Source organism: Phoenix dactylifera, chromosome 16 (assembly GCF_051530095.1).
Source record: "Phoenix dactylifera cultivar Ajwa chromosome 16, Ajwa_hap1_PhDact_Kaust_v1.1, whole genome shotgun sequence".
NCBI lineage: Eukaryota > Viridiplantae > Streptophyta > Magnoliopsida > Arecales > Arecaceae > Phoenix > Phoenix dactylifera.
The window spans coordinates 16982596-17035420 of record NC_143205.1 but is presented as its reverse complement, the minus strand read 5'-3'; the positions used below and the strand labels follow the sequence as shown (position 1 = coordinate 17035420).

General features: G+C 37.0%; 5 protein-coding genes across 5 annotated transcripts in view; 3 read left to right on the top strand and 2 right to left on the bottom strand.

The window, feature by feature from the left end:
* The window catches only part of LOC120105295 (bZIP transcription factor 27-like), a 7187-nt gene extending 7138 nt beyond the window's left edge, over positions 1-49 (top strand). The window contains exon 4 of the mRNA XM_089927683.1: positions 1-49. This exon is cut by the window's left edge and continues 23 nt beyond it. Within this exon, the coding sequence (XP_089783809.1) occupies positions 1-49 (49 nt within the window).
* Positions 50-7934: 7885 nt separating this feature from the next.
* On the bottom strand, positions 7935-25252 carry LOC103718895 (uncharacterized). Its single transcript, XM_039117640.3, has 13 exons — positions 24683-25252; positions 23681-23818; positions 22117-22198; positions 20442-20518; positions 20091-20197; positions 15074-15203; positions 14824-14940; positions 14658-14743; positions 12694-12760; positions 9693-9771; positions 9503-9594; positions 8418-8561; positions 7935-8170 (listed from the first exon to the last, which is right to left on the bottom strand). Exons 1-13 carry the CDS (start codon positions 24806-24808, stop codon positions 8135-8137), a joined length of 1281 nt encoding a protein of 426 aa, XP_038973568.3. The 5' UTR covers positions 24809-25252; the 3' UTR covers positions 7935-8134.
* Positions 25253-25991: 739 nt separating this feature from the next.
* Positions 25992-35690, bottom strand: LOC103719231 (histone-binding protein MSI1-like). The gene is made up of 5 exons (XM_008808371.6): positions 34921-35690; positions 33834-33986; positions 29806-29930; positions 27331-27426; positions 25992-26449 (listed from the first exon to the last, which is right to left on the bottom strand). The coding sequence occupies exons 1-5, from the start codon at positions 35584-35586 to the stop codon at positions 26221-26223; spliced, it is 1269 nt and encodes a 422-aa protein (XP_008806593.3). The 5' UTR covers positions 35587-35690; the 3' UTR covers positions 25992-26220.
* A 5835-nt stretch (positions 35691-41525) lies between these two features.
* On the top strand, positions 41526-42400 carry LOC149751142 (putative BOI-related E3 ubiquitin-protein ligase 2). The gene is made up of 2 exons (XM_089927682.1): positions 41526-41726; positions 41879-42400. Exons 1-2 carry the CDS (start codon positions 41526-41528, stop codon positions 42398-42400), a joined length of 723 nt encoding a protein of 240 aa, XP_089783808.1.
* A 1971-nt stretch (positions 42401-44371) lies between these two features.
* Positions 44372-52825, top strand: part of LOC103719232 (protein FREE1) — a 15179-nt gene continuing 6725 nt past the window's right edge. Inside the window, exons 1-3 of the mRNA XM_008808373.6 lie at positions 44372-45746; positions 52295-52381; positions 52492-52623. Of these exons, the coding sequence (XP_008806595.4) occupies positions 44769-45746; positions 52295-52381; positions 52492-52623 (1197 nt within the window). The 5' untranslated portion in view covers positions 44372-44768. The remainder of the gene's footprint in view (positions 45747-52294; positions 52382-52491; positions 52624-52825) is intronic.

Here is a 52825-nt window from a genome sequence, read left to right as displayed (position 1 = left end):
GCCCCCTACCAAGCGCACGCTACAGCGGACCTCAACAGCTCCATTTTGAGGAGGAAAAAAGAGTGCAGTAGCATGGAGACTTTCTTTTATACCATCCCACCTTTTGCTTCTCTCTCGCTGTGTGTGTGTGTGTGTGTCTGTGTGTTCTGTGCAAAGTAATTCTGTTTCTGGTGTGTGCTTGTGCAAGTATGGAAATCCCCCTCAAAAAAGGACTTCTGGATTATCTACAGCTCTCCCCCATCCCATGTACATATATATTATTGCTCTTATGAACTGTAGTTCCTTCCATATGGGCTGTTTCCATTTATTTTTTGCTCTTATGAACTACAGCTAGCGGCTGCTGCAGCCGTAGAGACTACGTCTCATTTCGTGCAGTTTAATTCAGTATCCCAGGTCTTCTCAGGAAGGCCATTTTCTTTTTCTAGTATCAAGAACATTTTAAGATGAAATTTTTAGTTGGACTGGACCCACCACTCACGCACAAATATATATCTTTATTGCTCTCTTTTCCTTCTATTTTTTTTTTTTTGTCCTTATAATTTATACGTGTAGGTTTGTGGTTTGATCCATTTTAAGACTGTGCAGCATCCAAGGTCAATTAATGAACACTATTTATCTCTTTGATTTGAGAAATTAACACCTTGCCGGATTTTTTTTGGTAAAAAAAATTTATTATACTAATCTATTGTAAATATATATGCAGAAATTAAAAAAATAAAATAATTAAGAAATCAGAAGAAATATACGGCAAGCGGTTCATAAGATATTCCAGCATGATTAGCTACCATGTACGATATTATTTAATCTTAGTTTCCATGTAGATCTACGGTACTATTAGTTTTTCTATAGATATGAATCGACGCCAAGCTAGACAAAGCCCCACTTTGACACCGGCACTATATATGGTCGTCGGTAGCTGCAATCTAGCAACATAATTATTTGAATGGAGCCTTAAAGAAGACTAATTCTTTCGAAGATTCATCATAGCGGGAAGTTAGAACATGATGAGAGGTGGGTAAGTTGGAGATCGATAAGGAATTCGAGGCATAAAGGCTAGAGCATGAAGACGGTAGATAACGGGCGCGGATAATGACATTAGGGGTTTGAAAAAGATGGAAACGTCTGAAGCAAAAAAACGGTGAGCATGGGAGAGGTGGCCGGTGAACCAATGGACGTAACTGTTTTGAAAGGAGCAGACGTACGTTAATGGGTTAATCTAATGGATCAATTATGAAAAGGGAGCTGGAGGTAATTAAGGAGGATAACACAATTTATATAGTGAGGCTTTGGTACCCTACATAGGAACAGGTAGGAGTAGACACTCGAGATAATATATTATATTAGCTAATGATAAACCTAGAAGTATAGGTTTTCTTGACACAAATTTTTGTTAGTTATATAAGTAACAACTTAGCTAGTAGAAAGAAATGAATAATCATAGTTCCAACTAACTTTTCCTAAGAGTTGCTATTTTGAAACATCGATGCATGAGTCATGTCACTCTACCGTGAGTTTCCTCCCTCTTCGAATAATGCAGTATTGCAAAGTATCGTGCAGTTCTTGATGGCGGCCATCAAGAGATCATGGAGGGTCATCAAACAACATATAGCCATCAAAAGATGGAGAGCCATCAAACAACATATGTTATGATGGATGTCCATCTCTTGATGGCGGCCATTGAAGGCTGCACACCAGAACAGCCAGTGCACCGTAGAGTATATGTCATCCTCTTTACCTCTCTCTATATCTATCTATCTATCTACAAACGTACCATCTTTCCCTATCTTTTTATATATACACACAGCAGTCAATCCATCCAACAAACTGTGCATGCACACACTTTTCGTGGAGGCAGACTGGGCGTCACCAACTGTGAGGTCATTTTCATGCCAAATTAACTGGATTAATTTCCATAATAAAAAACAAAGACAAATCGACACTGTCACAACCCTTCCTTCTGGAAATTAAGAAAGTTCAAGAGAGTTCTGGATTCAAACTTTTTCAGGAAGCTAACTTCCAAATGTTCTAACTAAAAGTCTATCTTAGGAGATAAGATCCTGATAAAAATATCCACAAATCGCTGCAGAATCAGCGCATTACTCCTCCGAGTTGGACATCGGTGAATATACCCCTTTCTCTTTAGCAGTAGATACAGTGGGCTCTGCAGTTCAGCCATCGAGCAATTAATCCACACGCAGCATACACTAATGCTGCTATTATTTTATATCCCAATCCTCCTGGTCTTTATGCAGAGATCGTCTGGTATTAATTAGTTCGGAGGATACTATCCCAGACCACAAAAAAATTAAAATATTTATAGAAGAAGAAAAAAATAAGAGAAAAAAAGAGAAAGAATCGTATTCGATACATCTCAAGAATTATATATATTCAGTTACAACCTCCATACAACAAAAATAATATAGCCTAATATAAGACCATACTAATAATGAAAAATATTACTGATTGATACAAGTTGTTATGTGATTCCAAAATTACTCTACTAAAATTATGCTAATAAAAAATAATATAAATTGATAAAATATCATGCTAATAAAAAAAAAATATTTTGGATCCCAATTCTTGAGATCTTTATACAGAGATTGTCACGGCATTAGATCGGAGGATACCATCCCCTGCAAGGCGATAGGCTTGGCCAATGTTCCTCCGTCCTTTGGTTGTGCGAGTAGAATGTGGAGTTCATGCTCACCCTTAAAAAAAGGCTTTATGTAGACAGATTCTAGCTAGACATCGATTTAAGCATCAGATCATGTTATAACAAAGCTGTACTGGGATTGTGACCCCTTCCATGTATAGCAGCAAATAGGTAGGTGGAATGATGGAATCGAATCCCTTTCAGGACACGGCCTGCCTCGATTTCGTGGCGAGTCTTCGGTCCGGCTACCGTAGGGGTCCGACGAGCAGAAGAGGAGAGATGGTAGGTTGTGCTCGAGAATTAAATGCCCATTATGCTCCAAGATCACACTCATCGCATGGGTAAGATCTGGATCGTTGGTTTGGTGGGATTGGGAACACTGCTGTGCATGAGGTTGCTCGTAGTTTGTCGGCAGGAGCATGACATCACTGGGAGCTCGGTCACCATTTATGTTCTCCTTTTTGACCCTATTAATCAGAATCTCTGAATGGGCAAGCATTGAAACTCAGAATTCCACTGAGACCTGTCACACTGCATCGCATGGTTACCAGCTTAATTCACTAATGCTATTTTGAAGTGTAAAATGGCTGCAGCTCGCTACATTGATAAACCTCCTGATTGTATAAAATGCATCTTCTTATATCCTGATCCTAAGCGTAAGCTTATCAAATCTTTTCATGTATTTGGACGCCGCTGAGGTTTGCCTATGGTCCAGAAGTTGATCGAACAATTGATTCTTGTAGTAGGAAAATAAATATTTATTTATTAATTTCTGGCTCATGAATACTCATTACATGATAAGCAAGCGGTTCATCTGGATGCTGGAAGGATTGCTGGATGCTCTACCAATGTTTCTAAATAGTTCCTACCAGCTTCATCTGAAACCCTTTGCAGATTCAAATCTAAACCTGCTCGAGCAAAGTACCATGTCATCTTTACAGCCACATCATCAGAAACACACCACATTGGCGACTAAGTTAGCTACGTCACGTCGCCTATCAACTTCAACCGCCACATCTGTGCCATGTTTGCATTGTTTGCCACATTGGCACCAACAATCTATCTCCAACTAATGTTTGCCACTTGCTGATTCCATTCTTAGCATCTACTTTTGCAAATTCTGCCTTCATGACAAGGTTTTTTTTTATCACTAGAAGATGAAATAGTGGTTTAACATAAGATCTTTATCTTTAGAAGTATGGGATGGATCTTCTTTCCTTTTCATTAATAAAAAAAAGTATTATAATCGCGTGAATTATATTCTGGTTGCAATGGTACTAATATTATAGATTGTAATTTAAAAGGACGAATCCAAGTAGAAGTTTTGTGGGTATGATTATATAGTTTACAAATAGCAGCAGACATGGCTGATGTCTTCTCAAGACGGATTGGCCGTTGAAGAACAATTATAGCACCGACATATGACTTTGGTGAAATGGTCGCAATACATGTACCAACTGTTAGCCTTTATAGGGCAACACCTAAAACCTGTCACCAACAGCAGTTAAGACATCTTTTCAAAGTGAAGTACCGTAATAAAAAAAGTAAATGTGTCTATAGATTCATATGAATCAAAAAAAACAAGAAAACTTTACCGTACTTATATAATTTTTGCGCAAAGTACCGCAATGCAGTGATTGATGAGCGGCTATGTAGAGCGCATCTGTTAACCCACGAGACCCATGTACGGCATCAAGCTCTAATGACGGTGGTCCACCTTTGAAGCCGCGAGGAAGACGACCAGACACGTGTCTTCAAACATGTGGAAGAATAATAGATTTAAATGCTGTGCAAAAATAAGTGGAGGTTTAATTAGTTTATAAAAATCTAGTATTGGAATTAATTATAACTAATTGGACTAAGTGCAGTTTAACTTATGTAATACATAGTTTTGAGTAATATATTATAAAAACAAGGGTTTTTTTTTTTGTATGTATATATCTTTCTGTGTTTTGTTGCTGTAATATTAACCATACGTTTTGCACGTTACTACAATATGATCCACACTCCATCCAATTCTAATTACGGATTGCCGAAGATGCCTACGTATCATTTGCATAGAGGTAGTTGTCTGATGTAGCTTTTTTCTTGAGAAAGAGGGAATTTGCATGGACTTAATTAAGTGTGGGTATCAAAATACCCACCAGGATTGGTGAGTGAATAGAGTTGAGGAGCATCTCCTTCAACGTGCTATTTCCATCTCCGGCGGTTGCCTTTGGTGAAACCCTAGCAAAGAGATCTCATGATTCTTATTTGTGGAGAAAGGGGATCAAGATAAGGACTCCTCTCCTCCTCCATGCATAGCAAAGCCACGAGGAATCATATGCAAACTTGGATGCAATAATTGAAGAGAAGCTCGTTGGGAGCAACTCTAGGGTGTTAGCCATGGATCGGATTGTACCAGCAAAATGGAGGGTGTGGAGGAGGCGAAGGACAGCGATGTAAAGGTCTAAGGGGCAGCTGTGACAATCGCCAACGAGGGAGATCGGGGAGCTGCCATTGGTTGAAGAGCAAGGTAGCAAAGAAACAGAAGTGGTGAAGAGTGGTGGAGAGAAAGGAGAGAGACTGGATGAAGTCGTGGTTGTTGAGCTGGAGGCAGAAGAGGATGTCAGAAATGGTGGGGTTGTTAAAGCTACTTGGGATGGGGGTGGGGTAGATGAGGGGCAACATCGGGGAGGGAGAGCACTCTTCTATTAGGGTTCCATTGGGGGAAGAGAGACAATTGCTGCTCCCACACACTGTCATTTGCTCAAAGACTTAAAAATGGGATGGAAGCAAGGTAAAGGAGGGCAGCAATGGATAGAAGAAGGGCTCTTCTATTAGGGGAGCCATGCAAAATTCCATTTGTCCGAAAAAAAGAAAAAAGAAAAAAGAGTTCACAGCAGACAACTTCTCCACGTCAACTGATAAGTAGGCACTTTCAATGCGCCATGATTTCAATTGGAAAGAGGGTGGACTATATTGCCGCAATGTGCAGAATGCGTGGTTGATATTGCAACAATTTAAAATGTAAAAGGGTATTTGTAATTCCATACAAATGGAGGGACAATTAGAAAAAAGTACTATTTACTGACAATTAGGAGCAACAATGATAGCAGCTTCATGTACTTCATTTAGTCCAAAGCATTATCATGGATAGTGATCGATAGTGGTGGCATTTGCATCCGCCCAACTGCATTATCCTGACAGTACGAGCCATATGTACAATAGCCCGGGCAGGGTTATGCTTTCTCTAGGCATCTCCTAGTCATAGCAGTGCAAAGCTACCTGCCGGTACAAGCCATATTATAATGTAAGTATGCAATAACCAAAATCAAACATCCTTGACGAAACGTAGAACTGAAATCACAGGCTCCTCGTACGTCCAGGAAGACAAACATACGGCTTGTTTCAAACTCAAAAAACAAGAAGGCATATTTAAATGTAAGCCAATCACAGCGCTGCATCGTAATCATGTTCAATCTGAAGCTGGGGCTTCGGATGATCGGATCCTCACAAATGACACAGGCTGATACATGGCAATACGTGCTAACCTAGATGTGCAACACGTTTCGTTGCATCACACCCATAACCAACCACCTTGATGTGCATGCATAACATATAATCCTTGGGTAAAACCACAACTTCTACAAAGACGGAATAACCAAGTCAATCAACAGTTAACAACACTACATCATCCAAGATACTGGAGAGGATGACAGGAATAATCTATTCAAACCACAGAAACTAATGTGAACCATGTTCATGCCTCTCGTGCAATGTTGTCCGGCTGGGAATAGCTTAATCCAGAATGATTTCACAGCATTTCTAGGGACTTACCATCCCATGACAAAACAATGAAGTTCCCACTGACCTATATTCATCTCCGCTCTTTTAACTTTGTCCGTCCAAGATATAATCATATCAAGGAGGGATAGGGGGAAATATTCTTCAACCCACCCACCATACTCAAACCAATTAGTGATCAACTTAATTAAGAATTTAGATTGCAAGCATGTTAATCATCTGCTTTCCTTTCTTCTCACATATTACAGAAGGTTGCTTTAAATTTTCAAAACCTCAATGTCTAGGTAAATATCCATCTTTTCAAAATTCAAAATCAGTCCTAATAAAGAGGTCCACCTATAAGAACCTAAAAGACATCTAATTCTAATTTAAAAATTTTCACTCTTTGACATGTTTATTTAACTACGTGACAAACCAAGTTTAATTGCTGATGTCCTCGTTTTGATAACAATTTAGAAGCCCTTAAAAGTTTGCAAACGCGAGCATAGGTGCCTGTTTTCACCACCACAAATCGTCCTTACACGGTCATGGATGCGCTCCCCATAACTATTTGAAAATGCATGCACCTACCGCTAATCTTTGTGCAAGACACGCATGACATCTTTCCCCGCTAACTGTGTCGCTACCATTCTCGATGCGTTGGCACCATTATTTTAGGATGAGAAATGATGGTCGTCGCGCCTGTGGGCACTAGCTTGGCTAGTGGAGAGGGTGGTACTGTAGGCTGATGGGCACAAATTTGGAGCCTCATACATAGCGGATCACTTGGAAAAACTTTGTAGATGAAAAAAAAAAAAAGAAGCCTACAGCACTCCATGATATATTGTTTTTTTTATTTTTTTAATGTATCCATGCTTTATACTAGAAATATATGAGCCATCTACTGTAGCTAAAAAAAAACCGAGATGATGGTAATGTTGCAACGGGGATAGCATCCGAGATGCTGCAGCTATGTAGTTAGGTGTTTGTGAAAAGGTGTGCATGATGGTGAAGATGGATCATAGGATATCAAAGAGGGATGGCATGCTAACTATTTCTCTGGAAAGTTGATACAGATTAGGATTGGTTGGGGTCCTGCTATGAACCATCATAGATTCTTGTGAAAAAAACTGATTGAGATGATGTGAGCATGTGCAACAGAGATTTGAGGCAACTTTAGGAATGTGAAGGGCCTTGGATACGTGATTAGACTCAGCAATAAGTGTCTTATGATGAGCCAAAAGGTCGGTATGATTTCATGAAGCGGATTTGCGAAGCCAAACAGTTGAAAGCGTAATCATTATGTTTTTTTAATACATAAATGCAGTGGAACCGAATCCCTATTCTCGTCCTCTGCAGGTCTATGATACATGAGACATGAGCTGAAGCTACAAAACACCACTAGCCCATCTCCTGGCCCCACAACACTAAAAGGGAAGATGGTGATTTTGCTTTAGCGAGCCTAACTTGTTGGTAATAAACACAAAAGAATGCACTTATGGTGCTGCCGAAAATATAATGGTGTTAATAGACTGCTATTGAACACTAAAGTATTCAGAGTTACAACAGTTGGCATTTGTTACTAGATATTGCGAAAAGACAAGTCTCAAAACAATATACAAGTACCAAGAAATTCCATAGCTCTGAAAAAAGACATGACCTGGTAGAGCGACACATTAACATTTCACCAAAAGAAAAAAGGACCTTCCATGCAATTTATTTGCGTATAACGAGGGATACAACCAAATGGACCTGAAATAAAATAGAATACCAATCAAAGACTGAATATGTTATGTTGTGCAACTCTAACCATCTCTACTCCACAGACAAATGCATACAATCATATGTTTGCTGCAAAAATGGATCATGTATGGCAACTCTAGTAATACAACTGTTTCATGCTTTATATGGAAAGTTGCGTATCATCTAGCCATATTATATAGATCAATCCAATTTTCTGTCATATATATCATGCAAAGAAGGGAGATGTGATGCTTACAATGTTATTTTTGGGGTTCCTCCAGTAGAATCCTTGCAATGCAATAATAGCTAAGTTACATGCTAGAAGAACAAAGATGCTTAGAGAATGCCTTCCCATCCACTGAAACACAAAAGTCAGACAGCTGTACCCATAAACATCCACCTGTAAGAAAAGCAAGTACATGCAACCAAAATTAAAGCATTGCATAAAACTAAAAGAGCATCAATTATAAGTGATCATCTCATACATATTTTATTTTTATTACATAATATGTGTACATAATAAGCCAAATGCTAGATAAAATATAAGGTAATTGAAAAAAAAATCCATTTTACATATTTCTAGTGATGCAAAAATTTGAGAAAGATGTGATCACTAGCAAATTGCTTGATGCAGTAATAATATGAGCATATCTAAGCCACTTGATGTTAAAGCTAAATGAGGAGGTATATAAGCTGGAAAACCAAGGATCTGCTTCGTAATAGAGGGGAAATAGAAAAACAAGAAAACTCCAAAAGACTTTCCCACATAATGTTTTAAATATAGCAAATAGGCTCTTGCTGTCCACAGAACATTTAGTAAAAACATAATATATATAAAAAAATAATAAAAATAAATCATATTTAGTTATGAAGAAATTAATTAGTCATGGTTAGGTTAGAAAGTAGAATCTGTGGGTATCCATGTTGCAATAAATTGCAATAAAGAATATACATCTTTGTAAAATGTGATATTTACCTGGATGTGACAGAAGAGTCTAAGATAGCCCCACAGTTGACAAAGATCTATCATAATGGTTACCAAAATTCTAGTAACTAGCAAGATGTATACGCCCAGAGTTCAAGACAAATCTTTGTTTAGATGGTTAGCAACATTTTGGACATTTTATCAAAATATTTTTAAACCAAAATTTCAAAATTCCATAAAATTTTCTTCTGTTCAAACCACCAACATGGTTCAGCTAAGTATTCAACAACAGCATATTCCAAAATTTGTATGTGTTACCCAGAAAACACCAAATCACATGAATTTCCCAATCACATGCATGAATTACATCCCGTGGAGTATAGTTTCAACATCTCAAGCAATGTTTCGAAGCTCACCAACAAATATAGAGCACAAAAAGTTAATCCTGCAGAGGCTGTTGTTAGCAACGTATAACTGATTGTGTTCAGTGATTTGTTGAGGGGAATACCTACAACAAATAGGTAAACATTTCAGCTGAAACAAAGCAAAAGACAAGCTGTAATAATCAGATAGTCTGAATAATGAACAAGTGTAAGTAGAACATACCTATAAAGGCCAGAAATAACCCAAGGGCAAAAGTTGAAAGTGAATATATTAGCCAGTGTGCAAGCCGATCTTTATGCTCCTGAAACATTTGAAGGACAATAAACTAAATGGACAAAAGCAATAAAAATGTATACAAAGGCCAGTTTGGTCTCCCGAAGTTGAAGAATGAACAGGGCAAGGAGATTAAATCAGGGGAGAAAAAAGTGTCAGACAGGAACTTGACACGCTTAGATGCAAAAATAATACATACACACATACATACATATCTATCGAGTTGGTCTACTCTTCTTCTGGAAGGATCAAGGACTCAATCCTACCAATCCAAAATGAATGATGGAGATTCTATACAAAGGATCTACACCACTGATTATTATCTACATCAGAAGAAAAAAAGTACTTTAAAACCAAAAATCTTGTCTTTTGAAGGTCACTGGCCTATGCATCAAAGATCATTTGCCTATGCATCAGGTGACCCAAAAATATACTATTCTAGCAGCTTGATATGATGTTTTGCATGATTTATGATTTAGAAACACCAAATCTATTGAATTTTGGTATATATAATTTTATGAGGTGTAGATCATGATCAATGGTGTAGATTTTCAACTTGTACGCTCTATGATATAGTTTGGCACACTGATACTATCACAACCATTAATATTTGTGCCCATTTGATCTATGGGTAGGAGGCTTCCCAAACAGATGACTTTTGGTTTCCTAAGAGTTTTTATGATATACATAATGGTCAACGATATAGATTTTCAATTTAGAAAAATCATCATGGATCAGTAGGATTGAGACCTAATAATCTTTCTAAAAGGAGAGGAAACGAACTAGATATATGTATCATTCTATTTTCTAATTGAGCCGTGAGTTCCATAGCTTTGGGAAAGTAAACCATGCTTTAATAAAGAAAGACGATGATAGAGTCAAGGGAGGAATCCACTTTGCTAAAAGTCTAGCTCATGTTTCTTCTTCCAGTCTAACAACGACCCTTCTCTTGTTGTGGAAGGACTTCTATCTATTATACACACTCACAAATATAGATACATACATATATACACACACAAACATGACACTTGTCTTGTCATGGAAGGACTGCTTCCTGACATGTAGTCCAATCCATGGGAGGAATCGCCCTCATCCTAGTGCAAGCCGGCTTTTTTCGGTAACCCCAATCTTCCTCTCCCCATCAATGACTATGCTCCCATTGCATCAGCCTTATTTGACCATTTAGTAAGCCTTCTACCAGGATCACAATTGCAACCTTGACTAATCTATAGAGAAGCTGCCCTCTATATATATATACTATCATGGTGTACATGCCCTTGTACAAAAGATGGACGGAAGATATGTTGAGGGGACTTCAGGAGCAATAACTGTCAAACGGGACTCCCTTGGATGTGAAGTTGAAAATGGGTGGATTCCATTATAATAGTAGGATATTCACACACAACACAATATGCACACGTCTACGTATATATTTGTGTGTATATATAATATATACATGTATATATGTGCGTGTGTGGTCTAAATTTTGAAGTAAATGATCCTCTAGATGTGGTATTTCCTCAATAATTCTTTCCAAGCCCTAACTTGTCACATGAGTCTGAATTTCATATTTCTAGATGTGAAAAGAAGTATAAATATCTTCATATACCCGATATTCACTAATTAATAGTGTCTTCATAATTGTAACCTTCCCATGGCATATGAGCTACTAATATATTTTTTCCAAAAGCAACTTCCCTACCAACTGCAGCCACACTAACCGCTAAAATATTTCCTTTTTTAATGCACTTACCCTACCAAACTTGAGGTCACATATACATAGGTACATACATGACTGCATGCATATATACATACATAAGTACATGCATACATACATATAGACATATATACATATATACATACGCACATATATAGAAATGAACTCCATCATTGATTTTCAATAGGAAGCAGTTGAGGCTAAATGTTCTCAAAAGCATTCTAGCTTAACTCTATATCTGCGTTACATCTAGAAGTATAGCATTCATTAAACAAAATGCCAATACATGTACCAGCTTGTTTCCATACAAGAAATGGTACATAATTCTTAGACATGTCCACCTACATTATACATATATACATACATACATTATAGAAGTGTATACCGCCATCACTGATTTTCACTAGGAAGCATTAGAGGCCAAATGCTCTCAAAAGCATTCTAGCTTAACTCTATATATGTGTGTTACAACTAGAAGTATGGCATTCATTAAAGAAAATGCCAAAACATGTACCAGTTTGCTTCCATACAAGAAATGATACATAATTCTTAGACATGTCCAAACAGCACTGCAGTTTCATGTTAGCGAATTAACAAGCAAAGGCGGATCCATATTGGAAGAAGCAGATGACCGGTAACCAATGTGAAACGCATAAAGCACTCATTGTCTGGAGAAATCAAGAGGTCAGCAAGCTCATGTATTACTCTGTTAGCCTCATCCATATCATGACTGACAGCAGCCAAAATTCAGGCCATAAAGAAAATTCCAGTGAACATGAAAAATCTCCTATTTGTCTTCACAAACCCTCATAAAAACCTAAGCCAACCTTCAGGTCCACACACACACAAAAAAAAAAAATCATAATAACCCTAAACCCACAACTTTTAAAAATAAACATCACCTTCTCAACTCACTTTAAATCCAAATTCAAGTCAGGCTATAAATTTGAGTAGCCCTAGATTTTCAGATTTACTTGTTCATATCTCCATTAAATTCAAAGAGTTTCTTTCAGACCTATATGCTGTATATGGTTTGCAAATTGCCATCTTATTGTATAAGCATCATAGAGTATTGTATACCATTTGCAGGTTAAATGCAAAACCGAGTCTCTGCACATGTTGACAAATAAATCAAGAGATGCACATGAAGGATCTACGTGGGAAGCCCTCAAAGAATTTTGCCAAAAAATGGAACAAGAAACGGCTATAGTCATCTCAAAGGAACTCTCATACCTCAAAGTGAAGAAGAATGTGACCAAAATGAAGTCCCATTATGCAAGTCACAGCAGCCATCAAGGATCTATAAATAGTTTTGAAACAATGAATAAGTCACCTGAATTGTAAAAAAGTATTAGGTATTCTTAAGAATAACAAATGAGCTCCAGAAACAGAAAAGTTCATCAAAATAGCAATAAAATGAATAAATACACATGCATATACAGATGACTGAGGATTGCTTTTGTTGGAGTGGATCCTATTATACCTTACAATAATGCATCTCTTTCACCTTACCAGAAAACTACATATTATGTTCAAATGTTCAAATATCCAAGTCAGATGATGTAAGTTTGTTGCAATTATATATATATATATATATATATATATATATATATATATATATATATATATATATAGATATATATAGATATATATAGATATAGATATAGATATAGATATAGATATATATTCAGTTCAAAGTCTAATATTACCTACAGGACCCATATAGGTCAAGCTCTACAAGATACATGTAAGGTGCTGCACTCAGGGAACAGTAGGCACAGTGTAGCACAAGTATGCAACCTACAGTTGATACTCCGCAGATAATACAAAATTATGCTACGCAAGCATCTTTTCCCTTCTTGGATGGATTTAGTTTGATCAAGAGATGTTTTTAATGTACATGTTTCCCTCTTATAAATGTGAACCAATTTGAGTGTGTAAGAAATGGTTGTTTCTGATGAAGATTAGTGAGACATACACTGCTAACCTCATCAAAAACCCCAAATCACAAAAAATACCAAGATTACATGAAGATTAGGGGAAAACACACTGTAATCCTCATTAATAACCCCAAACCACAAACTAATACCAAGAATTACATCATATAGATCATATGACTTGCTTTAAAATGCATGTGCATATGTCACAAATGAGGCAAGCTTTAGGCAGTTTGGGCTCAGAATAATCATTTAATATGAGTGTTCAAGATTGGCTCATGTTCAAGCCAAGCGCAAAAGTACCTATGCAAGTTCCACCAGTAAGCCACTGGAATGAGGCAATTCTCAAGCTGAGCCCGAGCTGACAAATAGTTTTGTAAATCTGAAAATTGTTCAGTCTCAATTCTTTTCCAAACAAAGCCTTGAATATAACTTGAACTTGGCCCGTATTCTAAATGACAAGAAACAACTCGCCAGTTATCAAACTAAGTTTGGGATCTTCACAAACAGCTTGGTTCATTAGAAGCCCTACTTATGACAGGTATCAAACAAGATTGATGTTTATCACCTTTTATAGCTGATATCATGGTGAAGACTATGCTATAACCCAGAGCAATACCTTCAGACCATGTAACATGGAGTACATCTGAGCATTGGATCCTTTCTGTATCAAAGAACTCCTTCATATAGAGCCAACCGTTGTACCAATCTTTGTGTTTAAGTTACAAGTGCATGTACTTCAGGATAAATAAAAGGGTCTGGGTATAACCGCCAAATAAATTGAACCATAAACTCAATCACCCTGCAAGCACGTGCATGTACGTCATGCCAATGAAGGCCTTTGCATAGTGGATATTGTGTTGTACAACTGGTGTAATAAGCACCAAGGAAAACTAACTATCTGAGGTTACATATTTTCTGAATATATCATTAGGAAAACTAGAGCGATGGCAATCCTCTAATGAGAAAAGAATGGTTCAAAGTTTCAAACAAATAGGATAACTCAACCTTATTATTGCAAGATAATTCTATTGAATCTCCCTAAGGATTACCCAATTGATAAATCTAATTGTTATAATACACTTTTGCTAAGAAGTCGGTATGGTAATATCAAGACAAGTTAACATAATATAATAAAAATGACAGTTGTCCTATCAAACTTCACAGTACATTATAAGACATTAGAAACATGAAAGAATTAATTTAATTGAATACACAGTTTGATATACAAGGATATAAACAATAAGTAAAACCAATTACCCCAAAATGCCTTCTGGATCAAATGGAGCCTGGCACCATGAAGGTGAGGTATTCAATACTTGACCATCCTCAGCAGTCCTACATTCCTATTGATTAGAGACATTGGTTCAACAAAGAATGCATAAGTTCAAAAATAATTTAATCATTATATACCAGTTAAGAATACCTTTAAGTTTCTATACACAGGTTTCTTGTATAGGTGATCAATGCCAAGGACATAGCGATCAATCATTCCAGCTGAGTTACATGCTGGTCCAAGATCACCTCTTACTTCACACCTCACCTTTTAAAAAAAAGATCTAAACAAATTACAAAAGTTAAGTAATCTTAATACAGATGTATTTAGTCTAACAAGCATAAAGACTAAACAACATAAAATATACATTATGCAATACATAAACCAATAGAGATCTTACCGTTTTGATAACATAGCTGCTATTCTGGGAAGAATTTGAAGACATCTGTGGAACCGTAAAGTGCCAATCTGGAACGTATAAGCCGTATAACAGCCCCAAGTATATGCCAGAGAGCAAAAACACAATAACCCTACGAAGTAGAACAAACAATAACAAAAAAGAATAAGCTCTGTTACTAGTAATCACTATTCATCATATCCGGTTCTTAAAGAGTATTTACAGGGATCATTTAAACATCAAAGACAATGACAATAAAAGATAGATCTGAATAGTCATTGCTTGTATAGATCTGAAAAGTCATTGCTTATTCTACGATTAAGAAACAAAACATGAAACAGTATATCAACGTTACCTGCAAGTTGATACTGTGGAGTGCTTATCTTTATATTATAAATGCTTGATACTGTGGAGTGTTTATACTTTATATTATAAATGCTCTATACAATATTTTTTCTTGTATACCGGTGTGTATACCACCATGGTGAACACACCATCTTCAATCTTCTGCATAAATTAGGAAATTGACCTCATTAATGGGTGGATGCATTATATGCCCCTTTCTGGCCCTTAGTAGACAAGTAGCATAGCACAGAGTCTTGCGAGCACCCCATGAGAACTTCAGGTCAGGATTTGTGATATGTTACATACACAGTCGATATCATTGGCTACTCTATATGATTAAGTCTAACCTGATTATATTTATTTTGCTACGGAAGGTTTGGACACATCATCTCCTCGCGAAGTCCAGATTACTTTCCGCTCCTCCCCGTTTTACCAACACAAACAGAAAATCGTGGATAAAACAGCAAATTTAATGAAAAGCATAGGGCCTTTTACAATGGATAAAATGATGAATCCTAGGTTTATTTGTTTTAAAACACTGAGAACTGTTTAATTATTTTGTATTTTTCTCCAGCATAGTTTTATGGCAGAATGGGACAGAGTTTAGGTTCAGTGCAAAAACAATGTTTTTTCCCAATTGCTTTGTGAGAATAATCCGTAAAGTGGAAACAAAAGAAGCAGAGCCACCTAAACAAATAACATCTTATATCAGGGAGTGGAAGACCAACTGAATGTCTCATGAGTTAATATTGTGTTAAGCATTAGACATTTATAATATTTGCCTTTTAATTTAAAAATAAAAGGAAAGTGCAAATTCTACATCCTGTTCAAGCATTAGTATTTAATTTTGACAGATGTAATGAACAAATGAAATGTTATCCATGCGTTTGAACATTCTACAAGAAAGCAGACTTGTGTTTATAAATGAGTTAAAACTTGATACGAATTTTATGTAATCATATTATAACAAAAATCCAGTATTAGCATTACACAGCAACGGTGTCAGTCACACAGGTGTCCTCAAGAATCCAACATTACAACTACAGAAGAAATGGGATGAGGCACAGCCATCCACTTACTTATTAACTTAGCAATTCTTTTATATTCTAGAATACTCTCTCCGGGGATAGAGATGGAAGAATGAATAAGACGCATAGTGTAACAGCAAAGGAAATAAACAAAGTCTGACAGCAAAAATATTAAAGTTACAGATGAGTGGTTCTGCAGAAGAAAGACTAAGATGCACAGGTAGGTCAACAGGAACAAGTAATAGACATGTGGGAAAGATGTTAAAAATTATAGGCCAGCATTAAACAGGCGTTATGAACATCTCTCGATCCACAGGTTTGGCCAGCAACACATATAAAGTAATATGCAGATTTATTTAGCAGCATACATGAAGTAACACACAGCTTTGCCAAAGAAATTTGCATGTAGCAATCAAATGAAACCAATACAGACAAAATTAAGTTGATAAGTTGAGGCAACAAATGGATAAGGTGCATCCTTCAAAGATCATCAAATAGATGAAAGTTATAACCATTCAAATGATCCAAACATAACTAGAGCAAATGCATAAATGAGCATTGGTACTGAAAAAAGAAGTTTAAATTTCATGCATTTATTATAAGTAAATAATCCTTGTGAAGGGCCATTGTAGCAACAATTTGAAAAAATTTGGAATATACAACTGTGAATGCCAACAAGAGAATACCCTGGTATCATATACTTCTTCTCAAGAATTTATGTTCATTAATATCAAATACTTTGGAGAGATCTAATGCAAATACCTTGCATCTGTAATGTTTTGTTTATAATTATTTTAAAGAAGAAGGTATGGATTATAGCTCAGTTGCTTGATATGGTTATTTTGCAATCTTGCTGCATTCAAATTTACTTGGACATAACCCCAACAAAAAGTGTCAGGAAATGCTGCTTAAATTTTTACTTTTCTCAAGATTACATAATTAAAGAAACCACTTTATCTAGTAAAGCCTAAGGCACTATTAATTGTGATGAAAAAGAATTGCATGTGACTTATTGTTCAGAAACACAGTATGTAAGCTTTTGTAGATTTAAAAGGGGCTGTTTGGTTGCCTGCAATTTCACATGCCTGCGATAGTATTTGCAGCTGCAGGTAGAAAATTCTGCATTTCTGTTTGCTGTCGCAAAAGGCTTTTTTGTTTGGTTTCTTGTCAGTTGACAATTGCAAATCCCTTTGCATCTATTTGCTTGTATGATACTGAAATAGGTGTCATAACCAAAGTTTTAAATACCATGGAATGGGAATGTCCCAATTTTCCATGGAACAAAATGCTCTGCATCCTCACACTAACGAAGGTGGATGTCCTGTCTTGTCCTGGTCCATTTCTTGGGTCATCTTGTCCCCACACTCAGAAAGGTGCCCCATCCCGACACTCATGACGAGCCCGACCGTCCAATCAGTATTCAAAATCTTGGACTCATAATCCTACAGATGACCTAGTAAGGCTGCCCTCTTGGAAGCAGCGAACATTCAACCAACAACAGTCACTTATTGACCTTTTCAAAATTGGGTTAAATAGTAATGCAGTATACTATTAGAATTGAATAATATTTATAATAATGATGCAACATAACATAGTAACAGTGTAAAAAATATTACATATAACCATAGTATAGTAATATAATAATACAGTAAATATCTCTTGTAGTAATATTATAATTATTACCATTATTATAAACATCACTGGATCATATTATAAGATACATTCATTTTTTTTTGTTTTACATGTCATATATTTTAATGTTTTGTACTATATATGTTATAATTAATATAATACTAGATTCTATGTTAAAATTTATGATAATAATACATTAATAATATACAATATTAATTAGACTATATTACCATATTTTAACATTATTATAATCAAGGTATGCAGAACCGACTGAACCGATGTACCGGTGGAGACCGGTACCGGATCGTACCGATACTGAACTGGCCAACCGCAAAAAAAAAAAAAAAATCCGCAACGCGCGCGCGTCCTCGTTTTAGCCACAGAGTAGCGTTAAATGCCCTTTGTGGCATTAAATGCCCATGCGGGGCCGCGTGGGCTCGCTGCCCCTTGCGGAAAACCACGCGCAAGCGCTGGGAACTGCATGCAGGCGCGGATCCCTGCACGTGGAATCGTGCGTAGGCGCAAGCGATTCCCCACTCGCGCCCGGACGCCCTTTTTTTTTCTTTTCTTTTCTTTTTTCCCTTCCCTTCTTCCTCCTTTCCGAACTCTCTTCCTCTCCTTTCTTCCCCTCTCTCCTCTCTTCTCCTTCTCCCGCGAGCAAAGAAGGAGCCGGAACCGTGAGCAAGATGGGTGATCCTCGTCGGTCCGAGGCCCAATGCGACAGGTAGGCTTCTTCTCTTCTTCTTCCTCTTCATCCTCTTCTTCTTCCTCTTCTTTCTTCCTCTTCTTTCTCTTCTTCTTCCTCTTCTTTCTTCCTCTTTCTTCCTCTTCTTTCTCTTCTTCTTCTCCGATGCTGGTACCGGGCTTGTACCAATTCGAACTGCACCGGTTCGCACCGATACCGCAAGGAGCCGTTCGATTCCGACCCCAAAGGGGTTGAAACCAAATTCTATGGTTGTACTGTACCGTTGCTGGCCGATACCGATACGGTACAGGTTCCGACCAGTTTAGCAGACTCTGACTATAATAAACATTATGAAAATTATTATAATATTATAATAATTATGTAATGTTATTATACCAAATATTATAATATTATACTATAACATTATAAACATTAATCTTTAATATAACATAACTATAATGATTCTTACTATATTACTGTAGCTATAACTATTACTTTTTAAATAACAACATATCATAATGACTATAAATATCATTATTACATGATAATGAATATAATAAGAATTATGATTTTATTACTATAACCATAGTAATTTAACTATCATATAATTATTATAACATTACAAATAACAACTATATTACTATGTTACATAATTATATTACCGGACTATATAAAGTGCAATGTATTTTAATTATTATAATACTACATAGTAGTGAGTCAGTGACTATAATAAGAATTACAATAATATAATAACAATGTTACTGTCATTACTATTATAGCAATAGTAATGTTATTCTTATATGATTATTAAAGTTATTATATTTTGACAAAAACTACCTGATATTAAAATAATTATATATTATTATAATAATAAACAATTATTGATAGCGTATATTGGTATAATAAACAATTGATACACAACGTGTTAAAATTATATAATAGGAGATCGAGGCTGATCACTAATGCAATGGAGTGGAAGTCACTCCCACCCAAAGCTGCAAGCGAAGGCTGCAACTCTTGCAGCAGGTCCACAAAACTGCATCTAGGTTGCTTGCAACTGGTGTGACTTGCAGGGCAGCCGAGCAGCTGTAAATGTTCGCCTGCAAGTCACTTCTAGTCACCTTGCAACAATTGGATCCTAGATAAAAGCAAATAACACACCCTAAATGAAACCAAATATATCAGCACCCAGAGCTATAATTGATCCAGCAATCAACACTAAAGATCCATTGCTCATAATATAAGAAGCTGTGCAAATCAATAATCTCAATGATAATTTTTATATTGCAAGTTTGTAACCACCATAACATTTGTCTCGTCAGTTTCGTACCAGTGAAGATAATAGTTCTTGAAGAATCCACTTCCCTCATCCTTCACTGTGACGCTTGAAAGCCATATTTCACATAAAGCAGCAATAATGTATCCAATAGCTATCCTCTACACCTCATGACAGATGAAATGTGTAAGTATGCCACTCAATAAGTATAAAGCTGAAAAGAAGAAAAAAGCTGGAGATGTACCGGACATAGTGGTGACAAATATTTAAAAACAATCATGTTACAGTTATATAGGAGTAGAGCTTCTCTAGGAGCCATACACACACAATCACACTTAATATCAAATCATTTAGAAAATGGAAAAAGTTTTCAGATATTAAGGAGATAACTTCTATATATAGTACCTGTAGAATACCAAGCCATCGAATTTTTTCAATATCAACACCATAGGTCAAGGAATTTATACCATGAAAATAACCACCTGAAATTAAGACGGGAATAACTATTCTCAAATAACAATAACTTCAGTAAATATCAAGCTCAGAGAATTCAAACTCAATTTAACCATGAATCGAAAGTTAAACATCAAAAACTTTTCCAGGTCATGTTAAGACCAAAGGAAAATTATTAATCACAGATGCACAATATGGAAAATATTGCTGAGACAGCATGCAGCATCATGCTTGGGCTGCTCTTGATACTCTTAAGATGATATGACAACAGCAGCACTGACAGATTCCCCCCTCCCCCACACACACACACAAAGAAAAAAAAGGGTTTGATAGAACAAAATGTGGTATAAACTGAAGCCCATTCAACTTAAAAATGTTGCATAAACTGATCCTTGGATCCACAAACTACATAAGAATTCGAGCATTTCACGAGATTATCAAGAACTTATAACCAGGTATGGGTACTATCATTGCTGGTCTGATAACTGCGATCTGAAGTATGTCACAAGTAGCAAGCGTTCAAAATCTAACAGAAAAGTAAACAAAGCATGCTGATACAGAACATTTCCTTGGAAGAAAATTGAAAGCAATTAAGAAATTATATCTTATACCAAATCAAATGATCAAGTTACATATTGGCTAACCAAGTGCACAGAAGTCCTAGAGAGATATGGCTAAAAAGGGTTATTTTATAGTTTAAACATTAAAATTGTTTGACTTTATTATACTTAACACTATATTATGCTGTTTTAAAGTAAACAAGATAAACTGATGATATGGTTTCTTAGGCTAACACATCCAAATTTAACCGAAATCTCACACGTTAAATCTATTTTGATGAATCAAGCACAAAGTTTGAATGAAGAAAAACAAATCAATTAGTAATTACACAGCTAAAGGAAAAATAAAAAGATTAGGAAAAGATAGGCCAATCCAGTATGCATATAATGCATCATTTCAAAACCTTGCACATCATTCCATGACTTTGCAAGCCAATAGTAAATCTAACATTTTATCATATCTATTACCTCACTAATGTTGGAAATTGCACAAAGCATCAATCCTCAGAGCTATCAAAATGTGGTGGAAAGCGACTCTAAAAACCATCAGGCAAGTTGAAAAGCCACAAAGATATAATTCAGAAATCAATAGGGTATAAAAGTGAACTAATATAAAGCAAATGCCAGTCTACAAAAACCAAGTTGCTTTCGTTGGATTAGAATCATCAAATAATATTCCACTTTGCATTTGGACTTCTGTTCAATGCATTTTAATTTTACATTGCTGAAAAAGTAATGGTTATATTGTGGTCTACATAACACCATCTTGCCCATAAAGCATATCAAGAGATAGAGGCACAAAAATATGGGGTAGTGATTAACTGATTGTTTATGTATCTTTTGGACCAATATAAGAAGACTGACCAGACACAGCACAGTTTCTCTGGCTTTGACTTTGCAGGTTTCCATGTACTGAATCGATAGTGTTCACAAGGTATAACATAAAAAATAACTATGTAAACAGTGAATTTGAATAAAGTATTGCCAGAAACACTGACACTAGTTAATCACCAAGTAAATTTGTCAAAACGTTTGCAAGTGAATTGTTCAGGATTCAAGATTATTACCTTGAAGAAGAATACCAAGCATGAAGAGTTTTACTGCCCTTAGCATCGCTTTATGTGTTGCTTGGAGTTTATCAGATATTTTCTGAAAGCAGCAAGGAAAATTTCCTCCAATCATTAAAATCAAGAAAACATAAGCAAATATGGTATTTAGCAATTCAAGCCAACACTGTCTTGAACATATATGTGTTAGAAAAGCAGAAGCATGATGTTACATAAAATTTAACTTCTTACAACAGCATAAGTAATCTATTGATTACATTCTAGGAGCATCATTTTACTTAAACAAGCTTCACATTTTAGCATACGAAAGCAGTCTCGATGATTTTGCATTTTGTTGTCCATCAATGTGCAAATTCAACTTGACATATGAAACAAGTAATATAGAAAATCTGAAAGAAAATCTAAGAGAAAGTTAAAGTTGCTCATTGGGCTAACAACCCGATGTATTTACTACTTACTGGTTGACAACCCCACATTCACAAAACACCAGCCAAATTGACACAATGCTTCTGAAATCCAATTTAAGGAGGAAAAGGAGAAAACTTCAAAACTCGGGAACATAAATTTCTGCTTAACAGAGTGAAATTAGGCTCTAAGTATCAATGGAAGCATTGAATGGCAACCTGAGTCCTTAACTGATCAAAAGTGAAGTTAAGAATCGAATGTGTAGCATTGAATGGTATAGAAAAGAAGGGCACCATGGCATTGTATTCAATGCAACAATCAATTCCTTTATTTATTTTTATTTTTTTTGACGAAACAATGCAACAATCAATTCCACTGATGGGAATTACTCTAGAATGAGCCGATCTTCCAGAAGAATCTTTAGATCTCGCATAAGGGGTCCTGAACTTGGACCCAGGGCTCTAATCCCATGAAGCTTGAAGCAAAGAGGATGTCAGATTCATTGCAAACCCTTTACATCAGAAGGCAAATACTCTGCATATAATTATAATAGGCACAATCCTTCATGAATTAGAACAATACATTTAGGGGATGCATATATTGTCTAAGTTAGGAAGATGGACCACAAGGTAATTCTTATATTGTTGGATGACTGACTTTCAGTCATCATTGGTAAATCAGTTAGTCAGATCGGTCCTAAAACATCCCATGGCTCATTTCAAATTTGGGCAATCCAATTCAATAATTTCTAACTTGTTGGAGTGCCTGTAAGATAAGAATTTCTAACTTTTGGATGTGCAAAAGGTTGACAGTTGAATCTGAAAATAGAGTGAAGAAATCATCTGCACAATTATCAAATTACTAAGATAGACGACAACATCTATCCACACTTATGAATACATTCTGGCCAAGGGGTAACACAAGCATCACAAACTGCAGCAACGAAACACATACTAGCTTACAGAATTTAGTGAGGAGGTTGTCAGTTTACTCAATGTTTTCTTAATTGTACATTAAATCTTACAAGACAAGCTAGTCCATACATTTGAAATTATATCCGTTGGAGATGACAGGTTGTAGATATTAAATGCCAAGGGACAGGTCTAGCATATACTGAAAAATGATGAGATAATTTACCAGAGAAAGGACATCTCAGTACCTTGTAGACAAGTGCGAGAGAAACTCCAGCAATGAAAAGAAAAAATGGCATCACGAAGTCTGCTAGGCGCACACCATTCCAAGGGGAATGGGCAATAAACGGAAATATAGAACCAGCATAATCAACAAATATCATGAGCTGCAATATTTTTTTTATAAAAAAAAGAGTAAGATAATACCATCATCTCAAAGCAGATATCATCATTAGAGAAACTGACTAATTATCAAATTGAAAGGAATGTAATTCTAGAATCGTATAATGAAAAGAACCAACTGAAACATTGTCTAAGATAATTATGTGGTAGCATTGAACAGATAAAAGCACTCAGTGCATCAACATGAAATCTGCAAAAACTTGTTGAGCACATTGGGCCACTTAACATTTACCAATACAGTGCAAACCCAGCAAAGTTATCAATGCATTTTAACACAATGCCAATGAGAAGAAGAGCTTCACCTATAGAAGAGATAAGTATAGCTGAATTTGCAAAACCCAAGATTACTTATCGTGACAAAATCGGCTCAGAATCGTTGTACGTTTCCAATAGCTAAACAAACCTTTATAGCACATCCATGTAAAATCCCGTAAAAATCAGAAAAAATGAAACCTCGGGAGGTTTATTTTCTAAACAATTCAAAAGCTAGGGTTGTACACTCCTATCTCCAAATAATCTCACACTCTCGGTGCCCACCATCCAGTATCCAACCTAACCAATAGATCTTGCCTCACAAAAATATCATAAAAGCTCATCGATTCATCACAAAAAGTTTCCTCTCAGACCCCTGCTCTCAAAATCAAGAAAAGGCCTCCCTGTCTGATCTTTCTCTTCTTTTAGTTCAAATGTCTCCAAGAAACCAAGAACCGGATATGAGAAAAAACAAACCCAAAATCACACATCCATTGGAATTCAGAGCGACTGTTAGAAGGAAACAAAGAAATAAAGAGAGAGAGAGAGAGAGAGAGAGAGAGAGAGAGAGAGAGAAAGAGGGCGGGAGAACTCACAGCGATGGAAAGGCCTCGGAAGGCATCGAGAGAAGCGAGCCGAGGGCTTCTGGACCCCTTGCTCTTCTCCTCTGATGGTGCCTCCCCTTCCTCGCTCCCTCCGCCGAGTGGGACGTAGTCCGCCATGGCGAAGCTGCGGGCTCGCTGGGAGAGCAGCGATTTGGGCAAGACAACGATGAAAGCGGGCAGATGTCATAAGATCCGCTCTGTGGAGCCCGTCATAGAAAGACCGTGGTCGCCTCCTCCTCCCAACTTACACTCGCTTTACTCCGCCTCAATCGCAAGTCTTTGGACCCACGGATTCTGGTGCTTCGCTCGCTCGATCGCCCGATAATGCCCTCCTGGGACATCATCCGACGGTCAAGGGTCGGTAAACGACAAAGCGGGAGAGCTAAGCGAAGTGGAGTTATGCAACGGGGAGACCTCAACGGAATCTTGTAACTAACGGTCAGAGATCCGTGACTCGGTGTTAGCTGTGGATGTGACCTGCCACGTGCCTATCTGTCCAGCGATAATGTTGGCTAAGTGATCTTAATACCTTTCATCGTGCCCACTTGTATCACATGTTTTAGAACCTACGACAGCAATAGTATGGACTAAAGATGACAATTAGATCAGTTGGCAAAACATGTACTTAATTGGTATTGGATTGCAATAATCTCAGTTTGAATCCCTAATTTCAATTATTTCATTATGATTACTGTACCACTAAGTACTTAATTGGATGATATTATCCCTTTGTTCTTTAGGCAAGAGCCCGCAATTTCGATTCTAAATGGCATCGGTTCTCATTTTAATCTTTGATTAGCAAAATCTCAGTTTGGAGTAGGTATAGATTCTGGGTGGGATTAGATCCCCTCTGGGGAAAAAAAAGAGAAAGAGGCCATAATTGATGGTTTGATGATAAATTTATGGATCAAAGCTTAATTTTTTTTTTTTTTTGGGTACAACAGCTACTCACACTGTTCTAGCATGAGTGCAACTAACAGAGTCGAAAAAAAAGAGATGACGTAAAAATGGAAGGGCGAATACAAAACATGTCCAAAAAATCTCTCCAGTGGCGAGCAGTGATGTTCACCTAAAGGAATGATTTTGGTCTACATGGCTATTCAATGACCACCGATGTTCACCTTCTCAACAATATCATTCCTATCAACTAAGTATGTCCATTTAGCAAAAAAAAAAAAACCTAAGTATGTCCACCCCAAGTCTGACCGAGTTTCTGCCACAAAATAGGCTTTTAGGCTTTCTTTTCAAACTTTCATGCAGGATGCCTTTCCTAAAGGATAAGCAGCAGCAAGGCAAAAAGGAAAAGAAAACGCTAATTGCTTAACTTAGAAGTTCTGTGTACGGAGTCTACATTCAGTTTCAAACTAATACTATTAAAACAGAGGAAGAAGGTGTGTCTGACAATGATTCTAAACATAGCCAGTGAAGCGTGCAAGCATTGCATAGCTCAAGGGAAGTCTCCCATACATATGCTTGCATGTTTGCTCTACTCCAACAGCAAAAGCAGAAGATTACGAGAGAAAAAAAAATTATGCGGCATACGGTTGGTCACCATCTTCTGTGTTATAATCATCTTGATATATGCTCTCTCCCATCTGCCACACCTGGAGAATATTATCCTCGGCTACACTGGCAATGACCCATGGCTCATCGGGGTTCCATGAGAATTCTGAGATTTTGGCAGTGTGGCCCCCGTGAACAAAAAGAAGCTCAGGTGGTCCATCCTCTGAATCTTCTTCTGCCTGCTCATCTCCGATCCTGAGCATGTCATCGAATCAAATTAAATTTTCGGGCATTATTGGGAAGGATAGGAACTAAAGGTACAAATAAAGCATTAAAAGATAAAATAAATAAATGCATGATCCAGACACACACACACACAAAAAAAATGTATAGGATATAAACTTGAATGACAAACCCAGGCTCCACTTAAGTGGTAGGAACAAAATGATTCAAAAGACAAAAAAGGAATAAGTAGCAGATGCACTAGCATGCCACCTAATGACGGAATCTGGTTATCAATGGGTTTCCATATGATTTTCATGATGTAAGTGATAAAATGTTTCCAACATAACCATCAGCCAAGATGTTTCCAACATAATGTAGGCTGTCAAGATGTTCTTTACATAGGCCTAATTTATCCCATGACTGACCTACCAAACTACCATATACTAACCTATTGTCATCGAACATCGCCCATTCTCAAGAGAGCAGCTTCTATTGATGTTCATGTACAAAATATTTTATCTATATTGATCTAAGTTGAGGTATGTCCTCATCAATGAATTAGTTCATGAAAGCAAGCTTATGAAAGAGGCCATACTTTATATTTCAAGGCAATCACAAATTGGTAGAAGTATGAACACAAGCCAGCTCAAAAAATTTTCTCTTACATATCCTTTAATGCAAGATCGCATGGATGTTTTTTCTAATGCTTCACTTATTCCTTATTAACAGTAAATTGTTCTATGATCTAACTAAAAAATAGCATATTCATAGCGCATAAGAATAGATAGAACTTTTTCTATTTTGGTTCTAGTAAGTGCCATAGAGATTATTATTCCAGGGATAAAACAAGAAACGAAAGTCAACATCCAGCTTGGTAATGCCATCTGCATTTTGCACTGAACGTTGCATACCTGGAAAGGTCCCAAACCATCAGCCTTTTGTCAGCAGCAGAAGAGGCTAAGACAGTTTCATGTTTAGGGCTCCATTCAACCTGAAGTGCTGGTCCTCTGTAAAAATTAAATAGTTAGATATGCTTTTCTCATTTTGCATGGAGATTAAATTATCAAAAGATAATACAAAATCCCATATGACATGCTTCTGAGTCATTAGGATGAAGAAGGACAATAAAAACTGATACTCTATCAAGGCCTAAAAGACACAAGGACTGCGGGATGCCCTTAAAATAATATAACCAGGCATCAAAATTAGAAATAAGCAGAACAAGGCAGCTTAATTTGGTAAGCGTCAAAGAGACTCTGGTTGGCCTGGATAGAACTTTTTTATATGGAGACGCATAGAAATGGAATTCAAGATTGTAGGAAATTGAAAATGCAGAATCAGAAGTACAAGAGTTGAAATTATGCTAGCTCAGCTATCAAAAGGAAAAAAACCAAATTCGCTGTTTCACAATTTCACATGCACTTGTAAATAGCAAAACCTCACATGCTGAAAATAAGAAAGCATGCTACTATGAAGGGTAATTAAGGAATCCTTTTTGCAATGCTCTTATGCAGAATTGCTGATAGCATATACATTATTGCTAGCAAAATAGAATTACAAAAAATGAAGACCATGAAGCTTATCACGGTAACATAACCAAATACCTAATGCTACTTTCAAATAAGCCTCCTCTCAGGGTTCTATATGCAATAATAGCAAGTAAATCCTGATATGACTAACAAATATTGAGCCCACTAGAACTCTAAACATGGCATCTTTAACACCAGTAACCAAGGCAGGTAACTGTGATTTCCTCAAGCCTTATACTTACATGGGAGAAAAAGAATTAACACTGAGTATCAAGACGAAGCAGATTTTGGAGAACCTTTTTTTAACAAATTTCTTATTGCACCAATAAATTTGCACTCTTTTTTGGTCCAACTAATTTTATACTGTAATTCTTTTACAATATATATCAATATTACAAACTTAACATGCACCAATTCACGAGTCTCATAGACCTATAAAAAGTGTCTCGTACAAGCAACACATAATGGGGGCTTTTTATATAACATCAGCAATAAATGAAAAAGTAGAAAGTGTATAAAGCATCAGTGGGTCGTATAAAGAGCAAAAACTCCCCAGGCTCTCCATAAGTGGCTATTACCCCTCATTGCCTTGCAACTTTGTCCTCCCATTCTCAAATGATATCCTGACTTCAGCTGATGAACATGTTAGTCAAATCTAGTTCCAGACTCAGGTGCTATTACCTTCCACTTGATGCACCAACTATTGCTATATGATTAAACCAATTTCATTTTTATAACTACGTGTTTATATTAATTGTGTTCAGTTCTCATATACAATAGATACTAAATTAACCATGCTTTGTGCCTAATGAATTCACCATAGTCAGTTCCACATCTAAAAAAAGACAAACAAAAACCCAGCATTCGCCACTCAGCATGGGCAGCTCCAGCTTTGGAAAAGCAATAGTATTAGGAACCATGGTTCACAATCAGCGCGGAACATCCCATACCGGACATACCATCCCATTCAGCTACCAAATTGATGCATTACCATACAAGTACAAAATCGATACCATACCATAGAGGCACCATTTGGAAATTGTGGATCCATATCCCTTTTATTCTTTTTGCCAATTTGAGATAAGACACATGCACATTGACTCACCATACTACTCATGCTATAGATTAGAAACCCCCTAATATAATCCTATGAATTCTTGTCCACCTGTTATAACTCAAACCAGTACGAAATTGCAACAGCAAGCATAATATAAAACAATTTTTATTTCAATTGCCATGTGCATTTCATGGATTGAATATATAACATGATGACACCCATTAATTATCTTTGTCTATATAAGTGTTTTATACAGAAAATCTCCATGTAGATTTCAGAGGGTTGTATGGATTTTTTGATCCCAAACGCTTGATGCTTAGTAAATGCGCACTACACATTTAAGCTACTAAATTCACACAACTGAGGCTTGTTGCTCTCTCTCTCTCTCTCTCTCACACACACACACACACATATTCACCCATTTAAATCTGGCATGCAGCACCATTAAAACAACGCCAGACATCAATGCAATGTCTTAAATCAGGGAGACATGATTTGCTTCAAAATAGAGGAGACAAAGAGAAGAAAAAAGAAGGCTAATTTAAGGCACACAGATATATATGAGTTCATAATCTTTAACACCCTATGAAACAACTATTACATAGAAGTAAAACAAATGAAACACTTTTAACATGCAATTCACAGTAGCTCAGGGAATATCTTAGAGAACATCTGAAGAGACAGATTTAGATGAAGCACATATAAACAAAGAATCATAATTTATTAAAACAATGTGCATCAATCTTGTTACAAGAGCAGGTAAGAGATATTGCTCGATGAAAATTGATGAGAGCACATACGTGTGACTAGAAAAGGTATGCAAACTTGTCGTCAGCTTCCGTAAATCAAACAGGTTAACTGTTGTGTCTGCAGATGCTGTAGCAAGAATCCATTCATTAAATGGGTTGAAGGATAGAGAGTTAACCTGCGACACCAAGTCTATTAGTACCATTTGTCGCTGTTAATTGTGCCAAATAAATGTAAAACCACAGCTATCTAAGGCATTATAATATTGAATAGAGATGAAATGTTAGTAAAAGTACGAGTGAGGCGTAGAAGCCTTCTGACCACTCAACCATGACTATCCAGTTTAAAAGAGTAAACTCATTATTTTTACACATTTCTCTGGCAACTCACATTAAGAGTGAACTCACTATACACACCTCAAGAAAAGCATCATAGGCCATTCAAAAATTAATATAACATAAAATACTTAAAACAAACAATTTTTTAATTACACAACATGATATAGTTTTTATTATGAGTAAGCTTGTCCACAGCCCTTGTCAGATTTGTAATATTTGTTACAGAAGAAGGTACGCGAGGCTACAAACCTGTAATATCCAATATCTTACATTATTCTAAAGATTAATGTTTGCTTGTAAGGATAAGTCCTGTTGTTAATATTTCTTGCACAACTACGTATCAGTGAGTAAACTATAGATGCCGGCTGCAAATAAGCTTGTGGGTTATGGTTAGATGCAAATTCCCAATAACTACTTCTTAATAATTTCCATCTACCTGAGTTCAGACCTCAGCGACTCATTACTGACATATTATGGCTGATTTAATCATTGAGCATTTATGGTATAATCTGGAACTGGATTGTCCTCTCTACACAGTTTTACCTTCAACATTGCTATTAGATATTTTAAATGTTCTCTGTAAAGGATAATGTTTTCATGTATTTCTTATGATGCATGATATTTCTCCCTTCAGTTGCAAAGCACCAGGACTTCCAGATCTTTATCAAGAAAAAGAAAACAGCATCCCATATCTTTCTTGGATATGGCTTCAGCATTGTGCACGTACAAGCTAGCGTTATGTCATGTGTATACATTATATCCAGTCAATGATGAAGAAAGCTTTAAGGAATGTGTTTATTATTTCCAGATGGGTTATTGAGCCAAAACCCAATCTAACAAATGATTTCCTTAAGGTTCCTGTTATTTCATATTGAACTAGGTTTAGATTTCCATATTTTGGAGAATTGGATCTCATATTCAAAGTAAAATCAAAGTTTTCATTTATTTTGCTAAAATTCCATTAGACAATTGGTATTTGTTGCTGGTTGAAGATGTTGTTTCCTAAAAGAAACACTTGGCAATGGTAAACTAATGAATACCAAAACAGATCAATGAAACAAGCAGTGATATTTAAGGGATAAAATGTTTTTCATCTAAACTGGAATTCCTCCAAACTAGAGGAAAAGGAAAAAAGGACAAGTTCAAATACAATTCATAATGATCCACTGACTTACACAATTGTCTCAGCTGAACTCTGAAACATTTTTGTGATGATGAATTTAACTCTCAAAATGATGTAGGATAACCTGATGACCAATTTCCAGTTCATGATAACAAAGATCATTTAACTTTCGATGGTTATAAACATTTCAACAGAGGAACTTCCTTCCAACAAATCTAGAACAACAAGGAGCTGTAAGTAATTTTCTTTTAATTGCAGTTTCTATCTTGGTCTCCTACTTTTGGTGTTTTGCACATTGACCTTCTCTCTATTCTTTTTCTTGTTCACGTGCACTCCTTTTTCTTTCCAAAATTTCTTGAACCATGGATGCAGCAAATCATGTTCCTCCATCTCCGTATCATTAGATTGGACATTTGAGCACTACTGCCTACTGATTAAGCTAGTTGTATGCAGAATTTAAACATAAACTGTATGCTCCTGATGTCCATTGCTTAAGAAATTTAAAAGTGAATCACCAAATCTCAGCACACTATTGCAGGTTTGTATATAGGTGGGGTTGTTGCTAGGAATCTCCCTATGTTACTTGGATATGGGTACATAAATTGGCTGCAGTACATCTCTAAATACCATGTCCTTGTAATCTATAAAAGTTTCTTCTTCCAGACTTGTACCCAAGTATCATGCCCAAATCCATCGCTAAGTGTTGGATTTCAGTATTTTAGGGTAAGCTAAAGACAAGTGATATTGTACAACTGCAACCTGGTGTTCGAATGCTGATATATAATATAGATATAGACAAATATGTAAATACAAATATATGCATTAATGAATAAAGATGTATAATTTTAGCTTATGACACAGTAATAAGAAATAGTAGAGCCTCTATCAACTAATTTTATATGCAAACACATTCTCACACTTAACAAATTTATATTCGCTTCAAAACTTCTGAATTGAAATTGTCATCACATATACACACTTATGTAAGATTTACAACTAACACTTAGCATGATCAAATTTGATAGGGCAGATGGCTGACATGATATATTGCATTATAGCATCAATAGATAAAATGACCATATGTGCTAGGAGAACAACTCAAAGTTCTTGATTTCCACTAGATTTTATCAAAAATGAGCCTCTGTCAAATGGTCTGAAACTAAAAACACTTTTTTGCATCTGTCTTATGATGCTTCAAAAGTTTAATAATTGCAGTCATATTATTTGAGAGAGTTGGCTCCATCATTCCAAATTGAGCTAAAAATCCAACTGAGGCAATAGCAGAACATCTATTCTTGTGACACAAACCATTCCCCACCCTAGACACACACCCATGTATGTATTCTCTTTGCATCTCAGCTATTGGATAGCAACCCAAGTCCTATAAAAAATATTGAGATATTGAATCATGTCATCCAATTGTTTGTTGACAAAACCCTAATCCATATTATTTCTCAACATTTTTTATGTTATAATCACTCAAAACTCCTTCCCTTCAACCGAACCCATCTTCTGAACTTGTTCCACCCATTGTAGCTTTTTCTTCTAACCCACCTATCACACACCATGAACTCCATCGTGCCACCGCGTGCCTCCATTTCCTCCATCCATTTTGGCTGTACTGATATAGATAATGAAACAAGTAGTTACATAAGTGGAAGTAGAAAGATGGGTGCAAAATGAAAAAGGTACACATGGAAGATAACAGATCATCAGAATATAGCCCTTATTGCTGATTGCTAGAATCAGAAAAAGTGGTTTTAAGAAAATTGATGGACCTGTTGGAACCTATTTCATTAATAATTTTCACTAAATCAGGAATCATAAGGAATTGTTTTTCCTATTTAGCTCTTTAGCTTATTTTCTGCACCATAGTCCATAGAGTCAAATGGAGTTCCTTATGATAAACCTTGTCTTTTTCCCTCTTCTCATGGACGCCTTCCAGGTCTAGTTTTTCTTCCCTCTCATTTTAAATTTATTCCAGGTTTTTGGAACCTCGGAGGGTAGTTCCTTGGTTGCACAAGCTTACAGTGCATAGCAATAAGATAGGTTCCTACTTTCCACCATAATATCTTGGTGTGCCAATCTCTTACTCTGGCTAATATCAGGTTCTTCCAGCATAATACTTCCTCAACCTTTGACACGTCATACCTTGATATTCAATGCCAACCCAACCCCATATTCATGGAAAAAGGCCTCTCACTGTTTGGTATTCGGTACCAATGTGATGGTTTATTGTCCATCGATTCCCACTGAAAAATAAGCATCAGCCTATTCTCATGCATCATTTGTTTTTAACTACATTATCCTCAGATTTTTCCATGATAACTTACGCATATCAATGACATCATTTGCTATATCTTCACGATGAAGGTATTCAGTCGTCATGTTGAGAATGCAGCTCAAAAACACACCATAATTCATAAAATATAAAATAGAATTATTTTAAAAGCAAAAAAGTAAGATAGAGATGTTAACAATTAAAAATCAGTGGCTAAATGAAAATTATACATGCACAAGTACAATAATGCATAGTAGGAAACCAAAAAAACACATCCAGTTACCAAAAAAAGATAGGGTGTGTGCATGTATGTAGTATTGACATCTTAAGCTGCTTCACCTCATCCTGGTGAGCTATAATTGAATGTTGTGGCTTTTTTGATGCAGATGAGCGCAAGTCCCAGATCATCAATAGATGATCATCACCAACAGACCCAAATAGATTTTCATTTTTTATGTGCCAAGCAACATCTTCAACAGCAGCTTCATGAGCCTAAAACAACATAAACAAGTTTAGAAAAGTATTAATTGCATAACTTCTAACTGTCAGAGGTAACAAGTAAAAGGAACAAAAGAAAAGAAAGAAGAAGTCTAAATTTCACACGCTTAAAGAACTATACATGATCTCGTACAACTGCAATTTCTAGGCACAGGACAATATAAAAGACTTTCTTATAACAAAATAGCAGTAATATAGCAGACAAAATAAAGAAAGAAAGCAATCAGAGCACTAACCAATTGTTGATATACCAGAGACAGTTCATATATTCCAGAATGGAAATTCAGCCTGCTTCCTAAAGGCTTTTCTAAAATTTAGTTTTCTACTGACAAAACTGAGTGCCACTTTCAGGGAAACTTTTTACAACCCCATATTCTTCTAAGTAAGCAACAGTTTCTTCATTGAACAAATCATGTGTGCAAAAAAATTAAAAGCACCATCTCCCTGCACTTGTATGGTTGGCTTCTATCAGCCATTTATTAGTGATCTGGAGCAAAATATTATATTCAAGAATCAAGACCATCTTTCAAGCCATGGAACTTGTACCAATGTAAAAGCAAGCTCACGTAGGCACTATCTTGATGATGATAGATGGCCAAAAAGGTATACTTCCCTCCCTCCCTCCCTCCTTCCCTCTCTCTTAATTTAGATATATCAAACAATGAATGTGGTTATTTGGGGTTATCTGGAAAGCTAAATGGCAAGTTCCTCTGGCATCACTCAACATAATTTTCCTGTCGACAAGCCCACAAAATTTTGCACTAAACTGTACTAGATAAGCATTCTAGTTCCCGACATTGTTTGTTCTAGATATGAAGACGCAATTTACTGAGAAGTTTTATAATAATTTATTCCAAAATTAAGTAAAAATCTCAACTTTATAGAGCAAACCAAGCTACAAGATGCTTTTTTATTTTTGAGAAATTACCTCAAACACATCCTTGGCATCAAGAACCTTCTCTTTCGGTGTCACGCCCGCATCCCACAAGCAAATCTTGGAATCATACGAACCGCTCAAGAGGTACCCCTCCTTGAGGGAACTCCACGAAACCCCATACCCTTCAGTATCGTGTCCTCTCAGCACGAGGTCCGGGCCGCCAGTCTCCCCCTCTGGCGGCCTCGGCGGGCGGCGGCCGCAGTCGAAGACGTGCACCTCCGACCCGCACGTCTTGGTGGCCACCAGGGCGGGGTTCTGCGGCATGTAGCGCGCCCGGTTGACCTCCCCTTCGTGGTGGACTGTCTGTGCGATCTCGACAGACGGGATGGGGACATCAGCGGTGGGAGGAGGGGGAGGGGAGCCCTTACCGGGGGGAGGGAGGGGGAAGCGGACGTCTGCAAGCATGAGGAAGTTGGGGGCTTCGTCGGAAGTGTGGGTGCCGAGGATGAGGCGGTGGACGGGGGCGGCGGCAGCGGAAGCGGAGGAGGAGGAGGAGGAGAGGAAGGAGGGGGTGGAGGTACAGGAGAGCCATTGGACGGTGAGGGAGGGCCATTCGAGGGCGTGGGAGATGACAAGGTCGTAGAGGAAGGGGGTGTTCTTCTTCCAGACCCGGTATTCCTCCGCCTCCATGGCCAGAGCTTCCTCCCCTTCCGCCATTTTCCCACTTTTTTACCCTCGCCCGAGAGCTGTCTCGTTCCACCGAAAAAAAGAACTTGTCTCGTCTCCCGCCAAAACCCTTGGGTTCTTGTGGGGCTAGGGCTGCTCGCGGGCCAGAAGCCCCGATCGGTGCAAATGGGATTATGGGACCGATTCCGCTGGTTGGGTCTGACCGTATTTCAGATGATGTCGTTGGATTTATTTATCATACATGCTCGAATTTTTCGTTCGTTTTTTTTTTAGTACTTCAGCCAAAAAAAAAAAAATTAATCATAAAATGGATGGATCATATATATATATATATAGTAGGAATATATCTAATAAAAGTAAAAAATAAAATGCACGTGTAACATAATTAGAGCAGCTGCTCCCTTCTAAGAGAATCAACCATGATATATATTGTGATTCTATAGGATTGTCTACCACCAGGATCAAGTAACTTCTTCATTTTTTATTTTTTTTTTTGCATCGAGTGAAAAAAATGAATCGCTTGGATGGGATGCTCAGTGGAAAAAAAATGAATTGCCTGAATAGGCGCTCGATGAGGATATTTTTGGTATTACACCTTAAAGATGCAGCTTTAAGAATCACAAGTTACAAATAAAATATTCTATGGATAGAAAATATATCTCTTGGTCAATAAGGATTTTTTGTCACCACGATCCACGGAGGAGCCACAAAGTAAATAACCACATTCAATAAAGTATTAATGGATGCTGATGATGCCCTAAAAAATGCACTCGAATTTGAGTTTAAAAGTAAAACTTGAGGTTTTATTAGGTTATGTTTGAATTTAGATGAATCTATACTCGAATACTTGAAACTCGACCCAATAAATGGATGGATGGATAGCTGCATACATACATATAACAATTTTTAACTACAAATAACAAATAATAACCCATTCTGTTTCACTAAATTTTTATATTTGGTTGATGCTTCGACTACTTCGAACATAACTCAATACCATTTGAATAGAAAAAGAAAAACTATTTAGTAGCTTAGGCAAATTTCTTGTGGTTTTTTCATATCGGTTTTATTTTAATTGTACACAATACAAAGGATAGCATTTCGATGCATCAAATAATTTTTAAAAATAATTTGATGGTTTAGTAAAACAACATAAAATATCCAACTATACCTAATTTTTTTTATGTTTAATAACCAATATAAGTATAAAATTTTTATGTTTAATAACCAATATAAGTGTAGAGTTTTAACCGGGTTTTAATTTATGTTAAGGTATAATGTGCATAATTAGGGTGATGATATAGATATAGCCAAGTCTGATCCTAACTTGACCTGCTACAACCCTAGCTATATATTAACTGTGGTACATCCATTTCGCACCATGCATCCAAATGTGTGTGTGAGAGAGAGAGAAAGAGATGTCTCTCTTGCAGTGTCCTTCATGAGGTGGCATGGGGGGCTCATGACACGACCTTTTGGATTGAGGAGAGAAGGGAGGGAGAGTGGAGTTGAGAGTGGTTGCTTTCTCACAATGTGGCTTGTTCTGGTCTTTGCAATGCTTCCATTCGCAACTTTTTATTTCATGTTATTCCTTTTGGTACGTTTGTTTTGATCTCAGGAGCCATCTGGCTGTGGCATTGCTTGCATTCAGATTGCCCTCTTGGATGGCCAATAAGGAATTCTTTTAAATCATTATAAGCAGGCTTGCAACATCTTATTCCTTATGTTAATCCTCTCTCTCTTCTAATATGCATCTAATACACGATAATATGTTAATTTATTTTGTCCTCTCCACCTCATTTCTACGTGTAGATCTTTTTATTTTTTATTGTGCCTGGTGCATGATAACATGTTCCATTTTGCCTTAAAGAAGGAAAAGATCACATATTCTATTCTTTTGTCCTCTGCATCTCATGTGTTCTTGTATTTTTCATCTAGTGCATGATAGCATGGTCTCCTCTTTTGTCCTCTCTTGTAGCGAACAAGATGGATCTAGTGATTTATCATGTTAATTTTTATGAATTATTAGGCAAGAATCACAACTCTTACCATCAATCTTAAGAGATCGCCATCGATAATAGCAATTATTTATACCAACATGACACAGTCCCCTAGTTGACACTCCTCTCCTCAAATGGCTGGCTAGTGTCCATCCTTTCATATTTCTCGAACGGATAAAGAAATTGCAATATTTTGATCTTAAAGCTGCGATCAATTATAAATCAATCGATGTGTTTATTAACTGATGAAGGCAATTTAGTTATCATAAGCTACGGATTCTATGTTGCTTTGCAAACTCATCTGAATTATTTTTTGCAGCCATTCGTTTCTCTTATGCTTGTGTAATATTCTAGGCTGCAATGCTTGCATTCTTGAATTTTCAGTATCAAGCTAGATTCTTTTAGCAACCCTACATGGTCCCGTCTTTTAGAATAATTTTAAGAATCATGTAACAACCCGCATCACTTGTAATATTTTTCTTTATCAACGTGATTCTGTGTCAACTTATATTAGTTTTCTTTATTAGCATAATCTTGTTAGAGTGATTTTAGGAATCATATGACAACTTATATCACCTATAATATTTTTCATTGTTAGTGAGATCCTATATTATCCTATATCATTTTTTATGTATGAAGTTTGTCCATGAGTATATATAACTCCTGAGATATACCGAATACGAAGAAAATAAAGAACTAAAATCAATTTTCTCTCTCTTTCTTTTGTTTTCCACTTCTTCTCCAAATATTTCAATAGAGAAGAAGGTTTGCAGGTTATACCAACCACCCATTTCTTCTTCTACTCCTGTTTTTCTTAAAAGTTACATGAAATGTATTTTGAGAGTAGTAGTCTTCACCAGCATGCTCTTGAGAGTTTTTTTTCAAACAAACATGCACTGAGAAAGAGAAAAATAGCAACTTTATGGGAAATAAAGCAAGCAATAGAAGGATCTGAGAAGAGAGACCTTTACGTCTTTCTTGAAGCCTAGATGAAAAAAGAAAGCAAAACAGCAAGTTATCTGCGTAGAACTTAAACCATCAGAATCCGGAAGCTGAATAAAACTACATCACAAATGAAAATAGAGGCGGCTTGTCAAGAATCGAAGCATCACCAATACCAATGGATGATATATATCCATCAAGTTAATTAGCAGACGAGGGAAGACAGAGAACGAGAGGGGAAGCATTTCAGAGGTGGAGGACGCCATGACGATATGCACCTGAACGCGGTTCCACCTCTTCGAGATAACAAAGAAAAAAGCTTCATGAAGAGCCCCAGATTAGTTTTCCAGGGGTCTTCCTCCTTCCTCTCAATGGCAATGAGGCCTGAGGGTGGAGATGGATAGAAAGGTATATTAAGTAAAAAGCACAGATCCTCTGCGGTGATCAAAGTAAAAACTGTAAGCAAGAGGGTTTAAATGTAATGAGATCATTGAGGGTTCCTTTATTAATTTTACCCTTTTCTTGTCCTCCTTTTGAGTATGCTCAATGTTTTTTTTTTTTTTGTTTTTTTGGCTGAAACAGACATATTATACAACGCGGGTACGGATACACCCAGTAGAATCGGCCACAAAAGGTCCCAAAATGCATTAGGCATCTCATCCTCTCCAACCCATAGAGCGCCTCCTGAGTGACGTGCTGCAATGTATTTTCTTAATGCATATGTTCTCCGCACCAAGTAGATCAATAACCAATATATCCTAAGATGATATTTCGTCTATGTTTCTAAGTTTGTGCTCCACATCCTAACCATTATAAAAGCTGGAAGTAATTCAATATCTCTGATATGTCTACTAATGGACATAACTGGTAGGCCAGTTGGGACCTTCATTTTATTGCATTAGATGATACTCATTTGCCAGTAAATTGCCTCATTAGTTTTTGCATGAAACTAGAAGTCCGGTGTCCATGATAATATATATATATTCTCGATAACAAGGTTTCTACTGATGGGGATATCGGTTATCTTGATGGGCATTTGACATGATTCAGCTTGATTTTTTTTTTTAAAGAAAAAAGCTTAGAAGATGCATAATTATTTTTAACTAATCATTGTGTAAGGTCTTTCAAAAATAATTTATTCAATTCAACTTATCCAAGATTTTCTATATAGGTCGCTTTTTGATGACCATGCACGTCAGTATAATAATGGTGCTTGGAAAAAATACTATCTTCACTTGATGCAATGGAATGGAATTGGCTATTAAAATTAGTTGCGTTACAAGCCAAGCATACTCCAGAATTTGTCTTGATATATATCAAAGTTTGCTTTTTGTTCCGAGCATCAAACATGCTTGTCAACGAAATTTGTATGCATGCAATGCATCATTTTTAGTTGGTTGCATATGACTCCATACAAGTCATTTAGGAACTAGTCTCTATCAAACTTGCTTTCTCGAGGTGCGCCTATGCAACCATCTTATGTCTTATGGAAAGTCTTTAAAAGATGAACTTTTCTAGTTTTGCAATATCTTTAATGTTAATCCACAGTGTTATTTAAAATGTAACAGATATAGGCTTATTTTGCAACAAAGCTAGTTCCTTTTAAACTTGCTTATTAGATTATGGAGTCAACTCTTAATTTGCAACTCCATAATGAGCGAGACAATTATTAACTTCATCCAATTTAGCTAACAATAGGCAGTTTAAGTGGAGAGAGAATATCATGAAGATCATTTTGGTCTTGTGGAACTTGTCGTATAATTATGTTGTTTTCTTACAACATTGGCATTGGGAAGCCATTTTCTGTTTATCGTAATTAATATTCTAGCATATAGTTAAGTTCTCTTACAAAAGAAGTTGAATTTTTTTGGGACATCATCTATTACTCTTCTTGTGCATGCTAGCTGTCAAGGCTACTACAAAGATTGCTTATCCATTACTCTTCCATTTCTACTCATCCATGTTATATTTTCAGAAAGTGAGATAAATATGATCTCTAGAATATTTTTCTAGATTTGCATATCATCAATCCTTTTGTGTTTAAGGAAACTTTTAAATCAAATTGTAGTACTCCCTAGTGTATAAGTATAACCCATGCAATACAAGGGCTACGATTTTTCCCTTTTCCAATTGTTTTTAAAATGCAATAAGAGATATAATAAATTGTAATAAATAAAAAAAATAATAGCTAACTTTAAGGATGTTGAGTAAAAATCTATTGATTGTTTAATATTATCTTTTTAAGCTAACTTGAGTTCAATTTTGGAAAATTTATAAATAAAAATATAACACAGAAAATCATTCACTTCACATACTATAAATATGTTAGAATGTGGGCCGGGCCCATGCGAGCCGGGTATGATTTTTCTTCTTTTTTTCATCTATTTTTGAAATGCAATATTATAATATAACAAAATATGATAAATAAAAAACTTTAATAGTCAAATTTTTTTTAGCACATAAAGCCAATAAACTTTAATAAACTTTAATATCAGTTTAGACAATAATTATCTAGTTTAGTGAGATAATATTCTTAAATATTCGTTATACCAAGATCAATTGGCACTCATACAATTGGTACTATTTTTATATTAAAAGGCAAGTGTCAATTATAAAAAAAAAAAAATATTTTTTTTGCCACTTCTTTAAAGGATAAATAGAAATTTATAATGCAAGGTAAATTTCAAGTAGCATGAAAAAGTGAGTTATTTTGTCGTTTTTCAAAGAATAAATAGAAAATTATAAAAAAGTGATTTGAAGAAGTGGCCTTCCAGCCGTGCTCCCACGGACGCGTGTGCATAGAGAAAAAAGGCTTCACACCGTTTTTTTTAGGCTAGAAGGACCCATACGTCTCGTTTGATCCAGCATAACTCTTCTTGTTTGCTCTCCACAGCCCATCGTTCTCTCCGCCCCCTTTCCTTCTCCTTCCCTTGCTCTCCTCTCTCATCTTTTCTAAATTTTTTCTCTTCAACGTTGCTACATTTTATGGCCACTCATGATTCCTTTCCATTCTTCAACAACGATACAATGGATGAAGAGTTCCTTTTAGAAAATTCGAATCAATCTTTTAACCAGCAACAAAGGCCTCAACAGATCTTGGCTCCATTCCCTCCTTCGATGATCATTCCAGATTCCAATAGTCCATTAGATCATTCTCTTTTGATGAATCCCTTGCCTAGCCTTATGGAAAAACATAACGAGAAGATGGATCAATATCTTCGTTTACAGGTAAATCTTGTTTCCTTTTACTTTATATTTATTTTTGATAGCTTTTTAAGAATTTACGTAGAAAGTTTTCAGAAAGAAGGTTTTTTTTTTTTCTTTTTAAGAAAGTTTACGTCGATATATTCTTCTATTATGAACATGCCTATGCAAAGCAGAATGAACAGCTGATATACTTGCTCAATATGCAAACAAAGCAACATATGGAATCCTTGTTGACAAAGTTGGAATCGAAGGCATCTATACTGCTTAGATGGAAGGAAGAAGAGCTGGCGAGTGCAACCATGAGAGCCCAAGCATTACAGGATTGTGCAAGTAGAGCAGAGGAGGAAAAGGAGCTGTGGAAAAAGATCGCACTGGAGAAGGAGGCCATGGCCTTAGCTCTTAAGGCTGCACTTGAAAGAGTACAAGAACCTCGTTTTGTCTCTACAGGAGCATTGGGGACGGGAGTCGGAAACTCATATTTCAGTTTTCCAAGGGGAAGAAAAGAAGATAACGAGCAGACGGGAGAAACCGGTCGAGCTTTATCTCTTTGTAAGTTATGTGGTAATCGAGATTCATGCATGCTATTCCTCCCTTGTCAGCATCTTTGTGCATGCAAGGAGTGCGAGGCCTCTCTAAGCGAATGTCCCCTCTGTAACTCTCCAAAGAGCCGCAGTTTGGAGGTCCTCTTTGTCTAAGGGGAGAAAAGGAAAATTGTGAGAAAAAGACAGACTAAAATAAGGCATACTGGGCTATATTAGGTTTATTTTGCTTAAAGTTTATGTCGTTTTAATATAGGGAAGCTGGTTCATTAACTTTTATGTTCTTTACCATAATGCTGAGTTGGAATAATTTTTATTTAAATTCTATATTTTAAAATTTTGCTTGTTTGTTGTGAAAAATCTCCTCCTTTTTCTGTACTGTTTTAAGCTTTCAGCAAGTTGCAGTTGCTTGGTCCTTGTCTTTTTGTTATCAGACTATGGACATGTGGTCATCCCTGGGTGACGCGGTGGAAAGGAAAGGATATAAAAAACTTATATGGGAGAGTAGAGCTAAGGAGTTGACGTTGAGCTATAGAAACTAATATGGCGTATGACATCAGCCTTCATAAATATTAAATTCAGGTGGTTATTGATCAGAGAGAAATGAGTTAATGTTGGCCCATATAGTTCTTGACACTGGAGGTGAGTCACACCTAATTCAAAATATAGTTAAATTTGGTTTGGAACTTTGAAATGATGTAAAAATAAAACACAAATTAAAGAAGTGTTCTTTGTTGCACACTTTGTTTAGAATCTAGGTAGCAGTTCTTTCTGCTTTGTTCGAACTGGTTAAAATAATAAAAGATTTGTTGAATTTTTACTTATTTGATGGTCGGAATATTTATAGATCAAACTTGACAAATACTTGTCACTTTATGGACAAAAGAGGAGAGCATGTTGCGATCATGACTAGCTGGGGCATGCTTAATTTCTTTTCTTTTTTTTAAAAAAAAAGAAAAAAAATCTATCGCACATACTCCACATTTGCTGTTGTCGAAATTCTACCTAGATTTTTTATATATGATGATTTTCTCAGCATTATATTTAGATACCATGATCTTTTATCAGACAACTTTAAGAAACTTGTCCCGCATTTTGTCTCCAGCACTGATCCTCTATTTAAAAGATGAATCGCCAAACCTATGACTTTTCATGTCTAATCGATATAATTGTAAGCTTGCCTACTTAATTAGTTGTGGAGCTTAAACATAGCATAGTTCTCAAGGGTTTGTTGAATGATACCCTAAATCGAACTTGTGGACCAAACTCGCATCATTTCCCCGTGAAGATTTTCAAATTAATGCACAGAATTCCTTTAGCCCACGTTAGCATCATGCTTGAGCATCACCTTTGTTGGTGCATGGCACCATGCACGAAAGATAGGATGGTTTGACTTAGCAGAAGGACAATAGATCTTGAAATTCCATGTAAATGTATGCATGTATGTAAAAGTTCATATGTTCTACATATCGATGTCACTTCCTTCTTTTGGTTCTCATACGCTACGCCTAATCCATCAAGAAAGTAGCTGACTTTATTAGCATATGCAAAATGTTGTATGACCGAGAGAGCTAATCCAGTGACCTCCATGAATCATAATGCCTTCACTTGACATCTAAGATGTCTGTGATTCAGGGGGTTCAGCAATTGCATTCCATGTTCCACATAATATTCACTGCATCATACCTCTAAGATAAACTGCATCCCATAATGAATCCACAAAACACTAACTTTCACCATAACCACCATACATATAGACAAATAATCTCAATGAAGCCTCATTTATGGCCCTTCCTTATTGAGGTAATCAGCAAGACAAGCTTACAAATTCTAATCCAACTGTGTATAAGCTTGCTTCAGAGATCTAGGACAATCACAAATTATAGAGATCGAGTTATGTGACACCAAAATGCACCAAATTGTAAACTACGGTGAGCCACATCACTTGAATCAAACCACGACAAATTAAATTTAGGCCCAAATCCATGCCTCACTGGACCAAATCACAATAACACCTACAACTCAAACCAAATTGTTGTGCTAGCGTGCGCCTAATGCAAAGCATAACCCTTGTCATTACAATGAAATTTAGGCCCAATAAATTTAGTTTGGGCCTACTACATCCATGGCCTGAGATTAGAAAGCCGAAATTTCTGTCCTATCCCGAAATTTTTTCCAGAAATCCACGTGTTTTCAACTTGCTATCGAACACTCCCGCGAAGTAGATTCCTCCGATCTATCGATTAAGATCTACGGCGAGATTGAAAAGAACATCTTGTCTATCTCCCTCAATAGCACTGACTCGGGACGGTGTCGGTCCAAGTATCGGAAAGAACTCGATCGATCGACCGAAAGCGAAGGCCAATCAATAAAATTCTCCCCAAGAAAACGAAGAGCTCCCGTTGGTACCTCCCTCCTTCCTCTCGGATCCACCAAACCCTAACCCTAAATTCTTGTCCTCCCTCTTCTCGAATCGTCTATTCTCCGTCGCCTGTTTCGATCCGACGATTGCCAGTTTGCGGAGATGCAGCAAGGCGGTGATTACGGCTCCGCGTATTACCCCCACCAATACCCTCCTCCGTCGTTCCCAAACCCTAACGCTATCGCTAACCCTAGCGAATTCCCTTCCTCCAATCCGATCTCGCCGACCTACGCTTCCGCCCCGCCGTACACCCATCACTCCTCCCCCGAATTCCCGTCCTTCTCCTCGTCCTACCCTTCTTTCTCCCAGAATCCCGACCCAATACCCAATCTCCCCCCTTCCGCCCCCTCGTACACCCAGCCCCCATCCCAATTGCCGCCCCAAAATCCCCAATTCCCCCCCTACCAGCCCTACAATCCGTCGCCCTACCCGCCGGAGCAGTCGTCGTCGGCGCCGTTCCCTCACCTCCAGCAGCCCCCTTCGGTTCCCTATTATCCCTACGATTGCCATCAGCCGGCCGGAAGTTACGCCCCTCCGACGAAACCTAGTCCCAATCCTGGCCCTTCCCTCAATAAAACTTCGTCCTTTTCCGCTCCGTATCCACCCTATGATAACCCTAACGAGAGCTCTGCTGCTAGATTTGATCATGGCGGTGGGTATTTTAGTGAGAATACTGGAAGGTATGGTGCGGGCGTGACTGCTGGCTTTGGTCAAAGCGGTTCGGGTTTCGATCATGATTTGTATGAGAGGAAGCCAGAGAGTGGGCTGCGATATGACCGGGGTGGCCCGCAGGATGATTTGCTTGGCGAGGGTGTATACGCCTATGATGGAGGCAGAGTGGAGCCATATGGTGCACGGGGAACGGCGCCTTCCAGGTCTTCCACAGCGTTATTTGATGATTATGGAAGGTCCATTAGCTTCCCTTCGGGTGGGAAGGACCAGGGAGGGAGTGCAGGGAAGATTGTGAGGGCTGTTCCGAAGGTGGACACGCAGCAGGACGTGAAGAATGGGGTGCAGAAGTTCCGGGTCAAGCTGTTGGCGGAAGGGGGTGGACAGAGCACCATGGATGTCCTCTGCCAGGTATAAGTCGAATAATTAAAAAGAAAAAGCCAACTATACATTTAATTATTTGCTGATGTTGTCTCAAATTAGCATTTTTAGGCTTGAAAATGTGAAATTTAGCTAAAGTTATTTAAGGTTAGATTTTTTGACGAATGTTTGTAATGTTGCACATGAACCATTGTTATATATGTACCTTGACGTTTTCATCCATTCTCTGGGAGAAAATGATATTGTAAAATTTCGGAATCTTCATTTAACCATGACTAGCAGTGCATTTAGGAGATGAGTCATGAGTGTTAGTGATTAGTTTTGTTTTTATATAATTGGCTGAGATTGTTGTTATCCTCTATGTGTGTGGGGAAGTGTTTGTTTACTTTTTCCTTCTTCTTGTCTTTGTTCTCTGCCACTATCGTTATCAATTGCTTTTTCGGTGTTGCCTGTTAGCACTTAGCAGCAAGGCATAGGCTGATTGACTTGCAAACAACAAGAGCCATAAGCCCTTTGAGGATGGCAGAACATATGCCACATTTGTGGAGCCTATATGATGTACCTCCTCAATTAATTAAGCAACAATGATGAAAGCACAAATAATGTATCTGCTAAAGGAAAGAACACTCCATCATAATATATGCCATATTCCTGGGAGAAGCCAAGATTACTAGATGAGCCTTTGGAGGGGAAACATAGGCTATTTAATGCTTTGACTTTTTATGAACTAGGTCTGAGTCCTGCATAATCACGTGTAATTTATAGGGCCCCTCTATAAGGGGGTGATAGGTACACTATTTGAGTCCATTAAAATAGATTGAAGCTCCTTGTCCATCAGTATGCGCTACTTTGAATGTTGAGTCATCTAGCAAGTCTCAGCAAGACTTTATAATACGTTCAACGTGGTGGGCATTTGCCATCATATGGCACTATTGAGATCAAAATAGTGTGTCAGCGTGATTGCTTTTCAGATGAGATGAGGTGAGAAGAAAGGAATGTTTATTTTTGCATACTATTGTAACAAATGCTTTAACGACTTTCCTAGCTTGATTGGAAATTGTGATATTAAGGCACATTGAATTGTGACAAATGATGGAACCAGAGATGTCACCATGAAACACATAGAATAATAGGTACATCACAACGTAGATAGAAACCCAGTACAAAGTTTTTTTTAAAAAACTTAAAACTATCTTTTGTGAAAAAGGAGGGCTGTTTGCAGCTAAGTTTCAGCTTATATTGTTAATGACCCCTCCCACAACCATAAAAGTGCACACAGACATAGACACAAAAAAAGTCAACATAATGGAGCAACATTTTTAAAGTATACGATTGAGTATATGCCAGGATTATAGTGCTACAAATTAGGTTCAGAGTAATTGATGGCCCAAAGCGTAGGAGTTGAATCAACCCCACTGGAGAGAGGGATAAAAAGATTCTCCCAGAAATGTAAGGTTCATTGGAGAACAAGTAGATGTAGTGTAGGTTAATTGACTAACAAAAACCAAACACTAATTTTTATTTTGGAACATAAATGAATAGTCATTCTCTACTATTTGGTAATGTTTTCTGATCTATGATGGGATATAGACAGGGAGAGCTATTTTCAATGTGGATTTGACAGTGGAAGTTATGGTGGAGCAAATTGACTGCTGAGGTAGCAGAGAGTGCATTATAGGCAGCTTACAGTGCTTAATCTAAGCAAACGATTTTACACTTGGTATATATTACATGGTAGATTTGAAAAGAAAATAATTTGCTGTGAAGTTTATGGAGACCTTTTCACAGTCGTTGTTTTTAGTGCATTTACTGAAGTTGTTCAGCAGGTTGAAGTTTTTAAGGCCCATACTTTAATTACAATGGAGGTCCTTTGAGTGTATGCTTACTTTTTAGAGTACTTAATGCAAGATTTGTTGAGTTTCACATTTTTGAAACCCAAACAGCATGGGCCTTAGCACCATGAGTAGATCATGGAGCTGCCACAAGGACAATCTTGTAATCTTGAAGTAGGAAATAGGCCTTCACAGTGGACAGCTTGGCATGAGCAACCTTGAATACAAGGCTATGCTACCTGTAGATGTGCTAGCATTGGAGTTGTTCAAACTTGGGGTGGTGATGCACGAGATATTTGTAAAAATATTGCTAGTCCCTGCAGGGTTGATGGCTCAACATAAGGATGGTGGAAACATGATATAGAGTAGTTGTAATGATTGATCATTCTTATGAATCACAAAGGGTTGGTACTAGCTTGCCTTGTTAAGTATAGTCCTGAAAGCTATACCCAGATTTTACAAGCTCATTGGCGTGAGGATGGATTAGAGGGTTTGCAGTGTCCATCAAATGGGATTCGTCCTTCCTATAATTTTTTATATAAATCTAAAAGGTATGGACAAGAGGCAGTGAGGGCCTATACGTGTCTAGAAGCAGGTCCAGATTCTGTTCTTGTATGTCTTGAAAGCAAGTTTAGGATCAGGACAATCAAGATGCCCATACATATCATACCCTTCAAGATGCACCAGTGAAGACAGATTGAATGTATCAATTGTTTACACAAGCATGATGGTTGTTCTTGTTGGAAGTGGAAATGCAACATGATACAGTTGAACTGTAATGACGTCAAATAGATGAAATGGAGGGTAAGTGTCTAAGAAATGCTCAAAAATAAGCGTCCAAAACTTGATGTGCCGAGTTTGATGCGATTACTGTTAAAGGTGACTCATTACTATTTCAGGTATATTTTTTAGTGTTGTACTTTTGCTTTTTTGATTATTAATATTATTATTTAGAATTTTATAAAAATGGGGGCCTTGTAGAGTGAGCTTATTTGGAACTATTAATGTTGAAGAAAAGGGCCTAGGCAGCACATTTATAGGAGTTGGATTACCAAACAGTCAGGCTTGTTAGTTGGGATACACCTAAGATGATTGGCAATCATAACATACATTAGGATGTTCCCACATAACTTTAATCTTTGTAATTGGGTTTTTATAGGAGAGAGAATATGTAATAGGCATCTTTGTCCGAGTAATAGTATAGCTGATTTCTAGTCTTCAAAATGGCACAGGCATTTTGCCTTTTACAAATAATATGCGGGAATTATTTTTGCTTGAGGTCTCACCCTTCTAGTCACGCAATTAGCTGATTTATTCATTTTTCTGGATCCCTTTTTTTCCATATTTGTAGTTCTTCATTCATAAAGTCCTATGTCGAATTTAAATAAGGACTATGCGAATTTGAGAACGTAACCATTTTTATAAGTATCATGGTCGAGCAAATTCAAGAACTAATCCCAAAATTGGATTAATGCTAGTTGATAGCAAATTGTAGCTATTGTTTGTGCAAGGGTGCTGTCATGGAAATTGTGTTTTGGTCATCTTTGATCAAGGAATTATGTAGTCGATTTGACTCCTCTTAGTGCCAGATTGTTAGAGTTCATGGAGTGCAGAAATATGAAACTTATTTTTCGCTTTCAGATAATAATTGAGGAGAGACAGTAAAAAAGCTGCATCCTGTAGAGTTAGGTCATTGATGAAAGAATAGGTGATTTTTGATTGTTGAGAAAAAGAAGTAGATGAGATTGTTAATGATATTATAGAAGCCACCCATGCTCTCTGAGAGTTACCTGGTAATTTATTGAACTGTCATTTGATGATTGGTCCTTACACTGTTGGGCATGTTTTCAAACACAAGTTGAGGTCAGTGGGAAAAGGGGAGGTTGGGAATTGTGATAATAGTGAGGTGCGTGGTTGACGATGAGCATGATCGCAGTAATCCTAGTCAATAAAAATGGTGGCCGGCAGTGAGAGAGTTGGAAATGCCTAGTCCACTGGATGATTGATGGACCGGGAAGTCTCCTAATCATCCCTGCCTTTGCCTATGTCAGATGCAGTTCTTTTTGCCAGGTGGCTCAGTGCCACATCACTTGCCAGCAGACAGGTGCATGTCAACACTCGCTGCTTGAGGGTTCTCCTGATGGGTCCTGGACCATCAAACAAAATTCTATACAAGAGCTTCATGACACGGGTTTTATCAGTTACAAAGCCTCAAAGATGAAGACCGGTGAAGTAAAGATGCTTGTTTTGACGCTGGCTGCATTATCTCAATGGACTCATTGGAAGTGGAGTTCATAGAAGGTATGGAGGTAAGCAAATACAACAGGCTAACTAAACAAGAATAAAAAGGAAAGACGAAGAAAGAAAAAAACATAGATAGAGAAACCAAAAGGGCCGGTGATGCTGTGAATCAGCACTGCAATGAAGAATCAGGTGGCACTTGAAAAAATGTTTGAAAGCATAGTTACAATATTCTTCGAATTATTGAAAAATTTTTAAATTCTTCTCAGCTTTTCAAAATAGATAACCATAACCAACTCAGCTCTAAACTCAACTCAACTAAGCCTTAATCCCAAACTAGCTGGGTCACCTGTAGATAACCACAACCGAGACCCAAAAAAAAGCAGAAGATAGAAAGACAGCATTAGGGGGATTCAATTCAAAGGATCCAGTCAAAGCAGTTCTTACAAGATTCAGATGTTGCAAAGATGATCAAATGACAGTGAGTGGGCCTAAGAAGTTTGAATCTTGATTGTTTTTGATTTTGTTGCTTCATCACCATGTTCCTAGGGTTGTCCCAAGAAAAAAAAATGAATAGCTTGAGGGACAAGTCCACAGCGTAACAGTCCTTAAAGGCCTTCAAAAAATATCTTATGCTTGGTTTGCGTCATCAATATAGATTAACGCGACATCTGTATCATAGAAGGTAGAATGAACCATTATGAAATCTGATGGTTTTAAGGTGACAGCAGTTCTATAGAAGTTAGTTGATATGATCTAAGTGGAAGAAGGGGTAGATTTGCTAAGACTTGTTTAAGTTCAGATAGCTGATTTACTTTATTTTCTGGTTTGCTTTTAGTATTCTTTTAGTTAGAAGGTGATCATTTACTATAAAATAAAGTTTTAATAAATTAGTAAGTAGGACTTCAATAACGAAGTCAAAAGAAGGGGCATAGTATTGGGGGGGGGGGGACTTCTCTGTCCCTTTTATATTTTAAAGGAAGTGGCATTGTCGAGGAATGGTCATATTATTTGGCAGGAATGGTCAAATGGCCCGTTGCTCTATTCTCTGGGTGTATGAGAGTTGATTATCATGCGGGATCAACTCTACATGGTTGAGACTTGAGACCATATGGAAGATCATTTTTCGCAACTTTTGGACTGTGGTGTTAACGTCGTTAAGATCCTTGTAAGAGTCAAATTGCAGCGAAGTGAGCAAAAAGGAAGTTTTCATTATTATAAAAGATAAAAAATGGATCAAAGAGGATATTGCAAGACCAAAATGAAGGAAGAGAAAATACATGATGATGGTTTTAAGACATCTTTAAGGGAAGGCAAGCAAAGTAAATTACCATGTTAAATGTTCAAATTGATAAAGAGGCTAAGTGCCAGGCTCAAAAGATGAATCCAAGAAAAATCCACAAGTAAAGGCTGTGTTAGTAATTACATAGGAAGACATGAAGGTGCTGTGCTAGAAAATTACAATTAATTAAAGAATTTCCAAACTGGCATTTAACTGAGCTGCAAATATGAAGGGATACAACTGTAACATTTGAAGTATGAAGGCCAAACTATTTAGTGTGAACAGCATAACATTAACCATGATGAACAAGATCTTAACCTGTCAAGTGTTCTATTTGTCAGTATTAGGAGGGAGTGTGCATGTGCATGTTTTTGATCATGCCATGCGATGTTTGGTGTCCTAGTTTTAACTGCGGATAGGTCTTTAAGCTTTCAAAGTTCAGCCATCTTTTCAGCAGCTGGTAACAATCAGGTATTCTGGTTGCCAGTTTTTGGTGATAGATTGGTCAACCCGATAAAGAAAGCACTGAGGAAATAGGTGGGGGTACAACTAAATGATGTCCTCAGTAACAATTGCTAGAACGTTGCAGTGACAGTTAAATTGTAATAGGTGGCAATAGACTGTTCACCAGTTTCAGAGCTAACTATAAGCATGTTCCATGTACCTAATACATTTTTAAAGTATCATGTATTATGTCATCTATGTTTTGTGAAAGAGATGAGAAGGATCTTCAGAGGGACTTATGATAACATTAGTAATAATATGTTCTATGCATTCAATTAACAACATTCCTTGGGTTTTCTAATTCAGTTAAAACCCAACAAAGATAATATATCTATGTGATAGGTATGCAACCTCAATGAAAGATGTTTGTGGGTTCTAACATTGGAATGGTATAGTGGACTAACTGTCAGTCCAGGGAGTTATCTGCTGGCCTATCCACCTTGTTTAGGTTCACGGTTTTTGGTTTGCTCTTAGCTATTTAATTCATCCTTATCTTATTTGCCATCTTGTAGTGTTAGAACTCAATAGTAGTTGTAAAGTGATCCTGGAACCATTATTGTCCTATAATTATTGTCCCTGCCTGTTGCATTTAATAAAGTTAAATGCTTGGAAATGATGACTTCTCATTATCATTTAACACTTAGATACGACTTTAGGCCAACTATTTTGTTCTATTATTCAAGATTCTGCAAACAGTTTGTTTTCTCTTTTCATTTCAGATTGGTTTGGATGGAATTCGTATGCTTGATCCAAGCTCTTCCAGAACATTGAGGATATACCCCCTTGAGACCGTGACAAGATGGGACGTAAGTTGGTCATGTTGTACACTTCGCCATATATACTATATGTCTGCTTTGGTTTTAGATATATTTTAATTCTAAGTTTGTCTCTGAGCCTTTCACATTGTTTCATCCAGGTAACAGATTCATCCATCTTTACCTTCTGGTCTAAGAGCTCTGTTGATATTGAGCCAAGGCGCATAAGGCTGCAGTCTAACAGCTATACTACCAATACCATACTTGACACAGTAACAGCTGCAACAGTGCAGGTTAGTCACCAAGGCTTCATGCTTCTCTTGACCAGGGTGCTTTCAAAAGCTTTAATATTGTAAAGGAACTACTGCTTTCTACCTCTGCTGTACACTTTTACTCGTTGCACCAATGGCGTTGACTGTAGATTGAAAAGGGGTAGCTTGTAGATCTAATCTGGAACAGTTTCATGCAAAATTAACGCTTTTAATTTTGGTTTCG

Bases quoted from the DNA above. Each gene is read 5' to 3' on its own strand.
- LOC103718895 (XM_039117640.3), bottom strand. From the start codon at position 24,808: ATGGCGGACTACGTCCCACTCGGCGGAGGGAGCGAGGAAGGGGAGGCA. The intron at 14,941-15,073 runs GTAAGATCTCTA...TTTTTTTAAAAG, and splicing joins GCAGCTATGTTATCAAAACG to GTGAGGTGTGAAGTAAGAGG. The intron at 9,595-9,692 runs GTATGTTCTACT...TATTTGTTGTAG, and splicing joins GTTATTTCTGGCCTTTATAG to GTATTCCCCTCAACAAATCA.
- LOC103719231 (XM_008808371.6), bottom strand. From the start codon at position 35,586: ATGGCGGAAGGGGAGGAAGCTCTGGCCATGGAGGCGGAGGAATACCGG. The intron at 29,931-33,833 runs GTGAAGCAGCTT...TTGGTGTCGCAG, and splicing joins TTATAGCTCACCAGGATGAG to GTTAACTCTCTATCCTTCAA. The intron at 27,427-29,805 runs GTATGTGCTCTC...TAATTTTTACAG, and splicing joins CATACCTTTTCTAGTCACAC to AGGACCAGCACTTCAGGTTG.
- LOC149751142 (XM_089927682.1), top strand. From the start codon at position 41,526: ATGGATGAAGAGTTCCTTTTAGAAAATTCGAATCAATCTTTTAACCAG. The intron at 41,727-41,878 runs GTAAATCTTGTT...TATGCAAAGCAG, and splicing joins ATCAATATCTTCGTTTACAG to AATGAACAGCTGATATACTT.